The 71,596-nt window shown below is 46.4% G+C and overlaps 2 protein-coding genes and 2 long non-coding RNA genes across 8 annotated transcripts; 3 read left to right on the top strand and 1 right to left on the bottom strand.

Annotated features, from left to right (window-relative positions):
* Window positions 1–15,849: 15,849 nt before the first annotated feature.
* Window positions 15,850–18,044, bottom strand: LOC141565056 (uncharacterized). Its single transcript, XR_012488831.1, has 2 exons — window positions 17,651–18,044; window positions 15,850–16,818 (listed from the first exon to the last, which is right to left on the bottom strand). It is a non-coding gene; the product is annotated as an uncharacterized LOC141565056 (long non-coding RNA).
* On the top strand, window positions 18,040–21,010 carry LOC141565063 (uncharacterized). Its single transcript, XR_012488838.1, has 2 exons — window positions 18,040–18,880; window positions 18,921–21,010. It is a non-coding gene; the product is annotated as an uncharacterized LOC141565063 (long non-coding RNA).
* Window positions 21,011–33,671: 12,661 nt separating this feature from the next.
* On the top strand, window positions 33,672–57,817 carry LOC141565036 (uncharacterized). 5 transcript variants are annotated; one of them, XM_074308036.1, is made up of 5 exons: window positions 33,672–33,760; window positions 41,259–41,343; window positions 46,945–47,071; window positions 47,569–47,661; window positions 51,827–57,817. In XM_074308036.1, exons 2-5 carry the CDS (start codon window positions 41,299–41,301, stop codon window positions 53,656–53,658), a joined length of 2,097 nt encoding a protein of 698 aa, XP_074164137.1. In that variant the 5' UTR covers window positions 33,672–33,760; window positions 41,259–41,298; the 3' UTR covers window positions 53,659–57,817. The 5 variants fall into 5 exon arrangements, with proteins under 5 accessions (XP_074164137.1, XP_074164136.1, XP_074164133.1 ...); XM_074308035.1 differs by having other exon boundaries at window positions 46,945–47,034; XM_074308032.1 differs by lacking the exon at window positions 33,672–33,760 and adding an exon at window positions 33,800–39,270.
* Window positions 57,818–64,002: 6,185 nt separating this feature from the next.
* On the top strand, window positions 64,003–70,134 carry LOC141565039 (E3 SUMO-protein ligase KIAA1586-like). Its single transcript, XM_074308043.1, is given in 4 exon segments — window positions 64,003–65,856; window positions 66,892–68,120; window positions 68,122–68,260; window positions 68,263–70,134. Coding segments are annotated over 3 exon segments (2,166 nt in total). The 5' UTR covers window positions 64,003–65,856; window positions 66,892–67,934; the 3' UTR covers window positions 70,104–70,134.
* Window positions 70,135–71,596: the final 1,462 nt, after the last annotated feature.

Genomic DNA, 71,596 nt, shown 5'->3' on the forward strand with positions numbered 1-71,596 from the left:
CTCGCTACAGAGGTCACATGGCTCCACTATGGGAAACCCCCCTTGTAGAGGTCACACCTCGCCTCAGAAGTCACATGTCTCCACTCAGGGAAGCCCCCCTTAGAGGTCATACCTCAATAAACTGGTCACATGGGCCAATCAGGGAAGCCACACTTACAGAGGTCACACCTCAACATGGATGTCACATGGCTCCACTCATGGAAGAACCTCTTAGAGAGGTCACACCTCGCAACCGAGGTCACATGGCCCCACTCAGAGAAGCCCCCCTTACAGAGGTCACACCTCGCAACCGAGGTCAAATGGCTCCACTATGGGAAACCCCCCTTGTAGAAGTCACACCTCGCCTCAGAGGTCATGTGGCTCCACTCAGGGAAGCCGACTTACAGAGGTCATACCTCAACATGGATGTCACATGGCTCCACTCAGGGAAGCCCCCCTTACAGAGGTCATACCTCACTAAACTGCTCACATGGCTCCACTCAGGGAAGCACCACTTAGAGCGGTCATACCTTGCCGCACTGGTCACATTGTTCCACTCAGGGAAGCCCCACTTACAGAGGTCACACCTCAACATGGATGTCACATGGCTCCACTCATGGAAGAACCTCTTACAGAGGTCACACCTCGCAACCGAGGTCACATGGCCCAGTCAGACAAGCCCCCCTTACACAGTTCACACCTCGCCACACAGGTCACATGGCTCCACTCAGGGAAGCCAATATACAGAGGTCATACCTCACCACACTGGTCACATGGCTCCACTACGGGAAGCCCCCCTTACAGAGGTCATACCTCAATAAACTGGTCACATGGCTCCACTCATGGAAGCCAACCTTACAGAGGTCATACCTTGCCACACTGGTCACTTGGCTCCACTCAGGGAAGCCCCACTTACAGAGGTCCCACCTCAACAAAGAAGTCAAATGGCCCCACTCAGGGAAGCCAACCTTACAGAGGTCATACCTCGCCACACTGGTCACATGGATCCACTCAGGGAAGACTCGCTTACAGAGTTCACACCTCACAGCAGAGGTCACATGGCTTCATTCAGGAAAGCCACCATTAAATAGGTCACACCTCGTCACACTGGTCACATTGGTCCACTCAGGGAAGCCCCACTTACAGAGGTCACACCTCAACATGGATGTCACATGGCTCCACTCATGGAAGAACCTCTTACAGAGGTCACCCCTCACAGCAGAGGTAACATGGCTTCATTCAGGAAAGCCACCATTAAATAGGTCACACCTCGTCACACTGGTCACATTGGTCCACTCCGGGAAACCCCACTTACAGAGGTCACACCTCAACATGGATGTCACATGTTTCCACTCAGGGAAGTGCCCCTTACAGAGGTCATACCTCACGACACTGGTCACATGTCTCCACTCAGGGAAGCCGCACTTACAGAGGTCATACCTCACCACACTGGTCACATGGATGCACTCAGGGAAGACTCGCTTACAGAGTTCACACCTCGCCACAGAGGTCACATGGCTCCACTCAGGGAAGCCAATCTATAGAGGTCATACCTAACCACACTGGTCACATGGATCCACTCAGGGAAGACTCGCTTACAGAGTTCACACCTCGCAACCGAGGTCACATGGCCCCACTCAGGGAAGCCAATCTACAGAGGTCATACCTCGACACACTGGTCACATGGCTCCACTCAGGGAAGCCCCACTTACAGAGGTCACACCTCAACATGGATGTCACATAGCTCCACTCATGGAAGAACCTCTTACAGAGGTCACACTTCGCAACCGAGGTCACATGGCCCAAGTCAGAGAAGCCCCCCTTACACAGTTCACACCTCGCCACACAGGTCACATGGCTCCACTCAGGGAAGCCAATCTACAGAGGTCATACCTCACCACACTGGTCACATGGCTCCACTCAGGGAAGCCCCCCTTACAGAGGTCATACCTCAATAAACTGGTCACATGGCTCCACTCATGGAAGCCAACCTTACAGAGGTCATACCTTGCCACACTGGTCACATGGCTCCACTCAGGGAACCCCCACTTACAGAGGTCCCACCTCAACAAAGAAGTCACATGGCCCCACTCAGGGAAGCCAACCTTACAGAGGTCATACCTCGACACACTGGTCACATGGCTCCACTCAGGGAAGAACCTCTTACAGAGTCCATACCTCGCCTCAGAGGTCACATTTCTCCACTCAGGTTAGCCCAGCTCATAGAGGTCACACCTCAACACCTCGGTCACATGGCTCCACTCAGGGAAGAACCTCTGACAGATGTCACCCCTCACAGCAGAGGTCACATGGCTTCATTCAGGAAAGCCACCATTAAATAGGTCACACCTTGTCACACTGGTCACATTGGTCCACTCCGGGAAGCCCCACTTACAGAGGTCACACCTCAACGTGGATGTCACATGTTTCCACTCAGGGAAGTCCCCCTTACAGAGGTCATACCTCACGACACTGGTCACATGTCTCCACTCAGGGAAGCCGCACTTACAGAGGTCATACCTCACCACACTGGTCACATGGATGCACTCAGGGAAGACTCGCTTACAGAGTTCACACCTCGGTACAGAGGTCACATGGCTCCACTCAGGGAAGCCAATCTACAGAGGTCATACCTAACCACACTGGTCACATGGATCCACTCAGGGAAGACTCGCTTACAGAGTTCACACCTCGCAACCGAGGTCACATGGCCCCACTCAGGAAAGCCAATCTACAGATGTCATACCTCGACACACTGGTCACATTGCTCCACTCAGGGAAGCCCCACTTACAGAGGTCACACCTCAACATGGATGTCACATGGCTCCACTCATGGAAGAACCTCTTACAGAAGTCACACCTCGCAACCGAGGTCACATGGCCCCACTCAGAGAAGCCCCCCTTACAGAGTTCACACCTCGCCACAGAGGTCACATGGCTCCACTATGGGAAACCCCCCTTGTAGAAGTCACACCTCGCCTCAGAGGTCACGTGGCTCCACTCAGGGAAGCCGACTTACAGAGGTCATACCTCAACATGGATGTCACATGGCTCCACTCAGGGAAGCCCCACTTACAGAGGTCATACCTCAACATGGATGTCACATGGCTCCACTCATGGAAGAGCCTCTTACAAAGGTCACACCTGCCAATAGAGGTCACATGGCTCCACTCAGGGAAGCTCCCCTTACAGAGGTCATACCTCACTAAACTGCTCACATGGCTCCACTCAGGGAAGCCACACTTAGAGAGGTCACACCTTGCCACACTGGTCATATTGGTCCACTCAGGGAAGCCCCACTTACAGAGGTCACCCCTCAACATGGATATCACATGGCTCCACGTATGGAAGAACCTCTTACAGATTCCATATCTCGCTACAGAGGTCACATGGCTCCACTATGGGAAACCCCCCTTATAGAGGTTATACCTCGCCTCAGAGGTCACATTTCTCCACTCAGGGAAGCCCAGCTCATAGAGGTCACACCTCAACATGTCGGTCACATGGCTCCACTCAGGGAAGAACCTTTTACAGACGTCACCCCTCATAATAGAGGACACATGGCTTCATTCAGGAAAGCCACCATTAAAGAGGTTATACTCACCACACTGGTCACATGGCTCCACTCAGAGAAGCCCCCCTTACAGAGGTCATACCTCACAACACTGGTCACATAACTGCACGCAGGGAAGCCTTGCTTACAGAGTTCACACCTCGCTACGGAGGTCACATGGCTCCACTATGGGAAACCCCCCTTGTAGAGGTCACACCTCCCCTAAGAGGTCACATGGCTCCACTCATGGAAGAACCTCTTACAGAGGTCACACCTCGCAACAGAGGTCACATGTTTCCACTCAGGGAAGCCCCCCTACAGAGGTCATACCTCACTAAACTGCTCACAAGGCCCCACTCAGGGAAGCCCCACTTAGAGACATCACACCTTGCCGCACTGGTCACATTGGTCCACTCAGGGAAGCCCCACTTACAGAGGTCACACCTCAACATGGATGTCACATGGCTCCACTCATGGAAGAACCTCTTACAGAGGTCACACCTCGCAACCGAGGTCACATGGCCCCACTCAGAGAAGCCCCCCTTACAGAGGTCATACCTCACCACACTGGTCACATGGATGCACTCAGGGAAGACTCGCTTACAGAGTTCACACCTCGCCACAGAGGTCATATGGCTCCACTCAGGGAAGCCAATCTACAGAGGTCATACCTCACCACACTGGTCACATGGCTCCACTCAGGGAAGCCCCACTTACAGAGGTCATACCTCAACATGGATGTCACATGGCTCCACTCATGGAAGAACCTCTTACAGAGGTCACCCCTCACAGCAGAGGTCACATGGCTTCATTCAGGAAAGCCACCATTAAATAGGTCACACCTCGTCACACTGGTCACATTGGTCCACTCCGGGAAACCCCACTTACAGAGGTCATACCTCAACATGGATGTCACATGTTTCCACTCAGGGAAGTCCCCCTTACAGAGGTCATACCTCACGACACTGGTCACATGTCTCCACTCAGGGAAGCCGCACTTACAGAGGTCATACCTCACCACACTGGTCACATGGATGCACTCAGGGAAGACTCGCTTACAGAGTTCACACCTCGCCACAGAGGTCATATGGCTCCACTCAGGGAAGCCAATCTACAGAGGTCATACCTCTCCACACTGGTCACATGGCTCCACTCAGGGAAGCCCCACTTACAGAGGTCATACCTCACCACACTGGTCACATGGATGCACTTAGGGAAGACTCGCTTACAGAGTTCACACCTCGCCACAAAGGTCACATGGCTCCACTCAGGGAAGCCAATCTACAGAGGTCATACCTCACCACACTGGTCACATGGATCCACTCAGGGAAGACTCGCTTACAGAGTTCACACCTCGCTACAGAGGTCACATGGCTCCACTATGGGAAACCCCCCTTGTAGAGGTCACACCTCGCCTCAGAAGTCACATGTCTCCACTCAGGGAAGCCCCCCTTAGAGGTCATACCTCAATAAACTGGTCATATGGGCCAATCAGGGAAGCCACACTTACAGAGGTCACACCTCAACATGGATGTCACATGGCTCCACTCATGGAAGAACCTCTTAGAGAGGTCACACCTCGCAACCGAGGTCACATGGCCCCACTCAGAGAAGCCCCCCTTACAGAGTTCACACCTCGCCACAGAGGTCACATGGCTCCACTATGGGAAACCCCCCTTGTAGAGGTCACACCTCCCCTAAGAGGTCACATGGCTCCACTCATGGAAGAACCTCTTACAGAGGTCACACCTCAACATGGATGTCACATGGCTCCACTCATGGAAGAACCTCTTACAGAGGTCACACCTCGCAACAGAGGTCACATGTTTCCACTCAGGGAAGCCTCCCTACAGAGGTCATACCTCACTAAACTGCTCACATGGCTCCACTCAGGGAAGCCCCACTTAGAGACATCACACCTTGCCGCACTGGTCACATTGGTCCACTCAGGGAAGCCCCACTTACAGAGGTCACACCTCAACATGGATGTCACATGGCTCCACTCATGGAAGAACTTCTTACAGAGGTCACACCTCGCAACAGAGGTCACATGTTTCCACTCAGGGAAGACCCCCTACAGAGGTCATACCTCACCACACTGGTCACATGGCTCCACTCATGGAAGCCACACTTACAGAGGTCCCACATCAACAAAGAAGTCACATGGTCCCACTCAGGGAAGCCAACCTTATTGAGGTCATACCTCGACACACTGGTCACATGGCTCCACTCATGGAAGAACCTCTTACAGAGGTCACACCTCGCAACCGAGGTCACATGGCCCCACTCAGAGAAGCCCCCCTTACAGAGGTCATACCTCACCACACTGGTCACATGGATGCACTCAGGGAAGACTCGCTTACAGAGTTCACACCTCGCAACCGAGGTCACATGGCCCCAGTCAGAGAAGCCCCCCTTACACAGTTCACACCTCGCCACACAGGTCACATGGCTCCACTCAGGGAAGCCAATCTACAGAGGTCATACCTCACCACACTGGTCACATGGCTCCACTAAGGGAAGCCCCCCTTACAGAGGTCATACCTCAATAAACTGGTCACATGGCTCCACTCATGGAAGCCAACCTTACGGAGGTCATACCTTGCCACACTGGTCACTTGGCTCCACTCAGGGAAGCCCCACTTACAGAGGTCCCACCTCAACAAAGAAGTCACATGGCCCCACTCAGGGAAGCCAACCTTACAGAGGTCATACCTCGACACACTGGTCACATGGCTCCACTCATGGAAGAACCTCTTACAGAGTCCATACCTCGCCTCAGAGGTCACATTTCTCCACTCAGGTTAGCCCAGCTCATAGAGGTCACACCTCAACACCTCGGTCACATGGCTCCACTCAGGGAAGAACCTCTGACAGATGTCACCCCTCACAGCAGAGGTCACATGGCTTCATTCAGGAAAGCCACCATTAAATAGGTCACACTTCGTCACACTGGTCACATTGGTCCACTCCGGGAAGCCCCACTTACAGAGGTCACACCTCAACATGGATGTCACATGTTTCCACTCAGGGAAGTCCCCCTTACAGAGGTCATACCTCACGACACTGGTCACATGTCTCCACTCAGGGAAGCCGCACTTACAGAGGTCATACCTCACCACACTGGTCACATGGATGCACTCAGGGAGACTCGCTTACAGAGTTCACACCTCGCCACAGAGGTCACATGGCTCCACTCAGGGAAGCCAATCTACAGAGGTCATACCTAACCACACTGGTCACATGGATCCACTCAGGGAAGACTCGCTTACAGAGTTCACACCTCGCAACCGAGGTCACATGGCCCCACTCAGGGAAGCCAATCTACAGAGGTCATACCTCGACATACTGGTCACATGGCTCCACTCAGGGAAGCCCCACTTACAGAGGTCACACCTCAACATGGATGTCACATGGCTCCACTCATGGAAGAACCTCTTACAGAGGTCACACCTCGCAACCGAGGTCACATGGCCCCACTCAGAGAAGCCCCCCTTACAGAGTTCACACCTCGCCACAGAGGTCACATGGCTCCACTATGGGAAACCCCCTTTGTAGAAGTCACACCTCGCCTCAGAGGTCACGTGGTTCCACTCAGGGAAGCCGACTTACAGAGGTCATACCTCAACATGGATGTCACATGGCTCCACTCATGGAAGAGCCTCTTACAAAGGTCACACCTGCCAAGAGAGGTCACATGGCTCCACTCAGGGAAGCACCACTTAGAGAGGTCATACCTTGCCACACTGGTCATATTGGTCTACTCAGGGAAGCCCCACTTACAGAGGTCACACCTCAATATGGATATCACATGGCTCCATTTATGGAAGAACCTCTTACAGATTCCATATCTCGCTACAGAGGTCACATGGCTCCACTATGGGAAACTCCCCTTATAGAGGTTATACCTCGCCTCAGAGGTCACATTTCTCCACTCAGGGAAGCCCAGCTCATAGAGGTCACACCTCAACACGTCGGTCACATGGCTCCACTCAGGGAAGAACCTTTTACAGACGTCACCCCTCATAATAGAGGACACATGGCTTCATTCAGGAAAGCCACCATTAAAGAGGTTATACCTCACCACACTGGTCACATGGCTCCACTCAGAGAAGACCCCCTTACAGAGGTCATACCTCACCACACTGGTCACATGGCTCCACTCATGGAAGCCACACTTACAGAGGTCCCACATCAACAAAGAAGTCACATGGCCCCACTCAGGGAAGGCAACCTTATTGAGGTCATACCTCGACACACTGGTCACATGGCTCCACTCATGGAAGAACCTCTTACAGAGGTCACACCTCGCAACCGAGGTCACATGGCCCCACTCAGAGAAGCCCCCCTTACAGAGGTCATACCTCACCACACTGGTCACATGGATGCACTCAGGGAAGACTCGCTTACAGAGTTCACACCTCGCCACAGAGGTGACATGTCTCCACTCAGGGAAGCCCCCCTTAGAGGTCATACCTCAATAAACTGGTCACATGGCTCCACTCAGGGAAGCCACACTTACAGAGGTCCCACCTCAACAAAGAAGTCACATGGTCCCACTCAGGGAAGCCCCACTTACAGAGTTCATACCTCAATAAACTGGTCACATGGCTCCACTCATGGAAGCCAACCTTACAGAGGTCATACCTTGCCACACTGGTCACATGGCTCCACTCAGGGAAGCTCCACTTACAGAGGTCCCACCTCAACAAAGAAGTCACATGGCCCCACTCAGGGAAGCCAACCTTAAAGAGGTCACACCTCGCCACTCTGGTCACATGGCTCCACTCAGGGAAGCCAATCTACAGAGGTCATACCTCGCCACACTGGTGACATGGCTCCACTCAGGGAAGCCAACCTTACAGAGGTCATACCTCGACACACTGGTCACATGGCTCCACTCAGGGAAGCTCCACTTACAGAGTCCATACCTCGCCTCAGAGGTCACATTTCTCCACTCAGGTTAGCCCAGCTCATAGAGGTCACACCTCAACACCTCGGTCACATGGCTCCACTCAGGGAAGAACCTCTGACAGATGTCACCCCTCACAGCAGAGGTCACATGGCTTCATTCAGGAAAGCCACCATTAAATAGGTCACACCTCGTCACACTGGTCACATTGGTCCACTCCGGGAAGCCCCACTTACAGAGGTCACACCTCAACATGGATGTCACATGGCTCCACTCATGGAAGAGCCTCTTACAGAGATCAAGCCTTGCCACATTGGTCACATGGCTCCACTCAGGGAACCCCCCCTTACAGAGGTCATACCTCACCACACTGGTCACATGGCTCCACTCAGGAAAGCCCCACTTAGAGAGGTCATACCTTGCCACACTGGTCACATTGGTCCACTCAGGGAAGCCCCACTTACAGAGGTCACACCTCAACATGGATATCACATGGCTCCACTTATGGAAGAACCTCTTACAGATTCCATATCTCGCTACAGAGGTCACATGGCTCCACTATGGGAAACCCCCCTTATAGAGGTTATACCTCGCCTCAGAGGTCACATTTCTCCACTCAGGGAAGCCCAGCTCATAGAGGTCACACCTCAACACGTCGGTCACATGGCTCCACTCAGGGAAGAACCTTTTACAGACGTCACCCCTCATAATAGAGGACACATGGCTTCATTCAGGAAAGCCACCATTAAAGAGGTTATACCTCACCACACTGGTCACATGGCTCCACTCAGAGAAGCCCCCCTTACAGAGGTCATACCTCACCACACTGGTCACATAGCTGCACGCAGGGAAGCCTTGCTTACAGAGTTCACACCTCGCTACGGAGGTCACATGGCTCCACTATGGGAAACCCCCCTTGTAGAGGTCACACCTCCCCTAAGAGGTCACATGGCTCCACTCATGGAAGAACCTCTTACAGAGGTCACACCTCGCAACAGAGGTCACATGTTTCCACTCAGGGAAGCCCCCCTACAGCGGTCATACCTCGCCACGCTGGTTACATGGCTCCACTCAGAGAAGCCCCCCCCTACAGAGGTCATACCTCGCCACACTGGTCACATGGCTCCACTCAGAGAAGCCCCACTTACAGAGTTCACAGCTCGCCTCAGAGGTCACATGGCTCCACTCTGGGAAGCCCCCCTTACAGAGGTCATACCTCGCCACACTGGTCACATGGGTCCACTCAGGGAAGCCCCACTTACAGAGGTCACACCTCAATAGGGAGGTCACATGGCTCCACTCATGGAAGAACCTCTTACAGAGGTCACACCTCGCAACCGAGGTCACATGGCCCCAGTCAGAGAAGCCCCCCTTACACAGTTCACACCTCGCCACACAGGTCACATGGCTCCACTCAGGGAAGCCCCACTTACAGAGGTCCCATCTCAACATGGATGTCACATGGCTCCACTCATGGAAGAACCTCTTAAAGAGGTCACACCTCGCCACACTGGTCACATGGCTCCACTCAGGGAAGCCCCCCTTACAGAGGTCACAGCTTGCCACAGGGGTCACAGGGCTCCTCTCAGAAAAGCCCCACTTAAAGAGGTCACACCTCAACAAAGAAATCACATGGCTCCACTCAGGGAAGCCAACATTACAGAGGTCATACCTCAATAAACTGGTCACATGGCTCCACCCAAGGAAGCCCCACTTACAGAGGTCACACCTCAACACGGAGGTCACATGGCTCCACTCCGGGAAGCCCCCCTTACAGAGTTCACACCTCGCCACAGAGGTCACATGGCTCCACTATGGGAAACCCCCCTTGTAGAAGTCACACCTCGCCTCAGAGGTCACGTGGTTCCACTCAGGGAAGCCGACTTACAGAGGTCATACCTCAACATGGATGTCTCATGGCTCCACTCATGGAAGAGCCTCTTACAAAGGTCACACCTGCCAATAGAGGTCACATGGCTCCACTCAGGGAAGCCCCCCTTACAGAGGTCATACCTCGCCACACTGGTCACATGGCTCCACTCATGGAAGAACCTCTTACAGAGGTCACAACTCGCAACAGAGGTCACATGGCCCCACTCAGGGAAGCCTGCCAATAGAGGTCACATGGCTCCACTCAGGAAAGCCCCACTTAAAGAGGTCACACCTCAACAAAGAAATCACATGGCTCCACTCAGGGAAGCCCCACTTACAGAGGTCACACCTTAACATGGATGTCACATGGCTCCACTCATGGAAGAACCTCTTACAGAGGTCACACCTCGCAACAGAGGTCACATGGCCCCACTCAGGGAAGCCTGCCTTACAGAGGTCACACCTTGCCACAGGGGTCACAGGGCTTCACTCAGAAAAGCCCCACTTACAGAGGTCACACCTCGCCACAGAGGACACATGGCTCCACTCAGGGAAGCCCCACTTACAGAGGTCATACCTCACCACACTGGTCACATGGGTCCACTCAGGGAAGCCCCCCCTTACAGAGGTCACACCTCCCCACAGGGCACTCATGACTGCACAGAGGGTAGAACCCCTTAGAGAGTTCACACCAAACTACCGAGGTCACAGTATCCCACAGGATACCCACCTTGCCATAGGGGTCACATGGCTCCACTCAGGGAATCCCCCTTAAAAAGGTTACACCTCGCTACAGAGGTCACATGGCTGCACTCATGATGGCCCCCTTTAATGAGGTCACACCTCGCCACAGAGGTCACAGAATGCCACAGAGGTCACATGGCTCCCTTTCAGGGAAGCCGCCCTTAAAGAGGTCATAGGTCACAACAGTGGTCATAAGGCTCCACTCAGTGAACCCCCTTTACAAAAGTCAAACCCTTACACCCTCATACCCTTACAGAGATTATACCTTGCCACAAAGGTCACATGGCTCCACTCAGGGAAGAACCTCTTACAGAGGTCACACCTCGCAACAGAGGTCACATGTCTCCACTCAGGGAAGCCCCCCTTACAGAGGTCACAGCTCGCCATGTAGGTCATATGGGTCCCCAGAGGGTCGAGCCCCTAAGAGAGGTCACATGGCTCCATAGAGGGTCGACACCCTAACAGAGGTCACTCCTGGCCACAGAGGTCACACCTCGCCACAGAGGTTACAAGACTCCACAATGGGCAGCCCCCCCCACAGATGGAACTCCCCCCTCAAAGATCACCCCCCCTTATAGAGGGCAGCCCCCACACAGAGATCACCCCCCTTATAGAGGGCAGCCCCCCACTGGTCACCCCCCCTTATACAGGGCAGCTCCCCCCCATAGTTCACCCTCCCCACTGAGTGTAAGCTCCCCCCACAGTGGTCACCCTCCACACTGAGGCCTGCCCCCCCCACAGGCGTCACCCCTTTTTATAGAGGGCAGCTCCTCCCTAGAGGTCATCTTCCCCACAGATGGAACTCCCCCCACAGAGGTCACCCCCCTTATATAGGGCAGCTCCCTTTCATAGTTCACCCTCCCCACTGAGTGTAGGCTCCCCCCATATTGGTCACCCCCCATACTGAGCCCAGCCCCCCCCACAGAGGTCACCCCTTTGTATAGAGGGCAGCTCCCCCCCTAGAGGTCATCTTCCCCACAGAGGGCAGCCCCCCCACAGAAGTCACCTCCCCCACAGAGGTCAGCCCCCCCCATAGAGGGCACACCCTGCCACAGAGCGCAGCCAACCCCATAGAGGGCTCCCCCCCCACAGAGGGCAGCCATGGGCAGTCACCCTCAGGAAGTGGGAAAAGACCCTAGCAGTCATCAGGAGGCCCGTTCAGGCACCCGTCAGCCTCGACTCCAGAGCCCGGCAGAGGAGCCTAGAACAGAACGAACGCTCGCTTTCCTCTTCCAAAGAAAGGCCAGAACAGAGACTCTGCGCACCACGTCCCAGGAAATAAGGGGCTTTGCTCGGCTCTGCCATGAGGCAGGGCTTTGGGGCCCGAGTTCGAGGCCGGGTATTGGGAACCGATTGACATGAAAAATAAAAGCATTCACAACATTCTTGAAACAACTGTCATCTCTCCCATGGCTGGTTTGACATTTTGGTTTGAGATCGCCGCTCCCCCCCTTCTTTTCCCTCTGCCGGTCTCAGGTGAACAATCAGCCGTCCCTGTGCCTGAATTAGCGTTGGTCACATGGAGCTGGCTCCTGAATGACCTCAAGTGGTAGGAAAGCTTTCCTTGGGTCATCCAAAGCCACTAAAGATCAGTTCCTGCTGCCCTCAGGCAGCCCTTCCGGGCCTGGTCAGAGGCGCTGAAATGGCATTTTTTGTTCTTCCTGGTTCTGGACTGTAGGAATGTAGAATGAGCTCCACATACAGTACAGCCAGTAATCATGTTGTATAATACTGCTTCCTCGAAAGCAGGAGGATGCAGATGGAATAAGAGATCTGGAGACCAAATTATGGGAGAGATTTTGGGGGCCAAGAAGTCCAATTTCCTCATTTTACAAATGAGGAAATTATAGCACAGAAAAAAAAAGAAAGAAGAAGGAAGGAAGGAAGGAAGGAAGGAAGGAAGGAAGGAAGGAAGGAAGGAAGGAAGGAAGGAAGGAAGGGAGGGAGGGAGGGAGGGAGGGAGGGAGGGAGGGGAAAGAAAAGGGAAAAAAGGGGGCAGCTAGGGGGCGCAGTGGATACAGCACCAGCCTTGAATTCAGGAGGACCCGAGTTCAAATCTGGTCTCAGACACTTAACACTTCCTAGTTGTGAGACCCTGGGCAAGTCACTTAACCCCAGCCTTAAAAAAAAAAGACCTTGCTCCATTAGTGACACATGGTAAGTCTGGGAAGTAGAATTCATTAACTTCAAGGTCACCGGTCCTATCCATTATGTCAATACTTTTCAAAGTATGGTCCAGACACTCCTGAGGTCTCTTAGGCCTTTTAAAGGGTTCCCTGGACCGAATGCATTCTCAAAACCCTACTACAATCCTTTCGTTTTGAATGGGATAAATATCACTAGGGAGAAAACATACCCACCCAAGCTCTGGGGAGTCCTCGACAACGCTACATCGTAGGAAATAACGACTGTGTACAATTCAGAGAAACATGGGACAGCTTGGGTGGACTGATGCAGAATGAAGCAAATGGAACAGCACTGAAAGGGATGTGAAGGAAAGATTAAGAACATGGACACCTGGAAAGCACTGAGAGAAAACCCGCCGTTTCCTGAAGAGAAATCCCCTCCTTCACATGTGCCACAATGAAAGTAGAGCAAAAGACACTTGCCCAAGAGCTGGGGCACAAGCGGGTAATCCACACTCAATTCACATTGCTAGAAGACCTAGGGCCAAGCTATCTAGGGGGGAAAAGCCATCACTGGGGAGAAGGATTATAGATATAAAAAGTAAGGAGAAATCAGAAAAAATTGTATTTGTTTGAAAAAGAAAAAAGGGAGAGACCAAAAGTCCTGAGTTCTAGCGTTATTGTTGCTGTCCACAAGGAGCAGAAACCAGGGAGGATATCAGACTCTACCCCTACTGGAGCAGCTAGAAAAAGGAACTGAGCCCCTGGGTTTGGGTTTGTTTTCCATCAGTGGCTTAGTATGAACCTGAAGAGTCTCATGAGGACTGAGAGGAAATGTCCGCATTAGGGACATGGATATATTTAGTCATTTCTGAGATAAAGAATCACAGGCTCTGGTGCCTTTGTAAATAGCTTCCACTGAAATATAGCAGTAATGAGACAAAGGAATAAGTTTAAGTGAGGGAGGGGTTCATGAGATAATTAGAGAAATATACTCCAAACCCCCTAGAATCTAGATTAAGGAAGAAATGAGAAGAATTAGGGAGAGACTTTCCTCAAATGATAAATGGTCAAATTATATGGACAGAAAATTTTCCGTGAAGAAATCAAAGCCATCTATATTTATATGAAGAACCACCCTAAATAACTTTGGACTGGAGAAATGCAAATACACCTATCAGATTGGCTAAGGAGAAAAAAATGATAAATGTTGGAAAGGATGTGAAAAAATTGGGACATTAATACATTGTTGGTGGAATTATGAATTGATCCAACCATTCTTTTTTTTTTTAATTTATTTGTTTAATTTTATAATTATAAATTTTTTTTGGACAGTATATATGCGTGAGTAATTTTTTTTTATAACATTATCCCTTGTATTCATTTTTCCAAATTTTCCCCTTCCTCCCTCCACTCCCTCCCCTAGATGACAGGCAATCCCATACATTTTACATGTGTTACCGTATAATCTAGATACAATATATGTGTGTAAATCCAATTTTCTTGTTGCACAATAAGTATTGGATTCCGAAGGTATAAGTAACCTGGGTAGATAGACAGTAGTGCTAACAGTTTACATTCACTTCCCAGTGTTCCTTCTCTGGGTGTAGTTGTTTCTGTCCATCATCCATCAGCTGGAAGTGAGTTGGATTTTCTTTATGTTGAAGATTTCCACTTCCATCAGAATACATCTTCATACAGTATTGTTGTTGAAGTGTACAGCGATCTTCTGGTTCTGTTCATTTCACTCAGCATCAGTTCATGTAAGTCTTTCCAAACCTTTCTGAATTCATCCTGCTGGTCATTTCTTACAGAGCAATAATATTCCATAACCTTCATATACCATAATTTACCCAACCATTCTCCAATGGATGGACATCCATTCATCTTCCAGTTTCTAGCCACTACGAAAAGAGCTGCCACAAACATTTTGGCACATACAGGTCCCTTTCCCCTCTTTAGTATTTCTTTGGGATATAAGCCCAATAGCAGCACTGCGGGATCAAAGGGTTTGCAAAGTTTGATAACTTTTTGGGCCTAGTTCCCAAGTGCTCTCCAGAATGTCCGGATTCTTTCACAACTCCACCAACAATGTATCAGTGTCCCAGTTTTCCCACATCCCCTCCAACATTCATCATTATTTGTTCCTGTCATCTTAGCCAATCTGACACGATCCAACCATTATTGAGAGCAATTTAAAACTATACCTAAACCTTTGATGTAGCAATACCAGTACTAAGTATGTATCCCAAAGAGATCATTAAAAAAAAAATAAATAGAAAAGCACCTACATGGGCAAAAATATTTACAGCAGCTCTTTTTATGGAGGCAAAATATTGGAAATGGAAGGCATGCACATCCATGGGAAATGGCTGAACAAGCTGGGATATAAGGATGTAATGAAATATTATTGTGTAACAAGAAATGGTGAGCAGGCAGATTTCAGAAAAACCTGGAAAGATTTGGATGGATTGCTACGAAGTGAAATGAGCAGCACCAGAAAAACATTGTACAATTGTGCACCTACAATATCAGCAACATCGTTGTGTGATGATCAACTCTGAGTGAGTCAGGTCTTGTCAGGAACACAAATGACAAAGAGCTCACCATGGAAAATGCTATCCACCTCCTGATAAAGAACTGATAGGCTGAATACACATAAAGCAGTCTTTTTTTTTATTCATTAATAACATTCTTTTTAATGTTTTTTTTTCCATTCTGATTTTTTTTTTTTTCACAACTGTGGCTAAGATGGAAAGAGGTTCTACATTTCAGGAAAAGGAGAGGGAAGGAACAGAGGAAGAAAAATTTGGAGCTCCAAATTGTAAAAAAAAATAAATAAAAAACAAATTTAATGCTAAAAATAGTCTTGATGTAATTAAGGGGAAATACCATTTTAAGAAACTTTGGGATAAGGAGATCTCCCTTTCTTGAAGAGTTGGTAATATTTCAAAATAGTCTGAAAATAAGAGCTCAGTGATTTCTGTACTGAGATTAAAAATGGGATCTATAATAGTCATGGATTTGATTTCTTAAGGAAAAGCAAGGAAAATGGCCATGATTTCAAAGATCCCAAATTCCACTATTCCTTCTGAAGATGCTATTTGCCAGTGACTCGCCAGAAAAATCAAAATTTCGAGTTAGCCGAAGAACAAGGCTGAAGCATGTTACCAATAAAAAAAGAAATAAATACCAAAAAAAAAAAAAAACAACAAACAAACAAACAAAAAAAAACTAACTTGGAAAAAAGGAACTTGCAGATGAGAGCGGCATTATGGGTTACCACAAGGCTATGTATGAGCAGAAAAGCCAAGTCTCGGACTGAAAATGAAGAACAAGCAAGCTTCCTATAAATCCCGAGGACCACAGAAGGAACGTCAGTGAATCTTCTATAAAGGATTTCTTGAAAGCTCACAGTAATATCAGCTTGTGGGACGAACACAGAAAGTCCCGAGGATCGCTGGGTTTTTGGAAGAGACGCGTCATTTATGGGAGTGTTCCTGCGGGTTTATTCTCCCAGCCTCGCCTGCTCCTCAGCAGGTCAGGGACCCACAGGGGTGATGTTCACTCCGGGCACTGGAATGAACCTGGGGTCTCGGATCCGGTGTGAATAGCTTCCAACGGCCGAGAGTCTAGATTAAGGAAGAAAGGAGAGTTAGGGAGAGACTTTCCTCAAACGATAAATGGTCCAATGACATGGACAGAAAAGTGTCAAAGCGTTTTCCTTTGTTCTTCCTCCTGCCTCTAAGCAGTCCCCGCGAGCTTCCTCACAGGCAGGTATTCGGCTCCTCACAGGGGGGCCAGCGGGAATCTGAAGAGAAGTGGGCCGGGAGCAGAACCTTGCAGGAGGAACATTCCGGCATTTACTTGTCCTCTTTTCTAATAGGATTAAAGAGCCTCGGAGGGCGGGGCCTTTGTTAACAGCCTCCATGAAAATACGGTGGGGATGAGACCAAGGAATGGGTTTAAATGGGGTAGAGGTTGAATCAAGATCTAATGAAATAAATCCACTCCCAACTACTCCCCGGGTCCGAACCCCGTTCCGTGGTCCCGGCATTCAGCGCGGCCTGGGACACCTAGGAGGTACCTGAGAAATGTTTGCTGCCTGATTTATCACTTCCAAGTTCTGCAGGTTGGTATGGAAAGCTCTTCCCCACCTGTCCCGCCCCCTCTCTGAGCTCCTCCCGGATTACTCCCAGCTTTATTCCAGACAACTCTTCTGGCAGACAGAGCCGCCCATCTCCAGCCTCCCCGCTGTCCCTCCCACCGGAGCCCTCGGGAGCTCGGACTTGGGCCCCTAGTTCCCCTCCGGGATCGGCCCCTCCTGGCCCCTCAGCCGCAAGGGCCGCTCCTCGAATAGAGCGACAGGAGCCGCGTTCTGCCCTAAAAACAAGGATTCTCGGACTCTCTGTCCCGGCAGCTGCCCAGCGGCTGGCATACAGATGGAGCTTAATAACTGCTTACCGGCTCCCTAGTCAGTAAGAACGGCTTCCACTGAGGAGAGGAGGGAGGAGGAAAGGAAAAGAATTACGCCGTAAAATCAAGGAGCAGCAGGGCAATTTTTCGGCTAAAACCACGGGGGCCAGCGGGCGACGTTCCCCCCAAGGCCGGCCCGGCTTCTGTCCACAGCAAAGGGGCCGAATGGGCCTGCACAGGGCGTGAGGCGGGGCCGCCCCCTTCCGGCCGAGGACGCGCGGTGCGTGAGGCGGGGCCGCCCCCTTCCGGCCGAGGACGCGCGGTGCGTGAGGCGGGGCCGCCCCCTTCCGGCCGAGGACGCGCGGTGCGAGAGGCGGGGCCGCCCCCTGCTGGCCGAGGACGCGCGGTGCGTGAGGCGGAGCCGCCCCCTTCCGGCCGAGGACGCGCGGTGCGAGAGGCGGAGCCGCCCCCTTCCGGCCGAGGACGCGCGGTGCGAGAGGCGGAGCCGCCCCCTTCCGGCCGAGGATGCGCGGTGCGAGAGGCGGGGCCGCCCCCTTCCGGCCGAGGACGGGGACTTTCAGGACTTATCCGCGAGGGGGCGTTGACCACCGACAGGTTGTATCTGTAGAGAAAGGAGGAGCCCTGAGCCCCGACCCGGGACGCGGCGAGGAGGGAACACGACCTCTCCTGCCCGGAGAAGAGGCAGTTAGCGCTCGGCCCAGCGTGCTCCCGGTCCGTGATCTCCAAGGGGGCCGCCGAGGCACGGCCGGGAAAAGGAAAAGCCTGCGTGGGCGCCCCGGGCGTCACTTCCTCTGCTTTCCGGCCCCCGCGGGCCCTTCCCTCCTCCCGGGAGGACGAACCCTCTCTGCGGACTTCCCGAACCGATTTGTATTTCCGGATCCTTGGCTTCTTTGTACCCAGCGTGCTTCAGCTTACTCCCTTAAGAACGCTGTTCTGAGAAGGATCCGCAGGCTTCCCACAGGCCAAGAGCCTGGAGGGGCGGCCAATGGGTGAAGCCCTTCTCCTCCCAAAGTCCAGGTGCTCCTCCCAAGCTCTAAGAGCTCCTCCCAACCTCCAGGTGCTCCTCCCAAGCTCTTCATGCTTCTCCCAAGCTCTAGATGCTCCTCCTAAGCTCTAGGAGCTCTTCCCAAATTTTAGATGCTCCTCCCAAGCTCCAGGTGCTCCTCCCAAGCTCTAAGAGCTCCTCCCAAGCTCCAGGTGCTCCTCCCAAGCTCCAGGTGCTCCTCCCAAACTCTAAGAGCTCCTCCCAAGCTCCAGGTGCTCCTCCCAAGCTCCAGGTGCTTCTCCCAAGCTCTAGGTGCTTCTCCCAAGCTCTAGGTGCTCCTTCCATCTCCAGAGTTCTGGGTTTTATGGCCTACATCTCTGCCTGCCCCGAGCCTGGCAGGGGGACTTGCTGGCTTCCTTCCGAGCTCGGCTCCCCCTCCTATTGCCAGAGCTCTCCTGGTGGCCAGATCCAGGGCCTTTTTCTTCTTGAGCTGCTGCAGCCTCTGACCCTGTGGGTCACCACCCTCTCCGTGGGCCTCTCTCCCCTCTAGGTTTTCTCCCCCACTTGCCTAACCCTTCTACTCAATCTCCTTGGCTGCATCCTCAGGCAGCTGTTGTCCTCAAATGTCCCCTTTCTCCACTCCCTCTATACTATGGCATTGTTTCCTTTGAGGAACCTGACAACTCTCAGGGATTTAATTACCATCTCAAAGCTGATAATTCCCCAGTCCATCTCTTGCCCAGCGACCCAGCTCAGCTCCAACCTTGCACCTGGAACTGCCTTTTAGACATCTTGAGCTGGATGTCCACAGGATATTTAAACTCAACACACTGAGGACAGAACTTGGTCAGTTCAATCCTCCCCCTCTCCTGACCTTCCCTAATCCTGCAGAGGGCAAAGCCATCCTGCCTGTCCCTCTAGTTCCAACTAAAATCCCGTCTTCTACAGGAATGTTCATTCTAGTGCCTTGCCTCTGTTAAGTGTAATGCCGGAGAAACTGAGGCAAGATAGAGATTAGAGAGTTTTTTTTTAATATTTTATTAATTGGAGAGTTTAATTGACTGGACAGGACTCTCGTCTCAAAGTATCCAGTCATGAATGGGGGAACCATGAACACTTTTATAGCTCTTCAGACAAAGGAGAGGAAAAAGAGCAGGAAAATCAGAATGGTGGGAAGTTATAAACTTTTACTAAAAGCCAGAGTCAGGATGTTTAAATAACAGAAGTAAAGATGTCAGTGAAGTATCCGTGATAGTCTTATCTTTTGGAATATCTTAGAGGGACAGTGTCATAAATTCTTGGGGACAGAAGGAGCTAGGAGTCAGGAAGTCTGATCTGCTCCTCATCTCCCATTGACAATTTATAACCTTAGAGCAAATGGTCCTCAGTCTTAATGAACCAGGGGGGTTTTATGACTTAGGGGACTGAGGCAGAACAATTAAGGAAACTGAGATAGAACAATTCATGGAAACTCAGTCAGGACAATGAGGGAAACTAGTGCAGGGAAACTGAGGTAGAACAGCTCAAGGAGACTGTGGCACAACATTGTATTTCTCTTTTTTATTCTGTATAGTTTACTTTGTATGTATGTATGTGTGTGTGTGTGCCTGTGTGTGTAATTTGTTTATTGTCTGTCTCATTAGATTTGTGAATTCCTTCAAGGCGGGAACTGTTTTTGACAAACAGTATTGTTGAGGGCGGTAGCCCCTTGGTATTCCTTGTTTGATCTCCAACTTCCTTTGGGACTTGGACCTTGGATACAAGATGTGGTCAAACTAGTTTGGGCTACCTGAGCTGGCCAGGGTTTTACAGCCCCCATTCTAATCTGCTCAGATAGACCAAATGCCAGCAGGAAATTCCTTTTGGGAAGAGACTTCTGTCTCTCCCCAAAAGATAACAAGAGAATCCTTATCTTATTTACATCACTCTCAGGAACCTCCTTACATCACTGCATCTGAATGATTGTGCTCTGGTATAAAACCGAGTTCTCAAAAATCTACTCTTTGCAAAATTGGCCTTGTACCATGCAGCCATTTTGCCCACCGGTTCTCTGGTGTTTCCATTCTAATCAATAAAGACTATGTTTCCATACAGCAGTAAGTAGCAAATTCATTTGCTGCCAACCCCGCCCTTGGGTGCTTTGGGGAAGGAAGGAGAGAGAGAAAAGGAACTGACCCATCTCGGTTTAGAACCTCAGTTTACTCCTCATCATTATGAGCTTAATAAATTCTTGCTATTTGATTCATCGATGGGTCATGTGTTCTAAAGATTCCTTCCAATTCTGAAATTCTATGTTCTGAGACCTCAGTTCCCTTGAATCTCTCATTTTCTATGCTCTACATTCTTTTTGGTTCCTCAATACTATTTTCCCCAAATACATTAAAAATAGTTTTCAACATTCATTTTTGTATGATTTTGTGTTCCAAATTTTTTCTCCCTCCCTCTCTCCTTTACCTCCCCTTCCCCAAGACAGGAAGCAATGTGATACAGCCTAGACATGTACAACACTTTTAAGTGTACTTCCATAACCGTGATGATGTGAAAGAACAATCCGAATGAAAGGGGAAAACCACAAGAAATAAAAAAGGAAACAAAAAGGTGAAACTAGTATGCTTTGATCCACATTCAGTTGCTGCAATTCCAAATGTGGAAGGCATTTTCCAGCCTGTCTATTGGAATTGTCTTTGTAGCGGGCGTAGCCCCTTTAATATTCCTTGTCTGTTCTACGTTTGGGACAAGATATTCCTAAGGGAAAAGATCTGTATCTGATCCAGTTTGGGCTGTACCCAGCCCCCACTGGATCTGATCTGGCTTGGATAAAGCCCGCCAAAAATCTGGCCTTCAAGGAATTAACCTGAGCTCCGCCCATTACTTCTTCAAGCAGATAAAAAGAGCAAAGCTAGAATCATCTTTGGTTCACCTTGGAATGAACTCTTTGGATTGTTATAAATGTGGGAAAGCCTTCAAGGTAAAAGATCACAAGAACATTATATTGGAAAGAAACTCTCTAAAGAGAAGAAATATAGGAAAATCTTGAATGGCAAGCAGAATTTTATCAGATAACACCAAGGGGAAGGAAACTTTCAATTTATAGATGTGAGAAATCCTTTAGACCAAAAGAATACCTTGTCAGCCATCAGATAACTCATGCAGATACAAGAGGCTCTGAATATATTAGAATGTGTGGTAATCTTCAGCCACCAAGGAAGGCTGCTAGTGAACCTTTTGAATGTAATCAGTGGTAATCCTTGACTGAAAAGTCTTACCTTTAAAAAAAAGTCTGCTCTTATTAGGGCAGATATTATTTGCTATCCACAGACTCCTAAAGGAGTGAAACACTGTGAATGTGGCAAAACCTTTGATTGAGAAGCATGCCTTTAATCAGAATTCACTGTTGAGTGAAATGACTGGAAAAAATGAAAAATGCATCGTTATTAGATGCTGGAAAATTCATACTGGAGTGAAACCATTTGAATGTAAAGCCTTCACTCTGATGCAGTCTATCCATGCGAGGATGTGAGAAGGCTCTTGGCCCTAGGGGAAGGCAAAGATATCCCATGAATGCAGTGAATATGGCAAAAGAATCAGAAAGCTCATACCAAAGCAAACTGCCCTGTGTACAAGGAACATGGAAAAGATTTCAGTGATAAGTAGAACCATATTAGATATTATAGAGAAGTTCCTTTACTGCATGTGGGGGAACCATTTTCTCCTGTCTATGGTTTCTCCTCGGGATACATTATGAGTCTGGAAGAAATTTTGAGAGCAAATATTGAATGAGATATTGGCTTTGAGGGAGCCAAAAAGCCTGGAAGTGCACCAGGCTCTGTTTTATTCACATTTAATCACATGGATTCCCAGAGGTCTGAGCTTCCGGCAGAGGAATCAGCATTTTGTTCTAGCAGATGTGGACAGAGTTCTCAAAAAACGATGTGAGATACTGGTTGAGAACCATGCTTATTTCTTAACTCATGTTGTATAATTAGAAAAAGTGGGAATGGCCTACTGTCCAACCAAAATACTTCTCAACTGAATTTCTCCCTTGTCTGGTTGGAGGACTTGGGTTCTCAGCTCAGAGGGATTTTTGTGGATATAAGGGGTGGTGTATTGGAATTCCGTGTAAAAAGCTTTTAAATGTGCAGGCTGTATGTAGCATAATAGACCAATGGAGGTTAAATACTGGTCAAGTTTAAATGAATTAAGCAATAAACAGACAGTTTTCACTTTATGTCAGTGGACTATTCCAAGGCCCGGACATAAAGTGATTTTTATATAATATAAACCCACCCACAGATGTGGACGAAAGTGAGCCACATTCCTTTTGGAAGGAAGGGGGCTTGCCCACAGTTTGAAAACATTTGGGGGCCAGGGACATAAAAGCAAGAGCAAGAGGAGGAATATGCAGGACCTGGCTGCAAACAAGAGGGAGACTTATTGGAGGGGAGAGGAGACAGACACACGGGGGCTAGACACAATACAGATGAGAGAATGGGAAACATACAGGGGTTGGGGATAGACACTCTGCACCCAAGCTAGGTCAGACGGAAGATACACGAATTGGATTCTTGGGTGAGTGTGGAGAATGGGACAGGTCCCCAATCTTTGATCTATTCTGCTTTCACTTAAGAAGGGTTTTTAAGGGGATTTTTTTGGTTTTTTTGGTGAAGAGGAAGCCATACAGTAGCAAGTGGACTGGCAAGAGCAGAGACAGCACAATATCATATAATAAACACTAATAGGTTTTTTGGAATGGGGATTTCTTTCAGAATTCTTATGTAAAGTCGAATTTATGTAATGTGAACTTACATAAAGGAAGAACTGACTTACTATATACCATATACTTTAAATAATGGGCTAATTATGAAGTCTCAAGGCAGTCCCAAATAATATTTTGGGCCCTACAAGAATTTCAATACATAGCAAGCCCCTGTTACCCATAAAAAGAGGAATCAAACTCTCTGGTGAGTAAAAGGACAAGAACAATGGAAATTCATGGAGAGGAAAAGAGGAATGGAGATTCAGCCAACCTGACTCCAAGAAGAGCTCATAGTAGCTTTGAATCAAACAGTGCGTGCAGTGATGATCCCAAGAATGACTCCTCTGATGGGGAGGACAATACCAGTCATGGCTTGAAAGTAACTGTTTTGGAGAGAAAGATGGTGGGGCCCTGAGATTTCCCCGGCTTACTCCAAGGCTCAGGTAAAATCCCATTTTTTAGAGTACACCTTGCCTGGTGGCCCCAAGCCATAAGTGCCTTCTTACCCCTTGAAATTATGATTTCGTTCTTTATGCCTAAATCTTGGACCCATTTTGATCTAATCTTAGTATGTGGTGTTAAATGTGGGTCCATGCCTAGTTTCTGCCATACTAATTTCCAGTTTTCCCAGCAGTTTTTGTCAAATAATGAATTCTTATCCCAATATTTGGGATCTTTGGGTTTGTCAAAGATTAGATTGCTATTTTTATTCACTATCTTGTCCTGTGAACCTAACCTATGCCACTGATCAACTAGTCTATTTCTTAGCCAATACCAAATGGTTTTGGTGACTGTTGCTTTATAATATAGCTTTAAATCAGGTACACTTAGACCACCTTCCTCTGACTTTTTTTTATTAGTTCCCTTGCAATTCTCGACCTTTTATTCTTCCATATGAATTTTGTTGTTATTTTTTCTAGGTCATTAAAATAGTTTCTTGGGAGTCTGATTGGTATAGCACTAAATAAATAGATTAGTTTGGGGAGTATTGTCATCTTTATTATATTCGCTCGGCCTATCCAAGAACATTGAATGTCTTTCCAATTATTTAAATCTGACTTTATTTTTGTGGCAAGTGTTTTGTAATTTTGCTCATATAATTCCTGACTCTCCTTTGGTAGATATATTCCCAAATATTTGATACTATCGACCGTTATTTTGAATGGAATTTCTCTTTGCATCTCTTGCTGTTGGATTGTGTTGGTAATGTATAAAAATGCTGAGGATTTATGTGGATTTATTTTGTATCCTGCCACTTTGCTAAAATTCTGAATTATTTCTAATAGCTTTTTAGCAGAGTCTTTGGGGTTCTCTAAATATACCATCATGTCAGCTGCGAAAAGTGATAATTTGATTTCTTCATTTCTTACTCTAATTCCTTGATCTCTTTCTCGGCTCTTATTGCCGAGGCTAGAGTTTCTAGTACTATATTGAAACGAATGGTGATAGTGGGCAACCTTGTTTCACTTCTGATCTTACAGGGAAAGGTTCTAGTTTATCGCCATTACATATGATATTTACTGAAGGTTTTAAATATATGCTCCTTATTTTAGGAAATAGTCCATTTATTCCTATACTCTCAAGCGTTTTTAGTAGGAATGGATGTTGGATTTTATCAAATGCTTTTTCTGCATCTATTGAGATGATCATATGGTTTTCATTAATTTGATTATTAATATGGTCAATTATACTAATAGTTTTCCTAATATTAAACCAGCCCTGCATTCCTGGTATAAATCCCACTTGGTCATAGTGTATTATCCTGGGGATGATTTTCTGAAGTCTATTTGCTAATATCTTATTTAAGATTTTAGCATCAATATTCATTAAGGAAATTGGTCTATAGTTTTCTTTCTCAGTTTTCAATCTACCTAGTTTAGGTGTCAGTACCATGTCTGTGTCATAGAAGGAATTTGGTAGGACTCCTTCAATCCCTATTTTTTCAAACAGTTTACGTAGCATTGGAGTTAGTTGTTCTTTAAATGTTTGGTAGAATTCACATGTAAATCCATCTGGTCCTGGAGACTTTTTCTTAGGAAGTTGGTTAATAGCTTGATCTATTTCTTTTTTTGAGATGGGACTATTGAGACTACTTACTTCTTCCTCTGTTAATCTGGGCAAGCTATATTTTTGAAGGTATTCTTCCATTTCATTTAAGTTATCGAATTTATCGGCATAAAGTTGAGCAAAGTAGCTCCTGATTATTGTTCTAATTTCCTCTTCATTAGTGGTGAGTTCACTCTTTTCATTTTCAAGACTAACAATTTGCTTTTTCTCTTTCCTTTTTTTAATCAGGTTTACTAAGGGTTTGTCTATTTTGTTGGTTTTTTCATAGAACCAACTCTTAGTTTTATTAATTAATTCAATAGTTTTTTTACTTTCAATTTTATTAATCTCACCTTTTATTTTTTGAATTTCAAGTTTTGTGTTTGTCTGGGGGTTTTTAATTTGTTCCTTTTCTAGCAATTTGAGTTGTAAGCCCAATTCGTTGGCCCTCTCTTTCTCTATTTTATGCAAGTAGGCCTGTAGAGATATAAAACTTCCCCTTATTACTGCTTTGGCTGTATCCCACACATTTTGGTATGATGTCTCATTATTGTCATTTTCTTGGGTGAAGTTATTAATTATGTCTATGATTTGTTGTTTTACCCAATCATTCTTTAGTATAAGATTATTTAGTTTCCAATTATTTTTTGGTCTCTTTTCCCCTGGCTTTTTATTAAATGTAATTTTGATTGCATTATGGTCTGAAAAGGATGCATTTACTATTTCTGCCTTACTGCATTTGATTTTGAGGTTTTTATGCCCTAGTATATGATCAATTTTTGTATAGGTTCCATGAACTGCTGAGAAGAAAGTATACTCCTTTCTGTCTCCATTTAGCTTTCGCCAAAGATCTATCATATTAAACTTTTCTAGTATTCTATTTACCTCTTTGACTTCTTTCTTATTTATTTTGTGGTTTGATTTATCTAATTCTGAGAGTGCAAGGTTGAGATCTCCCACTATTATAGTTTTGCTATCTATTTCCTCTTGCAGCTCTCTTAATTTCTCTTTTAAGAATTTAGATGCTGCACCACTTGGTGCATATATGTTTAATATTGATACTGCTTCATTATTGATGCTGCCCTTTAGCAGGATATAATGCCCTTCCTTATCTCTTTTAATTAGATCAATTTTTGTTTTTGCTTGATCTGAGATGAGGATGGCTACTACCCCTGCTTTTTTGGCTTCGCCTGAAGCATAGTAGATTCTGCTCCACCCTTTTATTTTTAGTTTGAATGTCTCACCCTGTTTCAGGTGTGTTTCCTGGAAACAACATATAGTAGGATTCTGACTTTTAATCCAGTCTGCCAACCCCTTCCTCTTTATGAGGCAGTTTGCCCCATTCACATTTATGGTTAGAAGGACTAATTCTATATTGCTTGCCATCCTATTAACCCCTGCTTATGCTTTTCCCCTTTCCTTCCCTCTTACCCCCCTACCCAGTATTAAACTTGTGAACACCACTTGTTTTTCCACAGCCCTCCCTTTTTAGGATCCCTCCCCCACCTTAAAGTTCCTCCCCTTATTTTACCCCTTTTCCTCGAAATTTCTGTATTCCCTTCCCCTTAGTTTACTCCTTCCCTTTCACTTTTCAATGAAGTGGAAGAAGTTTCACTATAAATCGAATATGTGTATTGATACACACTATGTTCATCTCCCTCCTTTCTTTCTCTCAGATATAATAGGTTACCTTTGCCTCTTCATGAGATGTAGTACCACCACTTTACACTTTTTTATGATATAATTTCCTTTCCACCTCTAGTTTCTAAGACAAATTGTACATGTTCTTTACATATTTTTTTGGCAGAAGTATAGTTCTCAAGATTTCTTTTTACCTTTTTAGAAATCTCTTGAGTTCTGTATTTGAAGATCAAACCTTTTATATAGGTCTGTTTTTTTCATCAAAAATAGATGGAATTCATTTATTTCGTTAAATGTCCATCTTCTTCCCTGGAAAATGATGCTCACTCTTGCTGGGTAAGTTATTCTTGGCTGCATACCAAGTTCCTTAGCCTTTCGGAATATCATGTTCCAGGCCCTTCGTTCTTTTAATGTGGACACTGCTAGATCCTGGGTTATCCTTATTGTGGATCCTCCATATCTGAATTGCTTTTTTCTAGCAGCTTCCAATATCTTTTCCTTTGTCTGATGGTTCTTGAACTTGGCCACTATATTTCTTGGCGTTTTGATTTTAGGGTCCCTTTCAGTAGGTGATTGATGAATTTTTTCAATGTCTATTTTACCCTCTGTTTCCAGAACGTCTGGGCAGTTCTCTTTGATAATTTCCTCGAAAATAGTGTCCAAGCTCTTTTTTTCCTCACATTTTTCAGGGAGTCCGATTATTCTCAAATTGTCTCTCCTGGATCTGTTTTCCAGGTCTGTTGTCTTTCTGATAAGGTACTTGACATTCTTTTCAATTGTTTCATTTCTCTGGTTTTGCTTGACTATCTCTTGGTTTCTCCTTGAGTCATTCATTTCTACTTGTTCCAGTCTAATTTTCAATGATGTATTTTCTTCACTCACTTTTTTTATATCTCTTTGTAATTGTCCAATTGAGTTTTTATCTTCTATGGAATTTTTTTCCATTTTATCCATTTTATTTTTTAGAGAGCTGTTTTCTTTTTCCAACTCACTAATCCTGTTTTCCTTGGAGTTGTTTACCTTTTCCAGCTCACTAATCTTGTTTCTCAATGATTTGATTTCTTTATCCACTCTGTCTTTGAATGCGTGGGATGACTTCTCCAGCCTCTCTTGCCAAGCTTCCCTTTCCTTTTCCCATTTCTCTTCCAGCTCTCTTGTGAGAGCCTTTTTGATTTCCTCTATGAGATTCTTTTGTATTGAGGAGCAGCTCATATCCCCCTTAGGGGATTCCTCTGGGGACAGTCTGTTTTTAGTCTCCTCAGTGTTTGAAGTCTGCTCTCTCTCCATACAAAAGCTGTCAATGGTTAGAGCCCTTTTGAATTTTTTGTTCATTTTGTCAGAGTAGGAATCGAAGAAAACAAATTGACAAGAGAAACAATAGGTCTGTTTTGGGGGGGATGGGGCTGGATGGTGTTCATGGGCTTCCTCTACAGACTGTGGGTAGGGCAGCAGAGAGCCACTAACAGAACAGCAATGACTGTACTGAGTCTGAGCTCTGAGGCTCTGAGAACTCGCTGAGTCAGTCCAGGTGGGGGTTGGGGGTGGCTGGGTTCTGAGAGAAGCTGGCTTTCCGGGGTTTTAATCTTCACCTCCGGTGTTTACACCCTCTCCGCTGCTCCTGGCTTGCTGCCAAGATGGAGTATCCACACTGGGGAAAAAGTCTTTTTGCAGAAACTGCAGAGATCGTACCCCTCCCCCTCTGGTCTGAGCTGTGTGAGCTGCCTGTCTCACTCTGGCTTGCCTGCCCTCAGTCTGCGCCCAGTCTGATTGACCCTCCCCCGAGCAAACACATACCTTTTCTGGCGACTTTCAAGGATGTCTTCTCTTGGTGATTATCTGTGGATTTCTTTCTGGGTCAAGCATTAAGTCTGAGGCTTGTTATGAAGTAAGTTCTGAGAGAAAACAAGGAGCTCAAGCAGCTATCTGCCTCCACGCCACCATCTTGGCCAGAAGTCATATTGCACTCTTCATGGCCCCACAAACCACAGCCCACCAGGACCTTCAGTCCTCCACTGTCTCTCCAAGTCTGTCCCAGTTCATGTTCATTGTTTCCACAGCACTGACCATCCATCTCATTCTCTGCCAGTCCTCTTTCCTTTTACCTTGCATCTTCCTTATATGTCCACGGCAGCATGGGACAATACATGTGTACATCACAAACACACATGCACATACCCACCCATGCAGAACAATTCAAGTCTCTGTGCCTGAATGTTACGTGTCTATCCCACATAAGTGCATACATGTATTGCGTGCATGTGTTGTTCTGCACAGTGGAACTTCTGCCTCCACAAAGGAATGATGGGAAGTACCTTTTCATATGACTTCTTTGAGGTTGAACTTGTTCTTTATAATTTTCAATTATCTTGTGTTGGTTCTTCCCACTTGCATTTAGTAGTTGAATTTATAACAAGACAGAGGCAATTAGGGAAAATAAAATTGGTAGATTTGATTAGGTGAAATTGAAAAGCTTTTTATAAAAATAAAACTGATGCATGTCAGTTAAATAAAGATACCACTGATTGGGGTATCACTTTGTATTACTTTTCTCACATAAGGATTTGGTATTAAAGACATGTAAGGCCGAAATCCATTATTCAAGCAAGGAATCAAATAACTCTCAGAAGATTGCAGGCTTAACAACAATAAGGAAAAATGCTCAAAATCACTAATATAACAAATCAAAACAACCTTGATATTTCATCTCAGCCCCAGTAAACTGGCAAAGATTAAAAAAAAAAAAAAAAAAAAGAGGATAGTTTTATGTTGGAGGAATTATGGAAACACAGGCACATTAATATACTAAAATCAACAGAATTTGACAGTATTTGTTCCATGTACAGTAGAATAGAGAGGGAAAAAATGAATTTGGTGTGCTCAGAGATTTGGTCAAGTTCTGCTGTTTTCTAGGACTTTACCATAGAGAGGCAGAAGGATGCAATATTTTTTTTAGTAAACTATCCTCTTTATCCTTAATCAATTTTCCATTTTTTCCCCTAATTTTCCAATTTTTTCTAATTGTATACTTTACTCTTCATTTTGTACCCTTCAACAACCTGATAGATTTTGTGGAAATCAGAAAAGATATATCAGAAAAGCAGTTTTTGGAAAATGGGATTGGAGTCACATATACAATCATTATAAGAGCCCAAAAGTGTCATTTCCTAGCCAGAATTCTAATGTGTTTATCTTGAAATCTTTCTTTCCCTTCTCAAAAGCATCCAGTCCGGGAATGAGATTGTCATAATCTGGATATCTGCAAACAACCTAAACATAAATATGTTGTCAACAGCCAAACCGAACAATAACCCCAAATAATATAGTACTAAAGATGGATGAAGAGAATAAAAACCAGGCAGCTAGATGGCACAGTGAGCAGAGCACCGGACCAGAGTTTAAATCCAGCCTCAGACACAACATTCACTAGCTGTCACTTGAGCAGTCATTTAACCCCAATTGCCTCACACAAAAAAAACATGATAAAAATCTAAATTTCTTAATAATGTTCTATATTAATGTTTGGAACAATTCAATACAATTGTAATTTAAGAAATTTTATTAACACGTTTGTTTTATAATGAACATTTTTCAAAAAAGATTAAAAATATTTTCTATGATGCAAAAAATTTCTGAGGGATGACAACGCATAAAAGAGAGCTGAAAATGGGAAGGTATGAGCACTGGGGCAAGGTGGAAAAGTTTTCTGAGGAATCAGGCGACCACAGGGCAGCGGGGTGGTACAGTGGTGGAGCACTGGGCCTAGAGTTCCAATCTGGCTTCAGCCATTAGACAGTTACTAACTGTATATAGCTGGGAAAGTCATTCCAACTTTGCCTCAGTTTCTTTATCTGTGGGAAAAGATGGGGAAATCTTTTTTTCTGGGGAAAGACCCCAAATAAAATGGGGTCATGAAAAGTTAGATACCCAGAAACAAGTGAATAACAGGAGAGCACAGAGGTGAAGGCAGCTGGGGAAAAGGTGGGAAGGTAAGGAGCTGAGCTGGTTTGGAAATGAGCACTGGGCACTTCCTTGTGTAGGGTTTCCAGGGGAGGACCTCATGTGAGAAGGGTCCAGGCGGAGGGGCGATATAGTGGTCTAGGGAATGAGGAATTGTCATTCCAGTCTTGCTCAACTATGATCGTGACTGGGGCTTTCTAGGCAGAGAGTTTTCCCCAGATCATTCTATAGGTGAGGAAACAAAGCCAATTGTGTGAAGTGACCTGCTGAGGCCGGACTTAAAGGCCAGACTCAGTGTTCTATCCATTGCACCACCCAATTCATTGCACCACAACTTCATTTAAATGCTGGGAGCAGAAATCACATGGCAAGGAACTGAGACATGAGTGTAAACTGAAGATGTTTCCAGGTTCCACTTTCCAAGTGCAAAGATTCCAGATGGTCTTTTCTAGGAGTTTGGTTGGAAAGGAAAGAATTATAAGTCAACTATTTAAAGTAATGGTCAGAGGGGGCAGCTAGGTGGCAGCTAGGTGGCGCAGTGCATAGAGCACCAACCCTGAATTCAGAAGGACCAGAGTTCAAATCTATTCTCAGACATTTAACACTTCCTAGCTGTGTGACCCTGGGCAAGTCACTTAACCCCAGCCTCAGGAAAAATAAATAAATAAATAAATAATTTATAAATAAATAAAGTAATGGTCAAATAAAGTAGAATGGGTGGGGGGAAGTGATTGAACATCTTAGTAGGAAGTTGAAATTGAATCCATGAAAGTGATGTGATTCTCAAGGGAGAGAAAGTCCAAGAAGAGGAGAGATGGCTATTGTTATTTGCTTTTGAAGAATGGAAGATAAGAAATCACTGGAAGTGACAAGAGGAGGAGAATAGAAGCCGAGGGAGAGGAGAATGTTCCAAAGTATGCAGACACATCAGAAGATTAAGTCCAGAAATTAATGATTGAAGTGTTTGATCAGCTCCCCCCACATCTCTATGGATGAGGTGGGGTTAGGTGGGGTCCCTGATACTTGAAGAAACAGGAATATCTGGAAGGATACTGAGGAGGAATAAGGTTACCTCCATCATCTCGGATGATCCTCTTCCCTTTGATCTTCTTCCTGATGACATTCTGCCCATAAAACTCAATTGCCTCCATCCTCAGTCCCAGCCCATTAATATGGTCAGATGGACCACACTCGACAAGGAAGCCTATAAAGACGTGAGTTATGGAGGGCACAGCACACGCTGAAGCGAGGGACCTGAGTCCGACTCCCTGCCTTCTCTTGGCTATGTCCATCAAGGTTCCCACTACTTTAACTCTAGTAGGAATGGCTGCTGTAGGTAAGCACACAGCGTTGCTTCTCTGAACCCTCTTCTCTGGACCTCCACCATGGCTGAGAGCTCACAGCAGCCTCACTCCTGCCCCATTTCTCCCTGGCAGCTATGCTGGGCAAACAACAGCCTGGAAGAGCCCCACGGGTGCATCCCCAGCCTCAAGCTGCAGGGCACAGCTGGCTTAATGAATCATGTCACTCCTCCAGGGCACAGCTGGCTTAATGAATCATGTCACTCCTCCAGGGCACAGCTGGCTTTGTGATCATGTCACTTCTGCAGAACACAGCACTTTGATGCTCTCTCTCCGTCGTGCCCTCCGCTTCCGAGAGGAGTTTGGCCAAGACACTCATGCCCCGCTTGTGAAGAGCGGGTTAGCTGACTTCGGTAACGAACCCAGGGACGTTCTCTTGACCCAGTGGTGTCTCGCTACCTCCTGCTGAAGACACGTCACCGGTGCTCTCATGGATGTCCATCCAAATCTCCACATACCGAGGCAATTTAGAGTGAAAAAGATTGTAAGCCAAGCACACTGAGCGCCTGGAGAGTTGGAGGGAACAGCCTTCACCAAGTGACCAAGCATTTATTAAGCGCCGACTTTATGCAGGGCCTAGATAGGCTACTATACCGGGTAAAATGTCCAAGGATAGCTTGAGAGCGAGAGGAATCGCTAAGGAGAAAAGCTGACTAGGCAGAACTGTGAGGGGGTGGGACGGGAGGCGAGCTGGGCTTCTGATTGGTGAGCTTGGCAAAGACTTGGGTGCTGATTGGTTGAATGATTTTGCCCCTCCCTATTTTCTTGCAAATTCTTTTTTTTTTCTTGCAAGTTCTTATGGAGTGTGTGTCATTCACAGATGGGGGTAAAGGATGCTGGCGTTGAGGGAGATTCTGAACCGAGTTAGGAGATAGGAGCCAAACGGAAACTAGCGACAGGACCCTGACGCAGGCGGGGAGGACGGCGGAGAGAGGGCTAGAGGATGCGAAGGAGAGCTGAGAGCCCAGCAGCGGGCTAAAAAATATGAGGGGAGAGACTGAGCATGTGCAAAGGCTGCCTCCTGGAAAGGTGTGAGCGAGGACACGTGTAGGAACGAGACTGAGCATGCGCGACCGCTGCGTGCTTCAACGGCAAACACCGCAGACTGCCGGCGGCCTTAGGGAAGGGGGGTGAGGTGTGAGTGTAGAACTTATCTGAAGCACGCGCACTGACGGCACATCTCGGCATGGGCGGGACGTGGGCGGGACATGGGCGGGAACTTTTGTAGGAACGGGCTGAACATGCGCGATGGCTGTATAATCCAACGGCCATCGCAACTGACTCTGGGCGGCTTTGGGGGGGGGCTGAGTGTAGAGTTCATCTGAAGCATGCGCACTGACGAAACAACCAGGCCTAGATGCGGCGTGAGGGAGAACGGTTGTGGAAACCAGGTGGAGCATGCGCGTTGTCTGGATAATCCAACCGTCTCTACGAGGGACTCTAGGCGGCTATGGGACTGGGAGGAGCGGGGAGAAGCAGGGAGGAGCGGGGAGAAGCAGGGAGGAGCGGGGAGGAGCGGGGAGGGGGGGGTTGGGGGAAATGGCGGTAAACCTGAGCATGCGCGGAGGCTGGTCCTTGACCTTGTGGGCGGATCGGGTGAAAGAAAACTACCGGGCCGGGGGGGGCGTCCGAAAGGGAGGCTGGGATGGAGTATTCGCAGGTTGCTGAAGGGGCACCCGGGCTGCAGTGCGGAGGCGGGAGGTGAGCGGCGAAGCACTTTTGGAACTAAGCCTGTGCTGGGGAGAGGGAGGAAAGATCAAGCCTGGTGCCCCTTCCCCATTCTTGTGACCTTGGAGGCGTTTTGTGCGGACCTGCCGGGCTCCTGCCGGGAGGGTAGGCTTGGGGCTACGGGGCGAGAGACCCCAAGTAACCACGGGGTCATCCCGCCTTGAAGACTGGGCTGGGAGGGAGGGAGGGAGGGGCTGGAGGACGCCGCCCGCCGTTTGCTGGCCGGGGAGAGGCAGGGGGATGCTACCTGCGGCTTGCGGGCACGGGCTTTCTGCGGAGACGCTGCTCACTTTGAGCGAATTCCGGGCGGCGCCCTCGCGGTCTGCTCCAGCCACCCCTGCAGGAGTGGGCACCGAGGTTGTGGGGTCTCTCTCACCTCCGCGTCCGAGCCCACCCTGGAGAAGCCCCTTCGGGCACTGCGCCCACAGAGGATCGCCCCGAAATCTGCGGCTTGTGTCCCGAGCCCTGGGGCTGAGACTGCTGCTTCTCCGGAGAAGGAGGGCTAGAGAGAGGAGCTCAGCTCGCCAGGTCCCGGTGTGGAAAACTAGCGCATCGGTCTGTCCACCTGGAGACCCTCCGGACAGGAGGGTGAGGCAGGCTCGGAGGCGGCCACGGGAGAGTCCGCCAACTGTGGAAGCGCGGCCTTCAATTGTTTTCTGGGCAATTAGAACAGTGAGATTAATGGCGAGAAAGCGCCGGCCTTGCGTTCGTTGTTCAGTCCTATCTGACTCTTTGTGACTCCTTTTGAGGTTTCGTGGCAAAGGGGTTTCTCATTTCCTGCTTTTAGCTTCTTTTACAGATGAAGAAACTGAGGCAAATGAGGGTTAAATGACTTGCCCAAAGTCACATGGTATCTGATGCCAGATTTGAACTCAGGAAATTGTCTTCTTGATGCTCTATGTACTGTGGCGCCATCTAGCGGCCCCACCCTGAATGTCGTTCTTGCCCTTTCTCCCTCCTCCCCCCCTGCACTGTTAGCATTCCTCTAACTTGGAGACTGCATTTTTCACCTTTCTATGTAGCCTCAGCACTTAGAGTAACTCTTGGCAGAAAGTAAGCACTGGAAATCCCTGATGAGTGACTGACGGAAACACCTGGCATTGCTTCTCAAGCAGAGGCGCTGTCACCCCAAGTTCACTTGTTTGGCTTTTTGCCGATTAGTCAGGGAGTCCTTTTCCTAGATCTTAGCATTTGACAGCTTCTCATGCTCTTGCAGAAAATGAAAAAAAAAAAACAAAAAACAAACAAACCAATCCAGAGGCGCGTGATAAAGACATGTTTCATTCAGTGCCTTGGAAACTGGTTGACAGTTCTGGACCCCAAAATTTCTCCATAGCTTGTTGTCAACTTGGAGGGAAGACGGTGGGAGGGCTCCAGGAATCTGAATAACAAAACACACAAGATTCTAAGTAAACTAATAGTAATAATAATAATAAAAAAAAAAAAGTATTGTCACGTGTAACATGTGACATGATTATAAATGTATAATACTAGTTCACTTGCATTGGTTATTATGATAAAAGAGGCGGCGTTTCTATTTAAGGTTTACAAATAGATCATTTTATCTTAATAAGGATCCTTAGGTGTAAGTGCGGTTGCCTCCATTCTTAGTCAAACAGGTTATGTGACTTGCCCAGGGTCACACAGGAGGAAATGCCAGAGGCTAGATTTGAAGTCTGGGCTTTCTAATCCAAGATCCTCTACCCTCCCACGTGCCTAGTAGCTGCCCCACGCGGCCTTTGTAACATAGGCCACTCTCCAGTGTTCGGGGCTGTTTTCTAGAAGTAGAAGTGAGGGAGGAGGTGTAGACCTGCATTGCTAGAGGGCATTTCCTCACCTGGGATTTCCCTGTACCTCTCTATGTCCTTATGTCCTAATTTGAGGAAGACATAGGTGACCAGAAGCGGGCTCTGGCTTCTCAGCCCTGGCTCTTGAATCCTGCTCTGCCCAAGGGCTCTAGGAGGATTCTCAGGCAGCGAAGCCCCCTTCTCCCTGTTCCTGGGAGAACTGGGGTCTTTTTTGTTCCTCCTTGCCCCACAGAGAAGATGGGAGACACCCCCCACTCCACATATATTTGGGAGAAGGAGGGAGTGGGAGGAAGGATTTCCAGCCTCTGGAGCCCTAGAATTCTGGGATCCTCCTCTGAGTCCCTTTCTCCGAGCTTTGCTTTCTGGGACATGGTGCGGCCCTCCCTGGTGAACTGAGAGGAGGAACTAGCTCCTGATGAGTTCCTGACTGATGGGACAGGGTGAGTCAGTTTCCTTTCTTTCTATTCTCCGATCCTACTCTAGAGTCGATGGAGGTTCTCTAATCCAGAAATGGAGATTTCCAGACAGAATCCCTGAGCCGCAGTCCTTTATCTAAGGAGCTGGAGCTCAGTCTAGACTGTTCCTCTGAACATTCCCTGTATCCCAGCTCAACTGTGAGGCTTGATCTCTTGCTCTGTGAACTCTCATGCGTTGGGCCCTTCCTCCTACTTGGAGGGGCCTCTCCCTGCCCATTTAGAGCAGTTCTGCAATCTCTGCAATCTCCCCTTGCTCCCTCTTTCTGACTTCTTCTCTGCAGTACTGAAGCTGGGCCCTCCCATGGCTCCCTGCCCTCACTTCCTCACCCTGCATGCCTTCACTGGCCACATTCATCTTCTGCACGCGCTTCTGTTGTCTGGAATGTTGGGCGTTCTAAGCCATCTCGGGCATGAGTGCCCCTGTGGCTCTTCAAACCTCTGCTCCCGGTCCCCCTCCTGTTCTCCCTTGATGGCCTTCTCCCCCTTCAGGATCCACTACCTCCTTCGTAGTGAGATGTACTGGAGAAAGTAGCTCTGAGACCAGGCAGCCTGGGTAAGCCGTGGGGCTGCCGCTCCTGTGACCGCAGTCTAGTCCCTTATCTGGGCTGGGTCTCGGTTTCCTCAGCTGTAAATGAGTTGCTTTTAAGTCTTCGAAACCATGTTCCCATGAGAGAGGTCACTGGATCTCTGTGATCACTATAGAGATGATTCTTCCCACATCGCCCGTAGTGGCAAGCAAATGCCAGGAAAGTCTTAGGCCAGACATTTTCTCTGGCTGGGCTGGCTGAGAAGCCCCCTCCCCCTTTCCTTAAGGAGCCCTAGGGGACCCACGTATTTGGCAGACTCCGAGAACTGACCTGCATTAACTGGGCCCTTTGCCTCTTCTCGAGCTCTGACGACGTCTGCCCACAGTTGATGAGACCCTCCAGATACAGCAACACTTCCTGGGGTCTTCCTCATGTCCAGATTCCACTGGGGAGTGGCAGGTACCCCCGAGATAATGGGGGCCCGGGCTCCAGCTGGCAAAGGTCTTGGTGAGCACATGCAGGCTGGCTGCTGGCGTTGCGCTGGACATGGGCCATTCTGGAAAGGCCTGGCTGCCCAGCATCCATTCTGAGGGCCTGCTCCTCTTGCACACTGGATTGGGCTCCTCTGGTTCTCCCTCCTTCCGGCCAACTCCCATGGGTGAGACCTCTAGATTAGGAGACTCCGTGCTGCTGCTGCTGCTGCTGCCGCCGCCATAGAGTTCCTTCTTTTTCTAGTTGTGAGGCAAATTTTCTTTTTTTATATGTTCAAGAAACCTGAATAGTTCAAGATGCAAAGAGTAATGACAGAGAGACAGTATAGGAAAGCACTAAACTTTCTTACTCTGTTTTTATTTTTTCACTTTGTACATTTTGTTTCTCTTTCTAATTGAATTATAGCGTGGCAATGCCATCATTCGGGGCCCAACCTGCCTCCTTTCTACCTGTCATAGAGATTCACCGAATCGCCCTTCTCGCCTTTCCTTCGTTTTCAGTGTTACCACCAGTGATCCCCAATTACCCAATAACAAAGAAGAAGTTTTCATTTTAAGAGACAAGAACCATATGCGCCCATTGTGTCGCCCAGCCTGTGTCTGTCTCACCCTGTACCTCCAGCCCATCACAGTCTGCTCTCTTGACTCCCAGTAGCCTCCTGGGCCTGGCCCCCTGACCCTTTGTCCTGCTGACTGTAGAGCTGGGATGCCCAGGAGAAACCACTTGCCTGGTCTCCCTGGTTCCTCCTCGAAAACATGTTCCCGAGTTGGTCATTGTCATTTTCTTCATCACCGACTTTGCTCTTTTTCCCTGACTTTTCCTGAAATGACCTCACTCTGTGTAGTATCTGACGCGTATATGTGCAGTTTCTGTGCCCTTCAGAGCTGGCCGGGGCCTGGAAGGACCCGTCTGATGGTCCGCACTGCTTCCACCTTCCCTGCCCCTTTGACCACCAGCCTCAAGGCCAGGACTGGGGGGGGGGGGCTCGTCTCCTTCATCCCAGTGGATGCTGAGAAAGTCACCCAGTCAGCTCTGTGATCTTAGCAAGCCTTCCGCCGCAGTGTCAGGGCAGAAGGAGCTGTGCCCGTGGGGTCAGGCTACATCCTTCTGTCCCTTAAATCACCCTGGGACTCAGTTTTCTCATCTGTAAAATAAAATAAGGAAGTAAAGAAGGTGTGCAAAGGCTGGAAAGGTGGCCAGGTTATATAAGGCTTTGAATGCCAGGAAGAGGATTTCCTGTTTGATCTTGGATGTGATAAGGAGACACTAGAATTCATTGAATTAGGGGGAAGGTGGGAATGAGGTAGTAAGATCTGTGATTTAGGAAGAACAGTTTGGAAGCTAAGTGGAGTCTGGAAGACCCAGGGACGGGCCTTGCTCCCATATTGGCAGTAGAGGGCTGAGAGGGAGTAAGAAGTCGAGGATGACGGCTGGCTGGGAGCCTGGGTCTTGTACCATCCCGGAGAAGTTGGGAACAAGCATGGGTGTGGAGGGCAGAGTTTGGGGCTTGGGGAGTCGGGGATGCCCAAGAGGCATCCATTTGGAGACACTTGGGAGTGTACTGGAGACGTGAGCTTTGGGTCAGGGAGGTGGTCCCGCCGGAAACTGGGGATCTGTCTAGAGGAGACAGTGGCATCCACGGGAGCTGATGAGATGACCGAGTGAAGTAGTTCAGAGGGAGACCAGCAGTGGTCAGCGGGTGAAAACCTGGCTGAATCCCCAGCTCTGACAGGCAGAACTACGAGCGAGAAGGGGCCTGAAAACATGGGGAGAGAGTGACCCCAATGTCCCAGGCTTCAGGGAGGCCGAGGAGGATGAGGACTGAATGCAGGCTACTGGCTTTGCCAGCTGAGACACCACTGGGATTTTGGTGAGCACTTTGGGTGGAATGATGGGCTTGGGGCCACGTGGTGGGGACAGAGAGGAAGGGAGGCCCCTAGGGGGGAGGTCCTTCTCCAGGAGGAGAGAATGGAGAGGAAATTAGGGTGGTTTGAGACTTGTGGAGGATAGGAAAGAACATTTTGGAGAGGCCGCCTCTCTCAGGTTTCCCCTGGCTCTTCGCAGTTCCAGGCTAAGCATTCCTAGGTCTTTTACCCCATCTTCCTGTGAAATTCAGGGCCCATCAACATCCTGGTTTTCTCTCCTGGACATGCTTCAGTTCAGGGTGGCCCCAGTGCTCCCGGGGAAGTCGGAGGCTCTCACTTCCCTGTTCCCTCTGCATTCTGCCAGGAACCTCTGTGGGACTTGCGGGGTCCGTATCCTGCTGAGCCTTTCTGTCTGACTGTCTCCTTGGGAAACTGGTTACTTTCCTACCCAGACTTTGCATCTGTACCATCAAACTTGAGGTCCAGCCACACTCCTTTGCTTCTGCATTAGCTCTTCTTCCTCCCTTTTCATCACATACATATTTGATGAACCTTTATCCAGATCACGGGAAACAGCCCCGGGCCCGGCACAGATCCCTGCTTCCCACCAAATTCCCTCCTAGGCCCCATTTCTAAAGTGCTCAGCACAGTGCCTGGCACAGAGTCAGCGCTGGGTACATGCTTACTCCCGTGCTCCCTGAATCTCCAGAGCCAAGCCTGAAAAGACAAAGAGGAAAGAGTGGAGGGCAGCGTGCTCTGAGAATAGGAGCGGCCCCGGCAGAAGGCTTAGCCCTAAAAGCCCTTCCCGGGCTGGCTCTGCCCCTTTCCCTCTGTCCGCCTGCTCCCCCTCTCCTCCCTTGTCCGTCTTCTAAGTCCGTCTTCAGCCACATTGTCTTCCCTCCCTTCCATCTGACTTCACTCACTCCATTAGAGCTCTTGGCTCCCTCCCCCCTGCCAGCGCATTCCCTCCAAGAGTGCCTTCCATTTACACAGCCCACGTTGTGTATTTGTGTATGTCCTCAGTGGCAAGGACCTCACGTTCTCCTTTGTGTCCTCAGACTAAACTAAGCACAATTGGTGGCGCATAGTAAGCTGCTCCTGCCTTCTGGCTCTGGTAGTCTCCCTCCTTTCCTGCCACCTCCATGCTGGGCTCTGGTAGCCCTCGCCACCATTAAACTCTTGTAGTACTCTCACCTCCACCCCTCCGTGCTAGGCTCTGGAGGCCCGCTGCTGCCAGGGTCAGCTTCTCCGTTGACTGGGATAGCGTGAAGCGTTCCAGCTGCTGAGAGTCTGGACGCACTGACCCTTGTCCCACGGCCGGGTCTCCCATGGAATCCCTGTCTAACATGCTCCCTGCCACACTCGGCTTTGGCCTTGGGCCCGCTGTTCTGGTAGAGTGGGATCCCAGCCGTGTTCCTTAAGCAAAGTGATGGGTGTTCTTTGTTCCAAACTAAGGATAGAGAGGAAGGAACGGGCCCAAGGACAAACGTGACTGCTGCCGAGGAGCTCAGACCAATACTCGTCACTCTTCCGTGCCATGTTAAGTGTTTAGGACCCAGAGACAGGCGGCGCTCCCATTCCCCCAAAGGAGAAGCTGCCTTGTAATGGCGGGCCCCGAAATGGCCCCTCAGAGGCTGGGAGCTTTCCAGGGTTCGGCGGCTTCCTCCCCAGGCCGTCCTGCACAGAGGGTGGGAGGAGGCAGAAGTCCGGAGGTGGGGAAGGAAAAGTGGGACAAGGAAGACACAGAGGGAGGCCAAGACGGCCCCCACAGGTGCTACCTGCTTGATTTCATCTTGTGGGGTGAGTGAAGGGCAAGTTTGGTCTGGAGGGAGTCATCGGGGAGGCAGAAGAGGATCGAAGGGGGCCTTCAGGAAGTCCGGCAGACAGGCAGAGGTGGACAGAGCTGGTGAGGGTGGTGAGGGCACCACCAGGAGAGGGTCAGGGGGACCTTGTTTGGGAGCCAGTGTGTCTCACCCTGGTTTTTGTCTCACAGTTTGCGCTTCCCAAGACTGTGCCCTCCTCAGGGCAGGAGCATGGAGGGAGAAGCGACTTCTGGGCTGCGGACAGCCACCTTCCAGGTGAGTTAGAGCCCCTTCCCTTCCCTCCTCCCAGCTTGCCCCCCCCCCACATGTGGGCCCAACTCTGCCATTGTGGTGGGCACTAGAGGGTGCCCCCTCCCCCCCCCCCCCCGCAGCCGGCTTGCATTTAGCCCGATAAGAGGTCTCTGCATTGAGTCTGACCCCCAGTCATCTGTCCTTGGACCAGTTTCTTGGGGCTCGTTTCCAGGTGGGAATGTGATCAGTAATGACCTCCTCATCATGGTAGAGAGCCCTGCTAGAGGAAGCCCAGAGTGAAGGCTTCGCCTTGAAGGGGATCCCCGGGGGCAGAACAGGATGGGGATAACCAATTAAGTACTGAAGCTGCTTCCATCCCTCCTCTGCTTGATGGCCCCTGGGAAGGAGAACTCCCAGCCTCCTGAGGCTGCCAGAGGTCTCTAGTTGTTCAGAACGCATCCCTGTGTCATGCAACTCATTCAACGCTTTTGAGCAGGACCAGAGAGGATTTGTTTAACTCCTTTTCCGTACTTGAACTTGAACATGGCTGGCACATGCTCCTAGGCCCCCTTTTCAGCAGACTCGAGTCATTCCTTTCAGAGGATCTTTGTGGGCCATGGACTCTGCTCCTGAGCATCCTGGCCACCTTGCTTGGGACATTCTGGTTTACCATTATTTCAGCAAATCCAGCACCCCCCAATCCAGGAACAATGGGTCTTCCCATGCACTCCAAGGGGGCATTAGCTTTGGGGGCTGCCAGACCAGCCTGACCCCTGAGCTAGCACAAAGCTTCATAAATGTTCACTAATGGTCATTGTTGAGTGGTTTCCAGGTTTTTGATTTAGCCATGGTATTCCGAGAGTTTGGCCAATTCTTTTTCTTTTTTTCAAATGAGAACTTATCATCACTTCCTCCAACTTTTAGCCAGTTGAAGAATTAAAAAGAAAAAGAAAATATATAAATATGATGCATGACAAAAATGCACAGTCCAACAAAAATTCTTCCTTTGGCCACAACTACAGCAGCAGGGGATAGCATGCTTCATCCTCTGTCTGGAAACATGACTTCTTGCGGTCTTGACTAATCAGAGCTCTGAAGGTTTTTCAAACTGGTTTCCTTTATAATATTGTGGTTATTTTATAAATTGTTCTCTTCTGCTCATTTCACTCATCACTTTATAGAGGGCTTCCTTATCTCCTATAAAACTGCCTATTCCATCATGTTTTTATGATTCCTCACATCGATTATATTTTATGTACCATCATCTGTTTCACCATTCCCCGAAAACAGAGCACTCCTTTCTTTCTATTTTTGGGCTGCAAAGGAAATAATTGATAGAAGTCTTTTTGTACGTCAAGAGAAAAAAATACTTTTATGTTGAAAAAATTAAATGTAGGATAATTTTTATTACATTAAATTTTTAGAAATTGCACAAACAGAACCATCTTGACCACGGTTAAAAGGAAAACAGAAAGCTGGGAACAATTTTTACAACAAGTGTTGCTGATAAAGGCTTCATTTCTCATAAACAGAGAACTGAGTCAAATGTATAAGACTACAAGTCATTCTCTATAATTATAAATGGTTGAAAGATATGAACAGGTATTTTTCAGATAAAAGCAGTTAAAACTATCTGTAGTGATATTAAAAGTTAGCCTAAATCACTAGTGATGAGAGAAATGCAAATTAAAAACAACTCTTTAAGGTACCATGCCTATCAGATTGGCCAATATAACAGAAAAGGAAAATGATAATGTTGGAGAAGATGTGGGAAAACTGGGGAGTTGTGAACTGACCTAACCATTCAGGAGAACAATTTGGATCTCTGTCCAAAGTGGAATCACTGCATACCCTTTTGTTAGGTTCTTACTAAGTGCTAAGTCGGTAGGTACTTGACTATTATCTAGTTCCAGCCTTTACTGGGAGTTTAACCCCTTTGAACTCCTGGGGAGGAGCTTGCATACTTAGGAGGAGCAAGTTCATTGGTTGAAGTAATTTTTCCCAGAAGCCCTTGCGTTACCCCACGCCCATTCTCTGGGAGGATAAAAGAAGGCTGCACTTCAAGAGACTGAGAGTCTTGTCTGGGCCAGACTTAAGGCGGCTCTCCGGAGGAAGAAGAAGTCTCTCCTCTAGACCAGAGCAATGGGCAGTTTCTGGAAACGACAGCACGTTACACCCTTTGATCCAGCAATACTAGTAGTGGTCTGTTGGAACTCTGTCTTCCCAGAATCAGCCAGAGTCAGGATAATCAAAAGTCTTTATTCTTGGTCATTTGTGGTCTTGGTCAGGGGTTTAGATCTAGCAATTTCCACACCTCCTTCCTCTCTCTCCACCACCAGGAGAATGCCTCAATTTTCTCCTACTTCACCCACTCATGTCACTTCCCCTCCTTTGTCCACACCCACCGATCCAGCCAGCACTGAATAGTTGGGGAGGGAAAAGCTCCAAACATGTTAATAGAGAATTGTCCGATTGGCAGTTAGTCTCACGTGCTCCATTATCCAAGTGCATTTGCTTAGTTCTGGCTCTTTACATGACTGTGGTCTGTATTCCAAAGAAATTGATTATAAAAAAGGGAAAAGGACCTCCATAGAGAAAACTATTTTTAGCAACTCTTTGTGATGGCAAAGAATTGGAAATTGAGGGGATGTTCATCAGTTGGGGAATGGCTGAACAAATTGTGGTATGTGAATGTAATGGAATACTTTTGCGCTAAAAGAAATGATAAATAGGCTGATTTCAGAAAAGCCTGGAAAGACTTATGTGAACTGACGCTAAGGGAGGCAAGCAGAACCAGGAGAACACTGTCCACAGTAACGACAACTGATCAGCTTCGATAGACTAAGCTTCTCTCAGGAATACAATGATCTAAGACAATTCCAAGAGATGGAAAATGCCGACCACATCCAGAGAAAGAACTATGCCGATCGAAGAATACTATTTTCACTTTGCTTTTTCATTTTTCCCCCTTTTGTTTCTTCCTTCTCAATATGACTAATGTGGGAACGTGTTTAACCTGATTACACAGGTATACCTCTTATCAGATTGCTTATCCTGGGTGGGGGGGAGAGAAGAGTGGAAGGGGAAAATTTGCAACTCCAAATCTTTTTTTTTTTTTTTTTAATTTTATAATTTTTTTGACAGTATATATGCATGAGTAATTTTTTTATAACATTATCCCTTGTATTCACTTTTCCAAATTTTCCCCTCCCTCCCCTAGATGACAGGCAATCCCATACATATTAAATGTGTTACAGTATAACTTAGATACAACATATGTGTGTAAATCCAATTTTCTTGTTGCATGTTAAGTATTAGATTCCGAAGATATAAATACCCTGGGTAGATAGACAGTAGTGCTAACAATTTAGATTCACTTCCCAGTGTTCCTTCTCTGGGTGTAGTTGTTTCTGTCCATCATCGATCAACTGGAAGTAAGCATCTCAAATCTTATAAAAAATGGATGTTAAGAGGCAGCTAGATAACAAGTCAGGAGGACTTGAGTTCAAATCCAGTCTCAGACACTTAACACTACCTAGCTGTGTGATGCTGGGCAAGTCACTTAACCCCAATTGCCTTGCCCCTCCCCAAAAAATGAAAGTTGAAATTAATTGTATATATAATTGGAAACAATAAAATACTATTTATAAAAAGAAATTATAGAAGGAAAACCTCCCACTCTTATCAAGATGATCAAATTCGATGATTCTTAAATGATCTCTCTCCAGTTATTTTTCAGGCCCTTGTTTTTGATGGAAAGCATCTTAACTTTTCTTCTGCTTTATTTTTCAATCTTTTGATTTTATTTTCATGCTGCTTCTTGCCCTGTGGAGTCCTTCGGTTGTTTGCCGTCCTTTTTCAGGGGGCCGACTCCTTGGTAAGGCCATCCACCACTTTTTTTATCCCATTGATTCTTTTTTTTTCCTCCCAAACTCTCATTTCATTTGTGATTCATTGCTTTCTCCGTGGGGCGATTTCTTCTAGCTGCTCCAGTCGCCCTTGTGGCTGTGCCATGACTTCTCTTGTTGTAGCTGCTGCTGGGTCCCTCCCTTCTGAGATCCCTTCTTGGACTTTTCTTAGCCTCTGATATTTGTGTTGGGCATTTTCTTTTGTTAATCAGCCTTGATTTTAGCCTGACTCCTGCAGTCTTGCCTCTGAGCTTATCCCCCTTTACAGCTTGATCTCCATGGTCTGTGGGGTCAGTCCCATTCTCTGAATAAGTTCCTCCAGTCAGAAGGTTTGCCTGCTGCTCTGGGCCCCAAGAGGATTTCGGGGGTCTTCCCTGGTCTCTGTGCCCAGCTGGTGAATTGGCCCTACCTCCTGTTGTGGCTCAGAGGAGGACATGGCCAGGTCTAGTTCCCATGGACATTGACCTAGAAGGGCCAGAAGCCAGCTTCCAGTCCCAGGCTAGGGGAGCTGGCGTTCCCAGTCCTGGCCGGCCCTGGTCCACCTAGGTCCACTTGCTGCTCTCCCTGATGTGGCTGGTTCCATACCTGCCCCCCAAATCCTCGTGGCCCCATTTTGGGACATTGATGGTCTCGATGGAAGGCTTAGTGCAGAGGCTTTCTAGATTGCTTTGATTTTAGGGGGACAACTTTCTAATGCTTTTAGGGCTTTTTGTGGAAGAGGTTGGCTTCTCGGTGACCTCTGACACCTTTAGTGTTGCTGTAAGCTTAATAACCATATTCATGCCAGTCATTGGGAGGTCTCCCCACCTCATCCCTAGCCGGAGATCTGTCACTTCCTTTGGCCGGGGTCCCCTTCTCCGGCGCCAACTTCCCAGAGAGCTGATAACTTCTGTCCCTCCATCCCCAGCCTTTGATGGGGCAGCCAAGAGGAGCACCTTGTTGGGTCCCCCTGGTCCAGATTGAGCCGTCCCCTTGAGTCTCCTTCCATGGGAGTGCAAATGGAAGTCCTAGAAGGGATTCTCTGGGATTCATCTGGGTGTTTGATGGCTGGAGGACTAGAGACCCCACTCATCCATTACTAGGCTGCCTCTTGTTCGGACTCTGGGCACGGTCTCTCTTTGAGGAGCTGTGCCATTCCCAGGTGAGGCTTCTTCCTTGTTCTTCCCCTTCTTTTCGAGGGGACATCCTCCACTCACCACCTTCCTAACCAGGGTTCAGTTTCTGGCCACTCCAGGTCCTTTCTCCCCCCTTTGAGGATGTTCCTTTTGAGGACATTTCTCTGTACCTCTGGGTTTCCCTCCAGAGCTCTGGAGCGTGGTAGTCCTTCTGGGGCCCTGCCCAGTCCAAGGGCCACAGCCTGGGCTGGCTCTCCCCAAAGACTTGGGTCTCCCTCTGGAGCTCTGGAATGTGGCAGTCCTTCTGGGCCCCTGCCCAGCCAAGGGCTGCAGCCAGCCCCGCTTCCACAGTCGGCTGTGCCGGCTCTCTGCTTACCTCATTTTACCGCTCCCCACTCCATCCATCAGCTGGACTTTCTCGTCTCCAGAGCAGTTTCATGGTTGCCGTTTCAGTCTGCCCGAGCCCCCTCTCTTCTCTTGCCCTCTCCCACCTCTCTTGAGAGCCTGGAATACCCAACATTGGCAGAGCTCCTTCTGTGTCCTGCCCTCCTGGACTGAGGGGGCCCATCCCCAGTTGAGCAGGAAAGTATTTGCCATTTCAGCATCCAGTGACATTCAGAGACGTGGCCGTGGACTTCTCGTCAGAGGAGTGGAGCTGGCTGACCCCTGCTCAGAGGCAGCTGTACAGAGAGGTGACGCTGGAAACCTATGAGAACCTGGTGTCTGTGGGTAAGGAAGGACAGCTCCCTGTGACTCACCGGCTGACTGCCAGTCTCGGAGGGCTACCCTGACTTTTTGCCCGGGAGACAGCAATATTCACCCATATGATAGCTACGGTGGGCCAAAACTCACGGGAGTCTTGAGACTTTTTTTGTCATTTTTCCCAGGGGCAAAGTCTCTGCTTTCTCCAGGTAGAAATCCCAAAGTTTGGACTGGCCCTGAGGCTCTAGCTTTCTTCACGTGAAAAGAAAAACTTGGTAACGTCACCTGACAGGAGACATGAAAAGATCTGGCTGTCTTTGTGGGCTTTGGGTCAAATGAACTCATTTTCCTTCTGAGTCCAAATCAGATTAGTGATCCACTCTAGGATGAGAAAAATCTGAGGTCTTTTCTTCCATCCCCTGTCCCTTCTAGCATCCCTTTTTCCCTAAAATCAGAAAGGCTAAAACCTAAAATCAGAAAGGTCCGCTGATCCCAGTCCTTCCCATTTCTCTCTCCATAATCAGGACTTTCCGTTTCCAAACCAGATGTCATTTCCCAGTTGGAGAAAGAAGTGCCGTGGATACCTGAGGGAGAATTCCCAAATGGCCCTTCCTCAGGTGAGTGAGTGACAGGGGCTGATGGAACAATGACAATAAAAGCAGCAACAGTGGCTAACTTTTATGTAACACTTTTAAGTTTGCAAAGCATTTTATAAATATCTGATTTAACACTCACAGCAACTTTGGGAGAACGTCAGAGCTTAAGCTGGGCTAGATTTTCCTCATGTGTTATTAAAATTGGCATTGGGACCAAATTGGCTGGGGGAAATAAAGACTTTGATCGTGGAGCCCCAGCTTCCAAAACAAACGAGTTCGACCAAAAGGCAGGCTCCTCCCTCTCTGCCTGGCAGAGCACCTCTGGAGTGCTCCCCTTCGTTCCTTTTTCCTTGCTGAATAGCCTTGTTCCCTCATCTCCTCCTGGTCTGAAACACAGTCTACTGAAGCAGCAGACAGTGTCTGTCACTGTCCATCTCCGTGGTCCCCTTTCCCAACCTCTTCTGTTACAACTGAGGCAATTTTGACTTGTGTCATTTTTACCTTTTACCTCAGTCAAACATAGTTTCTGTCTTTGAGCTCCTTGGCGTGTTTGCCTATTGAGATCTCTACAATGGACATTTTAGTTGCATTCTGAGGGTAACTGAGATTGTGCCTCAGAGTTGCAGCTCCATCCCCCACATGATTGTACTTAAAATTTCACAGCTTTTTCACCACTGATTATTTTCACCTTTTGCTCTCTTTGCCAATCTGCTGAAGGCGAGGTGAAACCTCAGATTGTTTTGAAATGGCCATTAGTGATTTGGACAAGCCTTTCATGATTGCTACTTGTTTACAATCTTCTTATCTTTTGACTGCTTATCTTTGGGGGAATGATTCTTGCTATGAATCATTTGTTTCTCTTAGTACTCCATATATTGGGTACCAAATTCTTATCAGAAATATTTAATGCAAAGGGTTTTTCCCCCCTAGTTGACTTTCTTCCAGAATTTCCTTTGTTGAGTTTAGTTAGTGAAAAATGCTTTTTAATTTTTTGAAATCAAAATTATCTAACTTTATGATTGCTTTTGACTGAGAATCCTCTTCTTGGCTATAGTAATAAAACTTAGCTGATCTAGTTCTCTTCTAAGTATTCTATGATGTAATCTTTAATGTTGAGGTCACTTATCTTTTTATTTTCCTCCTATATTTTTTACCTCATTATGATATGTCGAGTAAGATGTGCTGGTGCTCTATCCACTACACAAACTAATTGCCCCTAGGGGGAATAGTTTTTTAAGCAAGTAGAGGGTGTCATAAAATTATAAGAGTGAGTTTTGGATTATATAAAATTAAAAAGCTTTTAAAAATTAAAAACAAAAAATAAAAAATTAATACAGCTGGGAGAGAAGAGATTCTCACTGGGGAAAATAAATAAGATACTCTGATAAAAATCTCCTATCATCCACATATACGGGTGTGAATGTGTGTGTAGGAGACAGAACACCAATTCTCGAAAGCAGTTGTGTGATTTCTAGTTTACTGAAGAAATGCAAATGATCAACCAGCTTGTCAAAACTTTCCCAGCCACTAATAAGAGAAATCTACAAAGTTTCATCTCACACCCAATAGTTGAAACAGTTGACAAAGTGTAATGTGCTATCGTCTCCAGAGACTGCTGATCGCTCTCTGGGAGGAGATCTGCTGTGTCAACTCAAATCTCTCGGACAGATTCTTCTTCCTGTAGAGAACCATTGTCTCCAGACAGTTGCCGCCAACTCTGGTCCAGAGTAGTGACGACTTCTTCCTCTGGAGAGCCGCCTCAAGTCTGGCCCAGACAAGAGATTCTCAGTCTCTGAAGTGCTGCCCTCTTTTATCCTTCCAGAGAATGGGCATGGGATAAGGCAAGGGCTTCTGGGAAAAATTACTTCAACCAATGAATTTGCTCCTCCTAAGCATGCAAGCTCCTCCCCAGGAGTTCAAAGGGGTTAAACTCCTAGTAAAGACCAGAACTAAAGAATTGTTAAGTACCAACTTAGCACTTAGTAAGAACCTAACAACAAAGATAATAAAGATGTTGAAAACAGTCAATGTTAAAGGGACGATAGACAGATAGGAATACTAATAGGTGGTTGGTGAGATTGGAAAAGAGAATGGAGTTATTTGAGGAAATTCACTAAACCAATGGCAACTCTCAATCAACCCAGACCAAAAGACAGGTGTCTTCTATAAAATAGAGTAGTGCTGGCACATTTTTGGGTAACAAAGTTCTGGGAAGCCCATTGGTGAGAGAACGACTGGTGCAGCTATGGTATGGGGATGCCATCTGGTATTATTTTGTTCCAAGGAAAGGCAAATACACAGACATCAGAGAAATGGGGAGTGACTTAAGAATTATTGCAGAAGGAAGAAAGGGCCAAGAAAACAAGACACACGGTGACTGCACTCTTTAAATTGTAAGCATATTTCAAGAATGTCAAACCCTGATGAATTATAATGAAAGATCTTAGTGTGAGATAACTGATGAGGGAACCTAAATCCTCCCTTGGAAGAGTTTGTTATGTGGTGTGCAGCTAAGTGGTACAGTAGGAAAACACTGGGCTGGATTCGGAAGACTGAGTTTAGATCTGGCCTCTGACACTTACTAGCTATATGATGCCGGGCAAGTCACTGAACAGTGGTCTGCCTCAGTTTCCTCAACTGTATAATAAGGATAACAACTACCCTTCCACATTGTTGTATCAAAAGAGGAAATACTTGTAAAATGCTTAGCTCTTATTAAGCACTTAATGTTTCTTCCCTCCTTTTCCCTCCTGCTACAGTCACTATTTACTATCACAAGGAAATGTTAATTGGGAAAAGTGGGTGAGACAGCAGAGGTAAGGAGAGGCAGGATGAAGGGAATTGATGGTTGACGAACAAGCAAGAGGGAATAATAAAACTAAAGCAAAGTGATGACTTATAGCTATTCAATATATGCATAGAGTGTAGGAAAGAAACCCAGAAAAATGAAAAGCCCACGAGGTAAACGATTGAACACATGAACAGCTTCCATTATTGGCTGACCGTTAAGCCCATCCCAGAACCGCATCTTTGCTTTCAACAACTTTTGTTACTTTCTTTTCTGTCTGTTGCTGTCACTATTGCCTTTAGACACAGAGTCATAGTCACTATGGGCTGTTCTGCTTTCTTCTGCATCACTTCATTTCATTCCATATTTTCTGAATGCTTCATTTTTGTTTTTAGTGGCATAAGATCCCTGACAATTAAATTCACATACTATATATTATTCAGACATTCTTCAGCCAATGCACACAAGTTTTTGTTGTTTTCAAATAAGCAGATGATTCTTCCAGGAATATTTTGGTATAGGTAGTCATAGATGACAAATTGATTTCTACTTCAGTGATTCTCTGCGCCAATTTTGCTTCCATGATTGTGTCCATCCAAAGATAATCTTTTTCATTGAGCTCATTGTTTTTAGTACTGTATATGTGTTCTCAGTACATTGGAATGTGATGTATTTTTTAAATAATAGCTATTTATTTTTCAAACTAAATGCAAAGACAGTTTTCAGCATTCATCCTTGTAAAACCTTGTGTTCCAAATATTTCTCCCATTTCTCCCTCACTTCCCACCTCCCCCCTTCCCTTGATAGCAAGTAATCCAGTATAGGTTAAACATGGGCAATTCTTCTAAATTCTACACGAGAAAAATCAGATCAAAAGGGGGGAAAAGTAAAAGAAAAAAAAAAAGCAAACAGCAACAAATGTGAATATATTGTGCTTTGATGTACATTCAGTCCCCAAACCCCCTCTCTGGACACGGATGGCTCTTTCCATCACAAATCTTTTGGAATTGCCTTGAATCACCTCATTGTTGAAAAGAGCCAAGTCCAGAATGTGATTTGTTTTGTTCACAGCTATAGGCTCCTTCTCCTCACCTTTCACTTCAGTTCCTCTTTTACAATGTTCATTTCAAGGGGCAGCTAGGTGGCGCAGTGAATAGAGCACCAGCCCTGAATTCAGGAGGACCCGAGTTCAAATCTGTTCTCAGATACTTAACACTTCCTAGCTGTGTGATCCTGGGCAAGTCACTTAACCCCAGCCTCAGAAAAACACACAAAAAAAACAATGTTCATCTCACCTAGTTCATATTGAATATTTTTCTCCTTGATGGAAGAGCCAGAATTTAGAAGTTCTAAAGGAGAGAAAAGAATATCCTCTGACACATTTTTATTTCTTTTCAGATTTTTTTAATCAGGAAACTAGCTACGAAAACAAGACGACAATTCTGACTGAGGATATTTACCTGGAAGCATTGGCCAAAGAGAGAGGGCCACAGGACAATCCCTGGTACCTCAACATAAGAGACTCTGAGGGATGTGAGGTCAACTTTGAGAGCCAGAAGTGTCCCAAGAAGGGAGAGTCCCAGGAGTTAACAGCCACTCACAAAGGAACGTTTTGTAAGGCAAATGTCCTTGATAGTAATTCCTTTGTGAGACATTTTAGTCTGGGGCCCATTTTTTTCCCACAATGGAGAGCTGCTATTGGAAAAAGTCTTCATAAATATAATACTCTGGGAAAGAATTTCAGACCGTTTTCTGACAGAATTCAGCGAAATGCAGTTACCTCAGGGAAGAAACTCGATACACATAATTCAGACAGGAAAACTTTCAATTACCACTCAGATCTCATCAAATGTCATAGAGTGTGTGCTAGTGAAAACCTGTATGAATATAACAACTGTGGAAAAGCCTTTGATAAAAGAGCAAATGTTATTGAACTTCAGCCTAGAGAGAAGCATCACACTAGAGAGAAACTCTTTGAATGCGATGAATGTGGGAAAGGCTTCAGAAGAAAGCACTACCTTAAAAGCCATCAGAGAACTCACACTGGAATGAAACCCTTTGAGTGTAATGAATGTGGGAAAGCCTTCAATGACAGTCGGAACCTAATTAGACATCAGAAAATTCATACTGGAGTGAAACCCTTTGAATGTAATGAATGTGGGAAAGCCTTCAATGAGAGGCAATCCCTTATTAGACATGAGAGAACACATTCGGGAGTGAAACCCTTTAAATGTAATGAGTGTGAAAAAGTCTTTGGCTGGAGGGAAAATCTAGTTAGCCATCAAGGAACTCATACTGGGATCAAACCCTTTAAATGTAACGAATGTGGGAAAGGTTTCAGACGGAAGCACTACCTTAAAAGCCATCAGAGAACTCATATTGGAATAAAGCCTTTTGAATGTGGTGAATGTGGAAAAGCCTTCAATGATAGTCGCAACCTTATTAGACATCAGAAAATTCATACTGGAGTGAAGCCTTATGAATGTAATGTGTGTGGGAAAGCCTTCAATGAGAGGCAGACCCTGATTAGACACGAGAGAACTCATACCGGTGTGAAACCTTTTGAATGTAACGAATGTGAAAAGGCTTTTATGCGGAAGGATTGTCTTAAAAGCCATCAGAGAACTCATACTGGAGTGAAACCCTTTGCCTGTAATGAATGTGGGAAAGCCTTCAGTCAGAAGGGACACTTTATTATCCATGAGAGAACTCACACTGGAGTGAAACCCTTTAAATGTAGCGAATGTGGCAAAGCCTTCAATGACAGGCAGTCCCTTATCAGACATCAGAGAACCCACACTGGAGTGAAACCCTTCAAGTGCAATGACTGTGGGAAAGCCTTCAATGACAGGCAGAATCTCATTAGACATCTGAGGACTCACACTGGAGTGAAACCCTTTGAATGTAATGAATGTGGAAGAGCTTTCAATGACAGGCAGAACCTTATTAGACATCAGAGAATTCATACTGGGGGGAAGCCCTTTGAATGTAATGAATGTGGGAAAGCCTTCAGTGCTAGTCAGAACCTTATAAGACATCAGAGAATTCATACTGTAGGGAAACCATTTGAATGCAATGAATGTGGCAAAAACTTCAGTCAGAAAGGACACCTTATCAGTCACCAGACAATTCATACTGGAGCGAGAGCCTTTGAATGTAGCAAATGTGGAAAAGCCTTTAGCCAGAGAGGAAGCCTCAATAGACATCAGAGAACTCATACTGGAATGTAGCCCTTTGAATAGAAGAGATCTGGAAAAGTCTCCAGGCTTAAGGAACATCTTAAAATGTAGAGGTGTCATCAGCCACCTGAGAGGCCTTATTATCAGAAAGCCTTGTGCAGCAAAACCCTGATATGCAACGAGTGTGGGAAATTGCCCTAAGATCATTATTGGACATCATCTAATCACTACTGCTGGAGTGAATGTACTAAGAATGAGGAAGCCATCAGGGAGAGGTTGTAGTCATAGTCATAGGGAGAACAGAACATGCAGCGAATGGAAAAAAAACTAAGATCCTGGAGAGTCCTCATGGGCCATCCAAGAACTCAAACGGAGAGAACGCCTTTTAAAATCCAGTGAACGGGGGAAGCTTTCAATAGAAAGGGTTGTGATCAGAAACTCAGGCTACAGGAAAGCCCTTTAATGTAACAGCTGGTAGAGAGCTGCCCTCCAGACTGATATTAGTCCAGAACCCATTGAATCAATAAGTAAAGAATAAGCACCTCCTCAGTGAAGCTGTGGTTCTGAATTTTCCTCCAGAGAACATGCAATAGTTGAATGCAGTACGCAAATAGCCAGGTGATGGCAGTGGATAGATTGGGTTTGGGAAGACTGAAATTCAAATCCAGCTCCAGACACTTATTAGTTATGTGACCCCGGGCAAATCACTTAAGCCTGTTTGCCTTAGTCTTTCTGCCAAGAAAACCCTAATGGAGTCATGAAGAGTTGGACATGACTGAAACAACTGAACAGCTAATTGTCCTTGACTAGGGTTTTTCTTGGATGACAGGTTGGTGGAAGCAACTGTATGATGGGGCTCTGTGCAAAGTGTTACTAGTTCAAAAGTTCAGAACTGAGCCCTGTGAACCCAAATGGCAGAAGTTGGAATTGTGCAATGCAGTCAAGTGCTGGAACCTAAGTGCTAAGTGACCCGCTACTGAAGGCATTATTCTTTGACTATAAAAGCACTAAATGATACTGGGGAGAGGGGGGGTTAATACTTTGATCAAGAGAACTCTAAACTGAGGCAAGCATCTTAATAGCCCAAAAGTACAGCTGATGTTGCTGATAGAAAGCTGAGTTTTGTGCTCAGTGTCCTTAAAGAAATGTGCAACCAACTTTCAAAGTACCATCATAACTTTTGTGTATAGACCTTTTTCTTTCCGAAAGGAGGTAGGAAAAAATGTATTCAAATAGTGACAGGTCATCGTCCGGGTAACCATGTTGTTCAACATGGTTGTTATGGAAACAAAAGCTATACATGTTGAATATTTCTCTAGAGAGCAAGCACTATTGCCTGTAGGCAAACAAAACAGACTCCTTGATAAAGATTAAAATAATGATGGAAATTCAGCTACATGGGCTCCAAGAAGAGCCCATCTACAGTGCAATGATAATCCCTCGGAATAAATTGAATATAGTGATGCTGGTGGTACTTAGGAAGAACAATATGTATTTGTAACTGCATGCGGGTCAGAGAGGAAACTTCTTTCCAAGGGGAGATGGAGGTGCTGAACCTAGTTAATTCCTTCTTGCCTACTACTTGAACTAAAGGGATTCTGTGAATCAAGAGAGGTAGGTAATATGGTGCTAGATTTGAAGTATGGAGACCCAGGCTCTAATCATGTCACCCACTTATCCCAAGTGTGACCTTGTTGAGACTTCCTTTAGTCAGATGTAAAAAAAGAAGTGGTGGTCCATACATGTTCTCTGAGGTCCCTTCCAGCGTTTGAGCTATGCTCATATGAAAATTCAGCCAGTATCAAGTTAACAGTGTATTTTCTAGCAATGAGAGAAGTGCCAGAAGGCCCCCACTGTGGGAGTGAATGTTACCATTGCTTTGTATCAACAGGCATTTCTTAAGTGCCTACCACATGCTACTCAAATACTCACCATGCTAGCAGTATAGCTAGATCCTGGTTAGTGCAAATAATAAATCCCATGTAGTCGTCACACACAGATTCACACTCTTCAAAGATATGTATAAAATACATTCATTGGTTCCAACCCAATGGAAATATGCAATGAAAAAAAAGTTTTGATCTTCTTTATTAATGTAATATAGCAAGGAAAATGTATTTTGGATTCTTTTATTACAAAGTAATAGGTTATAGAAAATAAATTTTAAATATTACTAAATATGCCTAAAGGCAAGCTTATGCTCAGGATATGACAAAAATGTCATCATTTTAAAAATATTTTGCTAGCATAGACTGATCTACCTTCTCTTTAACTCTTCATGCATATGCTGATAAATGCAAAGAGCTTTTTTCACATCTCATTTGCCTAACTTCAAAAACAGTCTTTGGAAACAGCTGTAGTCACCTAGGATTTCTAATTTCACTGGCAATGAACTGGAAGCCCTTCATAGCACAAGGATTGGTTTTGATTATAAGTCCCTATCTGCATTACCTCTCAACAAAAGTATTAGGTGATCCTTAGATACTTTTAATCTAGGGTTTTTTTCCTGTCTCGGAAATACGCCCATATCCTTTTCCAGAATAAGCCTGTGTCATCCATATTAATTTGTTGTGGATCAGTGCAAACACCTTCAATGATTCTCTTCAGAACATCAGAATTTTTAGCTTTGGCATCACTGGTCACCACTCTAATCATTTAACATTGAGTTGAACTTATTCTGCAGTAAAAAGTTTCTTGGCCCTCCCTTTCAATTCCACTTTTTGTCACTGTCTTTAAAAGGCTTTGATCTGAAAGGCTGCTCTGCTGAAGATGTGCCGGAATGAGATCCATTTCTATCACTCCAGCAGTTATATTCTTGGCAGTTATTGAGAATTTCTTAAAACCCACAAAATCTTGACCTTTTTTATTTCATTTACTATTTTCTTTCATGTATGTATACTTTATTATCTGCGTCTTATTTAGACTTACTATGACTGTTAATTGCTATTCAATTACATCAAATTTTTGTTCTGCTGTTAAGAACAAACCTCTTCATTGTGTGCTAGCATTGTTTCCATCTGAAGTATTCTCCCTTTTGCCCATTTTGTTAAAGGCTTTCTAAAATAGAAAATCTGTGCTACTGTTGGTAATGTGGTTTGCAGCAGCACATATCCCCCCACAACTTTAGGGAAGTGCAGACTGCCTGCTAAAATTCCTTGACAAGCTCGTTGTCGTGTTAGTTGGGTTTTGATCCACTAAATGCAGTTGGTATTTTGCAATTTGTATCATATCAAATTTCACATTACTCGAGATTGCATCAATCATAACCTACCAAGCTGCTCATCAGAAAAGGACACAGATGAAAAAAAAAAATAGTTTTGCCTTTGTGGACGTAATGAATTCATAGAATTAGGTTTTACCAGTTGTCCAAAGATAATTGGTCAAAAAGGGAAGAAACTATCATATTTCATAAGGGTTTGGTATCTAAAAGAGACAAGAGAAATATATAAAACCGAACCTTCCCTCAAAAGAATGAAGTTGATCATAATGCCCTCGGAAAAATCCTGAAGTTTCCCTTGGGCCGATTTGGTAGTACAATGCATACACTGTGTGGACCTCACATAATTTACTAGCTGTATCATTCCAGGGAAATCCCACTGCTTCCATTTTCTTATTTCCAAAGTAAGGATGATAATAGCACTTATCTCCCAGGGTTTGGGGGATAAAATTGGATACTTGCAAACTATTTTACCAAATTCCAGTGCTTTGCAGAGCAGCTATGTTTAAGACACTAGTCACCATTCTGTGGCAGGAACACAAAGGAGTCCCATTGTGAGAATTGGATGGGAATTTAATTTCCACAATTTTGAAAATTGAATTGGACAAATAAGAGAAGTGAAACAAAATAGAAAATTGACATTTAAGAAATAGGAGGCTGGGACCTGGAACAAGATGTAATTGGGAATGGGGGGTTAGATTTGAAAAGGAATCCTCTGGACTTTGCTCCCTTCCCTGGTTCCTTGTTTTGTCATCCCTCATAAGAATGTAAGCTCTTTGAGGGCAGGGGCTAGCTTTCTTTTTGCTTTTATTCCTGTTCCCAGGACAGACAACATGCTTGGCTGGCTGGCTGGGAATTTGGGGGGGGGGACTTGCTCTCAGGATAGGAAGTAAAAAAATGCCTTTTGCAATTTCAAATATGTGCTTACTGGCCTAGGCACCTGCTCTTGCAAGAATGTAAAATAAATAAAATCCTTCCAGGATTGATCAGTGAGTCTGAATTTCTCAGTAAAATTTGTTTTTACACCACCCACATGACAGCCATGCTGTTGTACAGATCTGAGCGGGTCGGCGTGTTGTCACAAGCACCCGCTTACACAAGTAAACCCTCAGAAGGATGGACAAATGTTCATGCCTGCTTCTGCTGGAAGCATGGAAATGAGTGAGGAGTTCTACTTGGTCCCAAAGTTTACCATTCACACACAGATGACGTGTTTGAGGTTCAGTGCCAAATAATTGGGATTCGGCCATTCTCTTGGCCAAAGGAGAGAGACTTGGGAGAGCATGTTGAGAAAGAGAAAAGGTGAAAGCCATTAACTGGGAGGCTAAAACCATAGTTAACCTAAAAGAGGTAGCTATATGGAAAAACATAAGGGGGAGGGAAGGGGAAGAGACAAGGTAGAATGCCGGGGAAGACTGACCCAAAAGGGGTTCAGCAAAGATGCTGTGGGCTGTAGATTTACAGGGGAAATTTAACCTCCAGGGTGTGAGGGAACTTGACTTTCTGTCTGGATACAGTAAAGTGGGGTTACCCAAGACCTCCACAGGGGTGAGACTGTAAAGAACAATAACCTTTTACTCAGCATGATCCTAAAGGGGAAAATGGATTTCTAATGGAAGATTTAAAAGCATTCCCTGTACAAACAAAACCAAGAAAACTGCAAATATTGGGAAAATCTAGATGGGTAGATTCATTTGAGCAATTGAAAAGGGCTATTATGACTTGTTTCCTTTGGGGGGAGGGAAGTTTCCCATCAGAACTCCAGAGTCATTGATTCATTTCACAAATCCACCAACAATTCATTGGTGTCCCAGTTTCTCACATCCCTCATTCCTCATTTCCTGTCATTTTAGCCAATCTGGGAGGGATGTAGTGATAGCTCAGAGTTGTCTTAATTTGGATTTCTCTGATCAATGGTGATCTAGAGCATTATTTTATATGACAAGAAACTTTTAATTTCTTCATCAGATAATTTTCTGTTTGTATCCTTTGACCATTTATCCATTGGAGAATGGCTTGTAGTCTTATAAATTTGAGTCAATTCTCTGTAAATTTTAGAAATGAGGTCTTTATCAGAAGCCTTGGATGTAAATGTTTTCCCCAGCTTACTATTTCCCTTCTAATCTTGTCTGCATGACTTTTGTATGTATAAAAACTTTTAAATTTATATAAGCACCTTAATATAATATATAACAATCTTAATAAAATTAATTAAAATAAACATATCAATATAATTATCTTAATACATAATATGTAATTGATATATATATAATACTTCATAAAATTATCTATTTTGCATTTCATAATGTACTCTAAATCTTTGGCTACAAATTCCTTTCTCACGGATCTGAGAGGTGGACTATCCTTTACTCTTCTAATTTGTTTATAGTATCATTATTAGATAAGATCTCTTAAATATATCATCTTCATATTCATAAAGGATGTTATTTAAATCACAACTACATAGTCTGATGGTTCCCCTACTTCCTTTAAGTCTGAATTTTGCAATAAGAAACACATGATCTGAGGCCGAGCCATATCCAGGTCTTGTTTTAACTACCTGTCAAGAGCTTCTCCAAGCTCTGGCTGCAAAATATATCATCCATCTGATTTTAATATTGACCATCTGGTGATGTCCATGTACTAAGAATTACCTTTTGGTTTGTTTGTTTGTTTTTAAGGCGTTTGCTATGACCAATAAATTATCTGGACAAAATTCTATTAGTCTCTGCCCTTTTTATTTTGTCCTCCCAGTTTAGACTTGCCTGTTATTCCAATTATCTTTTGGTTTCCTACTTTAGCTTTCCAGTCCCCAAAGATGAACGTGGTTTGGAGGGGAGGGGCATATTTCTAGACCATATTGCAGGTTCATAGAATTTATAAACTTTGATCTCCTCAGCATCAGTGTTTGGAGCACAGATTTGTATTGCTGAGACACTGAGCACCCTGCCTTGGACTCAGACGGACATCATTCTGTCACTCCAGTACTGCTTTCCTCATCCTTGGATTGACTGTGAGAGCTGCCCCATTCCTTCTACAGGATTTGTACCCACAGTAGTAAATAGAGCGATCATCAGAACTAAATTCACCCATTCTGGTCCATTGAAGCCCAAGCTGCTGATGGTAAGTCTTTCCCTCTCGTTTGATCATGTCCAGCTTACCATGGTTCCTTTGTCTTACATTCCAGCTTCCTGTTGAATATTAATTTTTGCTTTCATCATCAGACTTATCCAGTGGAACTGCTGTCATTTTCTCTGCTCTTCCCCAACCTGACGGGCTCATCTCTTATCATTTCAGAACGTCCACGAGGTTCTCTTGGCAAAAACACTGGACTGGTGAGCCATTTTCTTTTCCAGTGGGTCCTTTTTTTGTCAAAATTCTGCATTATAACCGGCCTGTGTTGGGTAACCCTCCACGGCCTGGCTCATCTTTTCACTGAACTATACAAGTGTTTCTATATACAAGTGTCTCCACCACGAGACATAGAGAAGGAACACATTTTTGAAGGTGACAAACGTTGACATTTGCTTTGCTTGACTATACTTGTTACAATGGTTTTATCTTAAATTTTTTTTGATGGGAGTATGTGTGTGAAAAATCAAACAGAAGCTAAGAATAATCTAGACCTTAACCCCAAAGAAAAAGAAGTGTCTGATTCATTTTTTTTCATATATAGATTTTCATATACTGATTGACTGATTCAATTGGGAGTGACTTGCCCAGGGTCACACAGTCATGATTTATTTTTTAACATGATCAATGTGATCTTGCATTTTGCTCACTTTGGGGGTTAGGGAAAGAAGAAGGCAAGAGGATTAGGAAAGAAAGAATATGGATCTTTATAAAAGTAAAATTGTAAAAGGCAATTATATAGAATGTATACTTAGAAAGGAAGCTGTCCATCCAAATTTTCATGTACAGTTTTCTTCCCGTTTTACTGTGTACATTAGGCAACAACTATTTTGTTGTGTGTTTTTTGTTCAGAATAAGAATTTAAGTTCTGAGAAATTGGAAGAGAGGAGACAGAGAAACAAAGAAAGGGGTGAGAAGACAGGAGAAAGAGACAGAGATACACAGAGAGGCAGAGAAAGAGACAGGAAACAGACAGAGAGACAGAGACACAAAGAGACAGAGACAACACAGTGATAGATACAGAAACAGACGAGTGATAGACACACAAGAGACAGAAAAAGAGAGAGACAGAGAGAGAAATACAAAGAGCCATGGACAGACTGATGGAGGAAATTTAACTTCAGGGGTTTGACGTAACTTGGATTTCTGACGACACAGCGAGATGGGGCCACCCAGGACCTCCACAGAGGTCAAACTGACCCCCTTCCCTGCTTGCCTCAGGGAATAATTTATCAACACTTCAGTCTCTCTGCCCACCCCACCTCGTTACTCAGGTCCCCGTCCCAGGCTGTTAATGAGAAAAGGAACAGATCCTGTAGCTCTCACAGCTACGGGGGAAGATGGAGTCTTAGGCAATGGTCAAAGGCATTTGCAAAAAATTAAAGCGAGAACGTTGATCTCTTGAAAAACTTCACAGACACCATTAACTCACTTAGGATAAGCAGGGAGGTGGCTGAATGAAGAAAAGAAATCTTTATATAAAATTTCTCCGCTAAAAGTTTGCTATCCAAGATATAGAACCAATTAAAAAGTATAGATGGAGATGAATATCCAAAGAAAATCAACAGTTCTTAAAACGACTACAAAACATTCACAACCCCAAGAGGAAGCAAACGCTCCAAATCGCTACCTACGAGGGAAATGCAAATCAAAGCGACCTTGTGTTTTCACTGCTCACCCTGCGAATTCGCTAAAATCACAGAAACCAGCAAACAAAACCTCCTGGTGCGCCTGCGTGGCGGCACTCGGGAGCACAGCCTGGGAGCCGGCTGGGGAGGAAGATGAGCGGCGGCCGCATCACCCGCGGAGGCCGGGGCGGGGGAAGAGAAGGACGGAGCTGGAGGCTGGAGGGCTCAGTGGGAGGGGGCCTCCTAACAAAGAGGGGTCGGGAAACCTTGAGCGCGGACTGGGCATGCGCGGGGCCCCGCAGCCGGCCTGACTCTCCAGAATGTGGAACCGCGTCCACCGAAGGAGGTGACATTGAGCATGCGCAGAGGCTCCCAGGCCTGGGGAGTGTCGGGGTGGTGGGGACCTGAGGGTAAGCATGCGCAGAAACTCAGCAGTTCGAGGTCAGGGACTGGGGCGGCTCCTGGAGGCGGTCCGATGAGCTTGCCAAGAGGCTCCTCCATCTAAGGGAGAGATTGTGGGGGTAACGGGGAGGGGAAGGAAAGAAAGAGGGGTGAGAATGCACAGGCGCAGAGACGCTGCTTCCCACCTTTGCCAACTGGGGCCCGTTCGTTGTGGGTTTTTAGTCTTTTTTTACTCTGCATCCCCAGCACCTGGCACGTGAGAGGCGCTGGACCTAGCCACTAATTGCCCCCTGCTGTTTGACATTTCATTCCGCTCACTGCCCTGCTCTTTTACCCGCAGTGGCTCCCTATTACCCCCTCCGGACCCTTGGGCTCTCTTAAGTGCCAGGCACATAGCAGGGGCTTAATAAGTATCCTGAGTGAGTTGATGGAGGTCAGGTTGGTGGTGGCCCCACCTCTGACCCCAGGAATAGTGGGCTCCTATTGTGCCTTGGGGGGGGGCACACTGCGCACGTGCTTGGGTATATATATATATATCCCCCACCCCCCAGGAGGGCCCCTCGTCCTCATGCACCCTAGCCAGTCATGTGACCCTTTGGGTGCTCGATGGGAGACCCCGTTCCAACTCCGGCCTCAGCCCGGCCCCGCCGGTGGCATCCTAGGTCCCGCCAGCACTTAGCTTAGTGTGGACGGGGCGTGTGTCCCTGCACCCCCCCCCCCTGGTAAAACCGCTGGGAGCAGAACCGCCGCCGTGTGCTGACCCCTTTTGTCTCTCCTTACCGAGGCTGTAGGGAGGGTCAAACAGGAAAGGCTGTCAAGTGCTTAGCTTAGTAGGTGCTTCCCTCCCATTCCCCTCCGCCGTCGGATCAATTACCATTAGGCCTACTGTGCGCGGGGCCGGGGACATTTCTCCCCAGGAGGGCGCCCTGCTGCCCGACTCCCGTCCGCATCCTTTTGGTCCCCGGTCCCCTCCAGCCCCGAAGCCCCTCTGCCTTGCTGTGCCCTCATGCTCTTGCTGCCATTGGACATCCGTCCCCTTAAAAACAGCTTCAATCCCCTTGTTTCCGGAACCCCCCCAAGGCACCCCCAGAACAAAGGAGAGAGTGAGGGGGGCGGGTCACCTGTGGGGGCCACCTGGGCCGGAAGTCGGTCAGGGGTTTTGGTGCTTTCTTTTGTTCTTAAGAGGCCTACTGTGTGCTGGGGAGTCGCGTGTGCCCCCTCGTGGTCGTTCTCTGTCCCTGACGCCTTGTCCTCCAGCCCTTGGCTTTTGTGTCCACTGGGATCTCCTAAGGTTCTGTCCCTGCCCAGGGTGGGGGAGGGGAGGTTGGGAGAGACCCCCTTCCGATAGCCGGGATCCCCATTTCACAGATGAGGAGACAAGGCAGCCAGGGCCGAACAATTTACCTACAAAAGGATCGGAGGCTGAATTTGAACCCTGGCCCCCCGGGATTCCTGGGTAACTGGCCCTGCTGGAGGGGAGGGGAGTTGGGGTGGCCCCCGGGGTGGGGGTGACGGCCCCTCCCTTCTGATCTCTTCCCACAGGCGCCGGGCGCCCCAGGGAGGAATGACGTCAGGGACGCCTAGCTCCAGGTGAGTCACCCCCACAGCCCTCCCCTCCCCTTTTCAAGCCCCTGCCCCCCCAGAGGATTGTGGAGCCCCTTGGGAGAGACTACGGGCGAGGCTGGGCCCAAATGAGCTCAGGCAGCATTTATTAAGCACCTACTACATGCAGACATTGTGCTGAGCACGCTCCCCAGCGGGCCCTGGCCCTGGGGAGCTCATGAAGGAGGCTCTAGTTCAATGGGGTGGAGGGGGGGGGCAGCCCCATAGGCGCGGTGACCTCCAGACAGCGCCTTCCTCCTGGCCGGCCCCTGCGCCAGCCCTTCAGAGGCCAGGCCGCCTTCCCGCGCCAGCCTGGCCGGGCCAGCTGCCGGCCCCCTGCTGCCCGCGGGACCCCAGCCCCCTCTCGGCCATGGGTCTCTATGGAGGCTTTGAGTCTCCAGATTTCCTTCTCCCATAGTGGGGGTGCTTGGGCGGGACGGGGCTCCCCCGGGCCCAGACGCTGCACTCCTCCGAGCGGGGGGCTCCGGCTGCACCCCTGGCCCAGCCGTGGTCCCTGCCCAGGCGCCGTCTTCCTGGCAGCCGAGGGGGGACCAAGCCCGCTTTCATCTGCACTGAAGGCGGGGGACAGAGCGAGGGGATCCACCCTGTGTCCTCTGTCCCCGTCCCTCATCTCCAGTCTCGCCTGGCCATCCTGTCCCACTCCAGAGGCTCCCTCTGAGTGCCCCGTGCCCATGGGTGCCTCTGTGGCGTGCCTGCTGCTTGCCCCCACTGGAGTTGTGGCGTGGCAGAGGGTGCCCAGCTCTGCCCGGGGCCCTCCTCCTCGGCCCCCACCAACTTTTCCCATTGAGCTTGGTGCCTCCTGGTGGGCTCAGGCCTTCCCCAGGTCAGAGTCCAGCCTCGGGGTGAGGCTCCTGCCTGGCCCTTCCAGCCCTCAGTGTCCACACCTGACTCGGAAGCACCTCCTGACCTTGCCTCCCCCTTACCAGAGGAGAGTGACCTGAACCTCCTGAGAATCCTGGGGCCCCAGACCCTAGGGGGCCTGAAACACGGGGCCCATCACAACACGGCCTTCTGGAGCTGCCGGGTCTTCTGGAAGGACGGCAGGCTCTGCTCCGAGAGGGGGCCCCATGTGACAGCCGGGCCCAGAACTTCCGGGGGGGGTTGGAGGGGCAATGGCTCAGTGGTGGGGCTGAGCAGGATGGACTGGCCACAGGGTCGGGAGGACAGAGTCCGGCTCTCCCCTGGGGGCCCCCCCCAGGCTCTGAAGGACCCAGGGGCCCTCTCCCTCCTCCCTCACCCTCCCTGTTCTCAGGGGTCTCTTCCCCACTCAGTCCCACCACTGTCCTCTGGCTCACTCACCCTGGGAACAGCCCCGGTACCAGAGGGCACAGGTCAGCCCCCACAAAAAGGCAGCAGGTGACCGCCGTCCATGAGAGCTGGGGATGCCCATGCCCTCATCTCCCCAATGAGAATCATGGGACCCAAGGGGGGTCTCCCAGTGTCAGTGCTGGCCTTGGAGCCCAGGCACCAGAGTCCTGGGTCCTGGGGAGGCTCCCATCTCCCGAGGGACTAAAAGCAGGAGAAGGGAGAGATGGGCCGGGCCATGTCCCTGGCCAGCCTGAGCTTTGCCCCCTCAAAGGGGATTGGCACCGCCTGTCTAAGCCAGCATTCTCAGCATTAGGGACCCCTCCCCAGCCCCGGGGGCCCCCTAAGCAGGGCTGTGCGCCATGTTTCAGTGATGTGGCCGTGGCCTTCTCCTGGGAGGAGTACAGAGGGCCCTGTACAGGGACGTGATGCTGGAGACCTACGAGAACCTGGTGTCCGTGGGTAAGCGCAGCCCTCAGTCTCCCCATCACCTCTGGGCCTCTGGGTCCTCTCCCCATGGCCCCGGGGTCTGCCCAAGTCCCTGCTTACTGGGTAAGACCAGTCCCTGCTTACTGGGTAAGACCAATCAAGAGCCTATGCCTGCCAATGGGCACTCACTGCCTGTCATTGGGTGCTCCGTGCCCACCAATCGGTGCTCCCTGCCCACTGGTGCCATCCCAGGCTGTCCTTGGCTTGGCAAAGTCACAAGGCAGCTGAAGAAGGACCTGCCCCTGCCACTTTCCTCCTGAGCTGCCTCTGCTTTGGAGGCTCCAGCCCAGCCTAGGCCCAGGGGACTCTCTGGAGACCCCTTTTCTTTCCCTGGTTTCCATCCCCAGGAGCAGGGCTTCCGCCATCCAAGCCTGAGGTGATCTCCCAGGTGGAGAGGGGAGCTGCACCATGGAGGCTCAATCAAGGGTGGCGTCCCCAGCCCCTTTTGTGCAGGTGAGTGGGGGTGGCAGGTGCCCTGATGGGGGTCTGCCCTGGCCTCTCTGACACTTCCCTTTGTGTCCTCTCAGCGTTCTGGGAGGGGGAGGGGAGCTCTTGGCTTTGGTGCCATCAGTTATGGTGATTTGGACTTGATTCTGGGCTCCCCAAGTGAGTTCTAGTCCCCGGGAGATGAGCGGCCCAAGGGAGCGTTCAGAGAGGGGGCGACACAAAGTGCTCATCTTCTGAGGTAACGCCCGCTTAGTGCCCACGTCCCTGCCAAGAGATGCTTACTCAGGGGGTGCTTTCAGGCTGGCATTGGCCCGCTCATACATGTTGCCCGCTTAGTGCCCACATCCCCACCAGGAGATGCTTCCTTGGCAGGGCACTCTCAGGCTGGCGTTGGCCCCCTCAGAGGCCTGAGGACTCCTCCAGACTCTCTTCTCGGTTTTGGCCGTCATCGGCCAAGGCTCCCCCCAGATTTTGCTGTTCTGAGTATTTCAGTATAAAAGGCTTTTCCCTCCTTTGGGGAACATCCGGAGGCTGTACTTTAGCCTGTACAGGATTGCCTGTCATCTAGGGGAGGGAGTAGAGGGAGGGTGGAAGGGGAAAATTTGGAAAAAATGAATACAAGGAATAATGTTGTAAAAAAAAAATACTCATGCATATGTAGTGTCAAAAATGTATAATTATAAAATTAATAATAATTAAAAAATAAAGTTTAGTTTCCTCATCAAAAAAAAAAAAATATATATATATATATATATATATATATATATATATATATATATATATATATATGTATATATATATATATATATATATATATATATTCTGCCAAGGTTTGTATCGGGAGCTGAGATTTCAGGTTGTTGTTCATTTGAATGATTTTTTGACATTCTCCCTGTGTGTCTGTCATTGCTGTTGAGCATATTGTTTTCACTGAAATTTGTAAGTCCTTACAGGACTGTGGCACATAAATGATTTTATTGTGGGCATCTGTTACTATTTACTGTTACCATTTACTATTTTTTCACCTGTCATCTCTTCCAGTTCCCGCTTGACTCTCTCCATGTACCCCGGTCCAAACTGAGGTTCTTCTCTGATGGAAGATACAGAGCTTAGAATTTAGGATGCAAAGGGGAGAGTGGCTGATGACACATTCTTACCTGTTCCTTCAGATTCCCTCCATCAGGAGCCTTGGGATGAAGCCACACAGAGCATCTGCCTGGGCATAGCTACCAAGGAGAAAGAACCAAAGCATAGTTCCTGGTACTCCAGCAGAGGAGAGTGTAGAGAATGGGAGATCGAGGCAGAGACACAGAAGGGCAGCCAGGAAGCACAGGCTCCTGAGGCTCCAGGCCCGCTGCAGAACACTTCTAGTGAGGCGAGCATCCCCCAAGTGAGGCCTGGATGAGATGTCTCAGTCCCAGATCCACCTTTCCGCCTGGACTTACAAGAACAATGGAGAATACCTGAACAAAGCAGATTATACTTGAAAGGTGTTCCAGGGGGCTGCTAGGTGGCCCAGTGGATAGAGCACCAGCCCTGAATTCAGGAGGACCCAAGTTCAAATCTGATAGCTGTGTGACCCTGGGCAAGTCACTTAACCCCAGCCTCAGAAAAAAAGAAAGAAAGAGTGTTCCACTCCTTGAAAATGATTGACCGATTCAGCAAAGAAGTCACATGCATCATGGACCAGTTGAGGGACAAATTATTTCACTTTCATCTTTGTCATTAATTTAGGTGAAAATGTCAATGAATGTTCTGTTGGAACTACTTTCTTCCATTTGTTTGTGAATGACATGAGGGATTTCTTTGCTGAATCAGATAATAATTAAGCATTTCTTTGTAGTCTGAGGGTGGCATTATTGTTGGTGATAGAACGATAAAAACTGACAGTGAATTTTACAAGAAATTGCCAGACTTACTCAAAGTATAAGTGAAAATACTCAAATACAAGTTTGTTAGCTTAAAATACGTGCTATTCAAAAATTATGCAGAGAAATTGCCAGAAGTTTTATGATAATTTTAGTAATAATATTCAAACAGTATCAAGAATTTTACTAACTTAACATAAAATTATTTTTCAGATTATGTTCCCTAAAATACCTAAACGACACAATGATCTACTGAGTTTTTTAAATGTGAAGAAGGTGAAGACAGACACAGAAAATGATCATAGGAATGAGGATCATTATGAAGCACTGGAACCAGCAGAACCCAATTTTGAATCTCTTGAACGACTAGTCATTGAAGAACAACCATCATGTTCCCAAAAGGAAAAAAATAGATAATTTTATTCTCCCAGATTGTTGGAACAAAAACCAAGCATTTCTATTTACAGAGCAATACAAATGGATTGAAATAAAAAAGGGGAAATTAGGATGTAAGGATTGTTTTACAGTTTGGCATTTAGGAGTGACTATGTGTCTAAGGAATGGAGTGCATATTTAATAACTCCGAATGGCAGTAATAAAATTACAAGGCAAGTTTCTCTGAGAAAAAAAATTAGGGAACATGATGTTTCTAAAGCCCATAGTAAAATTCAGAATTTGTTAAAAGAATCAGCAAATGACTCAATTGCAAATATAATACATAGACTAAATAATAAAAATATCGATGCTACTGTAAGAGTTTTCAAAACAATTTACAGTTTAATCAAACATAATAGGCCTTTATCTGATATTGAGAGGGCAATAGAATTACGAGAGAAAAATGGAATAGATATAGGCAATTGTTTGAGGACACGATATAGTGCAACAAGAATAGCAGAACACATTGCAAAAGAAATTAAGATGAAGATATTTAAGAATATCATAGAAGAGAATGCCAAAATCTGCATCATCATTGACGAGATATCGACAATTTCAAAGAAGAGCACCCTAGTGATTTATCTTCAGTGTGCAATTCAGTCTGCACCTGCCCCCATCATGTTATTTGTTGCTTTAAAAGAATTGGTGTCGACCACGACAGAATGCATCTTCAATACGTTGTTGTCTACGTTAGACAATTATGGCTTTAATAATGAATATTTGAAAGCGAATTTAGTTGCATTTTGTTCTGATGGGGCTAATAAAATTCTAGGAGGAAAGTCTGGAGTAGCTACAAAGCTGTTAGAAAATTTTCCTAAAATCATCTTTTGGCCCTGCTTAAATCACCGACTACAATGATCGCTTGATGATTCAATATCTGAAATAAAACAAGTTAATTATTTAAAAATATTTCTGAATAAAATGTATTCTATTTATTACCAATCTAATAAAAATCAAAGTGAGCTAGAAACTGTAGCTAAAGAACTTGAAACTGAAATTATTCAAATTGGTCAAGTTTTGGGTCCAAGATGGGCAGCATGTCGTTTAGGAGTTGCCACTGCTGTATGGCATGTATATCCTACATTATATATTCATTTTTCTCATTCTTCTTCTTCTTACTTTGATTTGGCAAAGAGATTAGCTAACATTAATTTCTTGCAAGACCTTGCTCTAATGATTGACATTCTTGAAGAACTTTCATTGCTTTCAACTGCATTGCATTTGCAGTCAAGATCAACCAACATTCAGAAAGCACAAAAATTAATCAAATGCACCATAAGATCTTTGGAAAGATTGAAGACTACTACTGGAAAGCATGAATCTCAAATTGAAGATTTAATGAAGTTAGACAAGTTTAAAGATATTCCATTTGGTAAACATAACACATTTAATGCTCTTCGTAGGAATATGCTACTGGAAAATATAATTCAACACATGAACTTACATCTCTTATCAGACAGAAGTGATGAAGCTACTTTTCATTATCTTGATTTATTAGAGCCATCTACTTGGCCTTTTGAAAAACTAACTTCACCAAGTGGTGAAAAAAATGTACTTCATTTAAATGAAATTTTAAAACATGAAATTGATTTAAATGATTTTTGTGATTTTGTAGATAATATAGAAGCAAAGAATGTTCCAATACCTGTAACCATACAGAAAACTAAAAAGATTGTTGGTACTGTTGCCATCAGTACAGCTGAAACTGAAAGAGGTTTCCATTTAATGAATATAATTTGTACGAGAGTAAGAAATAGTCTAACAGTAAATCATGTATCCGATTTAATAACAATAAATTTATTAGGAAAAGAATTAGCAGATTGGGATGCAACTCCATTTGTCAAATCATGGTTAAATTGCGATCATAGGCTGGCTACAGATACAAGAGTTCGGCAAAAGTTATCAAGAACATTTTCTAAAAATCCATTGGCTTCATGGAATTTACAATAAAGAATATTGTATATTTTGTAAGAATTGTAAATTGTGTGCTATGCTTCCTTTATATTAGATATAAATTATTATAATAAGCTTAAGTGTGTGTGTGTGTGTGTGTATGTGTGTGTATTTATGGACATGTATATCTCTCACCCTGTTTACTTCAGTTTTCTCAAACTGTAAAATGAGCTGGAAAAGGAAATGGCAAACTATTACAGTATCTATGCCAAAAAAATCCCCAAAGGGGTCACAAAGATTTGGACATGACTGAAAACAACTGAGAACATACATACACATACATACCTACCTAATACATATATACATATATCCACACAAATGTGTATGTGTGAACTTACACACATATAGGGCTGTCTCCTGATTACAAAGTTAATTCTTTTTTTTTTATTATATATATATATATATATTTTATAATATTATCCCTTGTATTCATTTTTCCAAATTACCCCCCCTCCCTCTATTCCCTCCCCCCGACGACAGGCAATCCCATACATTTTACATGTGTTACAATATAGTCTAGGTACAATACATGTGTGTGAATATCATTTTCTTGTTGCACAATAAACATTAGAATCCGAAGGTACATGCAACCTGGGCAGACAGATATTAGTGCTAACAATTTTCATTCCCCTCCCAGTGTTTCTTCTCTGGGTGTAGCTACCTCTGTCCATCATTGATCAACTGGAAGTGAGTTGGATCTTCTTTATGTTGAAGATTTCCACTTCCATCAGAATACATCCTCATACAGTATTGTTGTTGAAGTGTACAGTGATCTTCTGGTTCTGCTCATTTCACTCAGCATCATGATTACAAAGTTAGCAAATGGGTTAGGGATTTGAACTCTAGTCTCCCAACCTTTGTTTTTGTCTTAACATAGTGAAGTAGGTACAAAAGCTGATTTTACTTGACAAATTATATTAAACTCTAAGACCATAGTAAGAGAGCCATAACTTTTCTAATCTTCCTAACACCTTGTCCCCTCCTATATATTCCGTGACCCACCAGTCTCCTACAAGAACACATCCTTCCGCCCCTCCCCTCCTGCCCATTTTCTGTAGCTGTTCTCATACTTAGACCACTCTCCTTGCCACATCCAGGCTTCCCTGCTTCCATCAGGTAAATCTCCTAAAATTCTACTTTCTGTAATGTCTTGATGCCCCTTAATGCTACTTCTTTGGTTCTGTGGAGAATCCCCAAATTATCCTGCCTGTATCCTGTTTACATACAATTGTTTATATATTGTCTTCCCTTGTAGATTGTAAGCTTCTTGAGGACAGGAACTCTGTTTCTTTTTTTTTTTTTTTTTTTTGGTTTAGCTCAGTGCCTGCCCAATAATAATAAAAGTTAGTAATGGCTAGCATTTTTTGAGCTGTTTTTTAAAAAAGATTATTAAAGCTTTTTAATTCTCAAAACATATGCATGGATAATGTTTCAACATTAACTCTTTCAAAATCTTGTGTTCCAATTCCCATCCCTTTTCCCCTCCCCTC

Source organism: Sminthopsis crassicaudata, chromosome 3, assembly GCF_048593235.1.
Source record: "Sminthopsis crassicaudata isolate SCR6 chromosome 3, ASM4859323v1, whole genome shotgun sequence".
Lineage (NCBI taxonomy): Eukaryota > Metazoa > Chordata > Mammalia > Dasyuromorphia > Dasyuridae > Sminthopsis > Sminthopsis crassicaudata.

Coding starts and splice junctions, on each gene's coding strand:
- LOC141565036 (XM_074308032.1), top strand. CDS start 39,185: ATGTCCCAGGCTTCAGGGAGGCCGAGGAGGATGAGGACTGAATGCAGG. Junction 41,344..46,944: donor TGCGGACAGCCACCTTCCAG/GTGAGTTAGAGC, acceptor TTGCCATTTCAG/CATCCAGTGACATTCAGAGA. Junction 47,072..47,568: donor TGAGAACCTGGTGTCTGTGG/GTAAGGAAGGAC, acceptor CTCCATAATCAG/GACTTTCCGTTTCCAAACCA.